This window comes from Scyliorhinus canicula, chromosome 7 (genome assembly GCF_902713615.1).
Source record: "Scyliorhinus canicula chromosome 7, sScyCan1.1, whole genome shotgun sequence".
NCBI classification, from domain to species: Eukaryota; Metazoa; Chordata; class Chondrichthyes; order Carcharhiniformes; family Scyliorhinidae; genus Scyliorhinus; species Scyliorhinus canicula.
The window spans coordinates 196,838,174-196,902,299 of record NC_052152.1 but is presented as its reverse complement, the minus strand read 5'-3'; the positions used below and the strand labels follow the sequence as shown (position 1 = coordinate 196,902,299).

General features: G+C 48.0%; 1 protein-coding gene and 1 non-coding gene across 4 annotated transcripts; one reads left to right on the top strand and one right to left on the bottom strand.

Annotated features, from left to right (window-relative positions):
• The first annotated feature begins 15,524 nt into the window (after nt 1-15,524).
• On the top strand, nt 15,525-60,256 carry edem2 (ER degradation enhancer, mannosidase alpha-like 2). 3 transcript variants are annotated; one of them, XM_038803628.1, is made up of 11 exons: nt 15,526-15,848; nt 23,289-23,399; nt 28,754-28,793; nt 32,135-32,240; nt 36,909-37,034; nt 42,916-43,127; nt 46,455-46,596; nt 50,185-50,309; nt 54,204-54,348; nt 57,707-57,828; nt 59,691-60,256. In XM_038803628.1, exons 1-11 carry the CDS (start codon nt 15,745-15,747, stop codon nt 60,177-60,179), a joined length of 1,722 nt encoding a protein of 573 aa, XP_038659556.1. In that variant the 5' UTR covers nt 15,526-15,744; the 3' UTR covers nt 60,180-60,256. The 3 variants fall into 3 exon arrangements, with proteins under 3 accessions (XP_038659557.1, XP_038659556.1, XP_038659558.1); XM_038803629.1 differs by lacking the exon at nt 36,909-37,034 and having other exon boundaries at nt 15,525-15,848; XM_038803630.1 differs by lacking the exon at nt 15,526-15,848 and having other exon boundaries at nt 23,286-23,396; nt 28,752-28,793.
• A 2,428-nt stretch (nt 60,257-62,684) lies between these two features.
• Nucleotides 62,685-62,757, bottom strand: trnam-cau. The gene has a single exon. It is a non-coding gene; the product is annotated as a tRNA-Met (tRNA).
• Between the last annotated feature and the right edge of the window lie 1,369 nt (nt 62,758-64,126).

Here is a 64,126-nt window from a genome sequence, read left to right as displayed (position 1 = left end):
AGAGCAAATGACTAGATGAGGTAAGGTTTGGAGAAGGGAGAACTGGAGAGGGGAAGAGTTTTAGGGAGAGAAATCTAGATAATCACAGATGGGAAAGGTCTGTGCCAATTTCAGTTAGGACAGCAATGGGTACATTATGATTTTCCTCCGTCGCCCTAAACACGGAGTGGAAAAATCATCAAAAGAAATGTTCTTAGTCCGGGTCATCACCCAGTAGATCAGGGTGGACTGCTTCTGTGTATTGGCAATGTATGATTGGGTGCACAGAGAAATATTACCCCCAGCTCTCAGATAGTGCAGCAAACACACACCTTAAAGATTCACCTTCAAAGGTTAGTCACTTTAGGATGAGGTATTGGAGAGCCACTGGCATCGAAGAAACTGTTCTCCAGAATAAGGCACTACCTTCACAAGAGCAGCAATGCAAGAATTTTGAAAAAATATATTTTGTTTTTATTCGTTCATGAGCAAGGCTTGCATTTATTGCCCATCCCTAAGTGCCTTTGAACAGGGCAGTTTGCTGGGCCATTTCAGAGGGCAGTTAAGAGTCAACCACATTGCCGTGGGTCTGGAGTCACATGTAGGCCAGACCGGGTAAGGACGGCAGATTTCCTTCCCTATGGTTGGTGAACCAAATGGGATTTTTCAACAATTGATGATAGTTTCATGTTACCGTTACTGGGACTAGTTTTTCAATTGCAGATTATTAATTGAATTAAAATTCCACTACCTTCCAGTATAGGATTTAAACCCTTGCTCCCAGAGTATTAACCTGGACCTATGGATAACTAGTCCAGCAACATTACTATTATCCCTTGGGCAGCACGGTGGCGCAGTGGGTTAGCACTGTTGCCTCACGGCGCCGAGGTCCCAGGTTCGGTCCCAGCTCTGGGTCACTGTCCGTGTGGAGTTTGCACATTACATAGAACAGAACAGCCCCTCGGGCCTCGATGTTGTGCCGAGCATTGTCCGAAACTAAGGTCAAGCTACAGAACATAGATTTCAAGAAGGCTTTTGGTAAAATCAAAGGTTGTTATGGAAAATAAAAGCTCATGCTGTAGGGAGTAACATATTACTGTAGTATGGCTAACTAACAGGAAACAGAATTGGCATGAATGGGACCTTTTCTGTTTGGCAGGATGTAATAGGTATCAATGCTGTGGCCTCAATTTTGATTTTATAAATTTAGAGTACCCAATTCATTTTTTTCCAATCAAGAGGCAATTCCGCGCGGCCAATCCACCTAGCCTGCACATCTCCGGGACGCGGGGGCGAAACCCACGCAGACACGGGGAGAATGTGCAAACTCCACACGGACAGTGACCCAGAGCCGGGATCGAACCTGAGACCTCGGTGCCATGAGGCAGCAGGGCTAACCCACTGAGCCACCGTGCTGCCCCCAATTTTGTCCAATTAAATGACCTGGATCTGTGTTTGCGTGGGTTTCGCCCCCCCCCCACAATCCAAAGATGTGCAAGGTAGGTGGATTGGCCACGTTAAATTGCCCCTTAATTGGAAAAAACGAATTGGGCACTCTAAATTTATTTTTAAAAACAACATTACTAGTATCCCACAGTCTGTCCGAATGCTATCACTACTTTTCTGTGATGATACTAATATCTTTAATGGCTAAAGGGATAGGTCATAAAATTTGCTCCTATGCGCAATCCTCATAGAACAGGGGTGGGCAAACTTTTCCGTGCAAGGGCCACATTCAGAAATTCACAATTTTAAAGGGCCACATAGTATATTAATTAATAGTCCCGGTTGTAACCAATTAGCGTGCGGCATATACCTCAGCGCTTCCCCCGGCGGCATCCTGCCTTTAGCCCTCTTTTTCTCTACTTTTCAAAAATGGCGCTTCACCCGGTTATGATTCTGGGCGCCTCATATAGAACATAGAACATAGAACAGTACAGCACAGAACAGGCCCTTCGGCCCTCGATGTTGTGCCGAGCAATGATCTCCCTACTCAAACCCACGTATCCACCCTATACCCGTAACCCAACAACCCCCCCCCTTAACCTGACTTTTAAGGACACTACGGGCAATTTAGCATGGCCAATCCACCTAACCAGCACATCTTTGGACTGTGGGAGGAAACCGGAGCACCCGGAGGAAACCCACACACACACGGGGAGGACGTGCAGACTCCACACAGACAGTGACCCAGCCGGGAATCAAACCTGGGACCCTGGAGCTATGAAGCATTTATGCTAACCACCAATTTGAGAGAAGGAGACAGGAATCCATTAAAAAAAACCTTGAATACTCGATCTGGACAGCTTGTCTTAATAACGAAAATGCCTAGTTGGATTTAATACAAGTAGTTCAATTGAGTTTCTCCATCCACGCCTGAGCCTGAGACTGAATCTTTGTTGGGAACAATGTTTTAACTACACTGGGAGTGGGATATTCGCCAGCTATTGCAGCCTGGTGCAGCATTTAATCACAGTATTTAAAACTAGATGATTATAATAGTGCTCTGCACTTTGTTTGAATGGAGAAAACAAGTCGGATGGAACACTCAGCAAAGCAATTCCCTGAGAAGCCATGACCCTTGTGAGAAAACAAGGAGCAATCGATGGGCAATTTGGGAAGAGAAACTCGGATGTAGGTAGGTTAATAAAGGGCGGATGAATTCTGTACATAAACACACAAGGGATTTAAAGACTGTGCCGTCTTCTTCAGTGAAGTGTTTAGAAGATTGGAGAAAAAGGGGCATTTATGTTACCGCACAAGACCTACGGAGAAGGACCAATTCGCCTCCTCCCCGTGAGCCTCATTGAATATGAGCTTCCCTGCGGAGCTTCATCAGCAGAGTAAATGAAATCAAAGCCGGCCCAGCTGAGAGCTGAGCATGTGTAGTCCCGGCTGGGTACTGTGTATCTAGTTTACTTTGTCACAATCCTGTTTTCTCTATGCCTCTCGTTTGGGCTCCTCTGTGGCCTCTAATGTTTCACAACTGCAGGGTGTCCCAAAAGGCTCTACAGCCAATGTCGTCACTGTTGTAATGTACAAAACGGAGAGGAGATTTTGTGGTGCAGCGGATGCGTCCCCACTACACTGGGCTAGAAGCTCTAAGTTCAAGTTCCACTTCAGAACTTGATGGCCCTAGTCTTACTCAATGTCTGACCCAAAATGTGACACCCCCACTAATGCTGCATTCCCTCAGTATTTGCACTGAATTGATTTCCCAGATTTTGTCCTCAGGTCCCTGGAATAAGATTTGAACCCACACCCTGTATCAGTGCTACAAACTCAGCACCTAAATTGAGGAAACAAGCCCTTCAATATATTTTCCTTTATTTGCATTGTGGGGTCCCGGGGTTCGATTCCCGGCTTGGGTCACTGTCTGTGCGGAGTCTGCACGTTCTCCCCGTGTCTGCGTGGGTTTCCTCCGGTTTCCTCCCACAAGTCCCGAAAGACGTGCTGTTAGGCGAATTGGACATTCTGAATTCTCCCTCTGTGTACCCGAACAGGCGCCGGAGTGTGGCGACTAGGGGATTTTCACAGTAACTTCATTGCAGTGCTAATGTAAGCCTACCTGTGACAATAAAGATTATTATTATATTATTATTATAATCATTCTAATTCCATTTTCCAACACTTGGCCCATTCGGACCATTCTGCAGTGTTGTGAGACAGCGGCTCAACTGGGCTAAGTTGAGATTTAAATTTTTCTGCAACAAAGCCTCCCACATCCTTACTCCTCGTTTGATCTCCTCTATTAGCAAGCACATATCTTGGTGAGCTAACTGTGCAGAAAAACTCTGAGGTTTAAAACTTTTGTTGGCAAACTGGACTACTGTCTGAAATGATTAGGTCTGGCTAAAATGTATTTTAGTAACATAGTGACAGCTTCCAGTGTTACCATGTAGGTGTTTAACCTCAACCCATCTGGAGTAATAGTCAACAGTTATGAGAAATTACTTCCCTTTGAGCTCACAAACCTCTGACTTCTCCCCTCCAATTAATTCCCAATGTCAACTCAAAAAATAGGGGGAAAACTGTATCTATATAGCGCTCTTCAAAAACCAGAGCATCCCGTAGAATCCCAACAGTGCAGAAGGAGGCCATTCGGCCCATCGAGTTTGCACTGACCCAAACACTTCACAGCCAATTAAATACTTTTGAAGTATTGTGCAGGAAAGTCAACCTGTCATGATATGCAAACATTCAACCAATGAACACTCAGAATAGGACACAACCAATGGGCAGTCAGGACATTCAGAGGTGGTATCACCACAAGGGGGCATGACACAGACAAAATTAAAGCCATCGAGGCAATGAAAGTCCCCGAGGACAAGAAGACAGTACTGTGCTCCCTGGGAATGGTCAGTTTCCTAGGCAAGTTCATCATGAATTTAGCCACACACACCACAGCCCTACGTAACCTGGTGAAAAAATTAACCTCCTTCGAGTGGAAGGCGGGGCACTGAACAGAGTGGCTGGAGCTGAAAGCCAAGCTCACCACTGTACCCGTCCTTGCATTCTTTGACCCAGACCGAGAGACCAAGGTATCCACAGATGTGAGTCAGGATGGCATTGGGGTGGTGTTGCTTCAAAGAGACGGCACACCATCCTGGGTACCAGTAGCATACGCGCCACGGGCAATGACACCCACTGAGACCAGATATGCGCAGATTGAGAAGGTGTGTTTAGGTCTTCTCAATGGCATCCTCAAATTTCATGATTATGTCTGTGGCTTGCCAACATTTACTGTTAAGACGGATCATAGGCCTCTGGTCCATATCATCCAAAAGGACCTGAACGGCATGGCGCCTCGTTTGCAGAGAATTCTGCTCAAACTCCGGAGGTATGATTTCAATTTGGTGTACAGACCTGGCAAGGAGCTCATCATTGCCGATGCATTGTCCCGCTCCGTCACCTCACCCTGTGAACCACTGGAGATCATCCAGCACATTGAATCACAGATACAACTGTGTGCAAGCACTCTCCCAGCAACAGATGAGAAGATCGTTCTCATCCAAGAAGAGATGGCCAAAGACCCCCTGTTGCAGCAAGTCATCCACAACCTCAGCAATGGCTGGCAGAAAGGGCAATGCCCTCAATTCTACAACGTCAAGGACGACCTGACGCTGATCGACGACATCCTGCTGATGCTGGACAGGATGGACATCCCGCTACGTCTCCAGAGCATGGTGCTGCGGCAGATTCATGAGGGACACCTGGGCGTAGAAAAGTGCAGACGCAGGGCCCGGCAAGCTGCCTACTGGCCCGGCATCAACCAGGACATCATGGACATGGTCCTGAACTGCGAAACCTGTCAGAGGTTCCAACCAGCACAGAGCAAGGAGACGCTCCAACCACAAGACCTAGAGGCCTCTCCGTGGTCCAAGGTTGGCATTGACCTATTTCCGCGAATGGTTGCGATTATATCTTAATCATTGATTACTTTTCAAACTATCTTGAGGTGCTGAAGCTGCCAGACCTCACCTCACGGACCATCATCAAAGCGTCTAAAGAGACATTCTCACGGCATGGCATCCCAAACACCGTCATGAGCGACAATGGCCCCGTGCTTCCACAGTCGGGAATGGTCCACGTTTGCCAAGAGCTATAATTTCAGGCATGTCACCTCCAGTCCGCACTATCCACAGTCCAATGGCAAAGTCGAAAAAGGGGTGCACATTGTTAAGCAGCTCATCCGCAAGGCCTCAAACTCCGCTTCCAACATATACCTTGCACTACTTGCATACCGGGCGACTCCCTTGTCCACTGACATGTTGCCAGCTCAACTCCTGATGAACAGGGACCTGCGGACGACTCTTCCAGCCATACATCTGCCCAACACTGATCACCTCCTTGTGCTACAGAAGATGCAGCAGTTTGGCGACAGCGAAACGCAGGGCTATGACGCACATGCCACCGACCTGGACGTGCTATCCCCAGCAGACATGGTCAGGATCAAGATACCAGATGTTGGGTGGTCTGCTCTGGCTGTCGTTGTTCGACAGGCCGCACCCAGATCCTATGTCAAAAGTATGGCTGATGGCTCCATTGTGCAAAGGAATCAAAGGGCACTGCGAAAAGTTGCTTGCCCACAACTACTTTCCCCTCCATTTCCACATGTCAAATTGCCACCTCCAGACATCTCGAACCACGAGGCCACCAGTCGTGCCTCCCACTCGCCTGTCAAGACACCTTCATCCCTTCCACCACCTATCCAGCGGTCGGCGAAGAGCAGACACAAGCCTGAGAGACTGGACTGATGAGCATTTGTTTTGTTTGTTCTGTTCTGTATTCCTCAGTCAGTCACATTAGACAGACACATTCAAATGTACATACATTTAAAAAAAAGGGGAGATGTCATGATATGCAAACATGCATCCAATGAACACTCAGAATAGGACACAACCAATGGGCAGTCAGGACACTCAGAGGTGGCATCACCACAAGGGGGCATGACATAAACACTATAAAAGGGATGAGGCACTCACACCCTGCCTCTTTCCACAGACAGATATCTAGAGAATTAGACAGGGTTGATCAGCAGCATTACACCCCAGCACGTGGCTTAGAGCAAGCTGGTACAGTTAGACTGAGTTCCTACAGTTAGATTAGCAGAGAGTCAAACTCGTTTGAGAACTGTGTTAATAGTTCAATAAACACGTTGAACTAATTTCAGAGTATGGAGCATCCTTTAGTTTAGACTGCATCAAGTAGCAGCCTGTGTTATCTGAAGCAGCAAATCACAACAGCTCCCACAACAACTTGTTCTTCACCAGGTAATCTGTACTAGTTACATTAAGGGATATTGGTTTGGAGACTAGATAAATTCCTCTTCGAGATAGTACCGGGGATCTTTCACATCCGCTTAAGAGGGACTTGGGTTCACTATCATATCGGAAAGACAGTCTAAACAGGCTCTCGGTATCAGTCTACATTTTCTGCTGAAATCTCTGAAGTCGGCTTTGAACCCATGATCTTCTGACTGGGAAGCAGAAGTGCTACCCATTGATCCACTGGTGTCACTACACGGCTACCCTCTGAGCTCCCCCAGCAGGAGAGCTCAGATCCCCCTGTTAAGGTTTGGCCAAGAGGGCAACAAATAATGCTTCAATATCTTTTGTAAACATTATCTCTCCTTGATAGAGTAATGTGGTCGTAAGAGAGTTTAAAAAAACGAGACATAGAGCTCTGTAATAAAAATGTAATTAATGTTTGTTACAAAACTAGCAATGATATTCTTTTGTGTGTTCTTTGGGAATTACTCATCCTTTAGAAGATGACGGTTGGGGGTTGTGGGATTATGGGATTATCGTTCCTTTATCCTTCGCACGAGTCTCTTAGTAGCTGTTGAGTGTAAACATGAACATAAGGTCAGTCCTCAATGACAACTCTGTCAGCTCAGGGTGATCAGAATCTAATGAAAGGCAGTGATTAGGAAGTACAGAGTTCTGCCAGCTCTCCCATCCCATAATAAACCAGGGGCTGGTTTAGCTCACTCAGCTAAATCGCTGGCTTTTAAAGCAGACCAAGCAGGTCAGCAGCACGGTTCGATTCCCGTACCAGCCTCCCCGGACAGGCGCCGGAATTTGGTGACTAGGGGCTTTTCACAGTACCTTCATTTTTTTTTTTTTTTTTTTAAATTTAGAGTACCCAATTATTTTTTCCAATTAAGGGGCAATTTTAGCGTGGCCAATTCACCTAACCTGCACATCTTTGGGTTGTGGGGACGAAACCCACGCAGACACGGGGAGGACGTGCAAACTCCACACGGACAGTGACCCAGGGCCAGGATTCGAACCCGGGTCCTCAGCGCCGTAGGCAGCAATGCTAACAGTACCTTCATTTGAAGCCTACTTGTGACAATAAGTGATTTTCATTTTTCATTTCATGTGGCGACTAGGGGCTTTTAACAGTAATTTCACACTTGTGACAATAAAAGGTTATTTTCTATTTTATTTTCTTTCTTTTTCTAGGTGAATTGGACATTCTGAATTCTCCCTCATTGTATCCGAACAGGCGCGGAGTGTAGCGACTAGGGAATTTTCACAGTAACTTCATTGCAACGTTAATGTAAGCCTACTTGTGACACTAATCAAGATTATTATTAAAGGGTTAATAACTTCAGTTTGAGGGCGGCCTGTGGCACAGTGGTTAGCACTGTGACTGCGGCGCTGAGGACCCGGGTTCGAATCCCGGCTCTGGGTCACTGTCTGTGTGAAGTTTGCACATTCTCCCCGTGCCTGCCTGGGTCTCCCCCCATAACCCAAAGATATGCAGGGTCGGTGGATTGGCCATGCTAAATTGCCCCTTAATTGGAAAAGAAAAATATTTGGCTACTCCAAATTTATATTAAAAAATAACTTCAGTTTGGTTCAGATGCCTGCATTGTATTGTTAAAAATAAATTTAGAATACCCAATTTTTTTTGAATTGGGTACTGTAAATTTATTTTTAAAAAATGAAAAAAAAAAAGAACTGGGAAGATAGGAAGCGAGACTCCAGAGGGCAGGTCCCAAGCTAACAAACAGAAAGTTCTTTAGAAACCGGGGAATGGGACAAAAGAAAATTCCACGGAGACTGTGAAGTCAATGGAACAAAACACAGGAATATGGGAAAAAGGTTATGCTCAGTGAAGTGAAAGCAAAGAGCAGGGAAAGGGCTCTGAGCTAAAGAGACAGCTGCAGAAATCAAGTTTAAGTCAGCTTGTGAGAAGCCATTTTCTCTTTAACCTCTTCCTTTCTTCAATGCATCCCTCCAGCGTCGCCTGCCTCTCGTCACATCTTCCCAGCTTGTGGTCCTGAGGAGGCAGCGGCGAACATCTTCAAATCTCAGCCTAACTCCTTGAATCTGAAAGTTCTCCTGACAGAAGATCCCCAAGGGTATCTTCATGATCACTGTGCTCCTTATTAAACATAGAACAGTACAGCACAGAACAGGCCCTTCGGCCCTCAATGTTGTGCCGAGCCATGATCACCCTACTCAAACCCACGTATCCACCCTATACCGGTAACCCAACACCCCCCCCCCCCCCCTTAACCTTACTTTTATTAGCACACAACGGGCAATTTAGCATGGCCAATCCACCTAACCCGCACATCTTTGGACTGTGGGAGGAAACCGGAGCACCCGGAGGAAACCCACGCACACAGGGGGAGGACGTGCAGACTCCACACAGACAGTGACCCAGCCGGGAATCGAACCTGGGACCCTGGAGCTGTGAAGCATTTATGCTAACCACCATGCTAACCTGCTGCCCAATTAAAGGCCAATCCAAACTCACCCAAAGCTAGCAGCAGGCTGGTGGAGCGTAGTTTGATCTCCCCTCCACTCTGTCAGATGAGCAGAGTAATTTCAATGAAAAAAGGTTCTCATTTCAATATGTTTGATGTTGCTGTCTTGCTCTTGGGCAATATTAAAGACTTTTCTAACTGATCTTTTATGGAATAACACACCCTCAGGTATAGATGCGAAAGCACAACAAAGAATTAAAATGCTACTTTACAGATCAGCACAATATCGCGAGAGTAATAATATGAAATCTGTCTGAGCAAAATATTCATAAACTCCTCTATTCAACCTCACCTAGATGTCCCAATTCCACTTTGTAAAAGCTTCTAAACCTGCTGGTAAAGTCCACATTGTGATAATGGCAATGCAGGACACAGTGAAATCGCACAGATATGTCTAACCTGATCCAGAAATCGGTTGTTGAGAAGTTAACGGCTATTCCGTGAACTCGGTGCTGCAGGAGGCTAAAGAGCTTATGAATCATTGAAATCTGCAAGAGTAGGATTATCTTTCCTCTGATGTAATCGTTTAATGATTGTGCTCTCCGATGATGGCTTAACTCATTTTTGGCTGTTGTTTTTTTTTCTTATCCCTCCCTCAGGTTTTATTGTGAATTCTCTTCATTTTAAGTAATGAGTTTTCATTTGAAATGTTGTCAGGGTATTGTTTGGAATCCTCAGTACATAAATCTCATTCCAGGGCTTTCCGTAACCTAGTTGGGGAGTCACATCTTCTGCAAAGAGCGGACAGGAGTTGCTGATGCTGTGTTTATCAGTGATTCTTCAGCTTACTCTGAAACAAAAATGCCATTATTTAATCCGACCACAGAATGGTGGAAGGATACTGTCATAATAACCTGTATCTGCACAGGATTTACTGGTGGGGAACAGTGTATTCTCAGAGGCCTTCCTCAATATGAGTTTCCCTGCTAAGGGAGCGCGGGGGCTGGGGGGGGAGGGGTGGAGTTTAATTACTATTGTATATAAAGCCCGCCGATCCAAGCGCTCATCCAGTTTGGTATCGCCTTCAACCTTGCAAATAAACCTTTGTTTCTTTTGTTGAACTCAGTGTGGGCTCCCCGTGTCTTCACAAAACTGGCGACAAGGAGTAAGCCTGGTCTACTGCCAATGCTGTAACCCTGCACCACCTCCCTGCATTGATGTTTCCTGGCAGGAGCTTTGTTTTTCCGCCATGCCTCTGGCAGCTGGACGCCGGTGATGCTAGAGTCAAGGACTGGGCCCAGTATGAGGAGCCGATGCGCTATTTATTTCGTGGCAATAATATCGCAGTAGATAAGCGCCAAATGGTGATCCTGCTAACCACTTGTGATGCCCATACATATGGGATAATTCGGAGCCCTATGTAACTGGCGGCGGCAGACACCCGCACATTCAACTAGCTCATAGAGTTCGACGGTTAGCACTTCAAACCAACGGCATCCATTATAGTCCAGCATTATCATTTCAATACGGCAGAAAGAGCCCCGAGTGAGTCAGTCAGTGGGTTTGCGTCCCGGCTTCGCAAAATCACCAGGTTCTGTGAATTTGGGGCCTCGCTGTCAGAGATGTTGTGCGATCGCCTGGTCTGCCGCATCAATAATGCAGAGGCGCAGAACAAGAACTTTTAAAAAAATCTTTATTATCACAAGTAGGTTTACATTAACACGGCAATGAAATTACTGTGAAAAGCCCCTAGTTGCCACACTCTGGCGTCTGTTCGGGTACATGGAGGGAGAATTCAGAATGTCCAATTCACCTAACAAGCACGTCTTTGGGGACTTGTGGGAGGAAACCGGAGCACCCGGAGAAAACCCACGCAGACACGGGGAGAATGTGCATGGAGCACAGGGTTCAGGAGATACAGGGCATGGAGGTCAATGCCTGGGATGCGGTCCGACAGATGGCGGGACTCCAGCCTTTGGTTTCAGGCCCGACCTCTGTGGTGGGTACCATCTCCGGAGTCTGCCGAGGATGGTTCCCCTCTGTGCTCGCCATGCAGGCGTCGGCCCAGGCACAACCGCAGGCAGAGGGGGCCCCAATGGTCCAGGCGCCCTGGCAGGTTTAGATGTCTGCCTCCGGACTTGAATTTACACTGGATGAGCAGGAGCAGGAGGCCGTGATGCAGTTGCTTTGTCTGGCGGTGCCCCATGTAACCCCCATTTGGACCTCAATGCTGATACCCTCAATTACGACACAGGAGAGAAGATTGGTAATTCAAAGGCTTTAATTACCAGAGAACCGGACAGCTGCCGAGAAGTGTGCTCACAGCCTGCTGCCCAGTAGGCATCACCTTATATACCGTTTCCTGGGGGCGGAGCCAGAGGCGGAGTCCTCAAAGGGTTCCAAGCCCGGTCTTAAAGGGCCAATGTATTAAAGGCAAGGTACAGTTACAGCAGTTACCGATACCATTCTGAGCATGGAGTTGGACACTGGGGCCGCAGTGTCCGCAGTGGCTCCGATTGACCGCTAACGACGGGGCATGCAAACCTTGACCCTGGCAGACATGGTGGCTTGTCTGGCCACATACACTGGGGAGCAACTGCGTATCGTGGGGACGACATTGACACCTATTGTTTATGGCCATCAGTCAGTTCACTTCCCCCTTATCGTTGTCATGGGGACGGCCTCAGCCTGCTGGGCTCGATTGGTTGCGCCAATTGGGCTTGGATTGGCAGTGTATTCTGCTGGTGGGGTCCGGTGGGCTGTGCGAGGGGCTTAGCAAGTTCCCGGAGGTTTTCCAGCCCGGCCCGGGGACCATAATAGGGGCCGTGGCCAAAATACAAGTTGACCCGGTGGCTCAACCGCGCTACTTCTGGCTGCGTCCATTTCCCTAGGCCATAGTGGAAAGGGTGGAAACCGAGCTCGAATGGTTGGGGAGTTTAAATGTTATTCGGCACGTGCGTTTGGCTGACTGCACGCATCAGAAGTCCCGGTCCTAAAGCCGCTGCGGGGATTACAAGTTTAAAAATAAATAAATTTAGAGTACCCAATTATTTTTTCCAATTAAGGGGCAATTTAGCGTGGCCAATTCACCTACCCTGGACATCTTTGGGTTGTGGGGGCGAAACCCACACAGACACGGGGAGAATGTGCAAACTCCACACGGACAGTGACCCAGGGCCGGGCTTCGAACCCGGGTCCTTAGCGCCGTAGGCAGCAATGCTAACCACTGTGCCACCGTGCTGCCCGCGGGGATTACAAGTTGATGGTCGCTACTGCTTCGCGACTTGACCGTTATTCCATGCCTCACATCGAGGACCCGAATCCTAAACTGGCTGGTGGGTGCTCGTTAACAAAACTGGGCATGAGTAACCCGTTTCTGCAGCTTGACCTTGACAGGTCCTCTTGTCAATATGTTACGATTAATACGCAGCGGGACCTCCACGAATACACCCAGCTGCCTTTTGGAGTATTGTTAGTGTGCGCAATGTTTCAGCGTATCGTGGAGAATATCCTCTGGGGGTTGCCATGCGTCACGGTATATTTGGACTATGTGCTGGTCATGGGGCGACCGACCCAGGCGCACTTGAAGAACCCGGAAGTGGTGCTGCAACGTTTCTCGAAATTTGGCGTTTGTCTACAGCGGGCGAGCTGCGTGTTTCATACAAGATAACTGGTCACCTTGGGTTATGAGGCGGTCTGCGATGGCTTGCACCCAGTGGCAGAGAAGGCACACGCCATCCAATTGGATCCCGCCCGACGGATGAGACAGAACGCCAATCGTTTCTGGGGTTGGTCAATTATTACAGGAAATGTGTCCAATTACCACGGCCATACTCTGCATCTGCTCCTGAAGAAGCACCAGGCTTGGCTTTGGGGTACAGCACAGGAAGCGGCTAATCGGAATATCACCCCCACAACCCAAAGATGTGCGGGTTAGGTGGATTTGCCACGCTAAATTGCCCCTTAATTGGGAGGAAAAAATAATTGGGTCCTCTAAATGATATAAAAAACGATGATCCTCTCTTTCACTTTTAAAGTTCCATCGAAAAATAAAGTTTCATCGAAGAATAGCTTCCTGCACCTTGTACACTTCTCATCAAGGGGACATGTATTTTTTGCTAAAGTTGGTGCCTCTGTTTCAACCGGGCTATAGTAATTTCTATAAATTTCCATGACAAAGCTTTTGACTGAGGCTAACAATTGTGCAGCGTTCAATAAAGTTGTATCAACATTTTGGAGCGACTTTCTGACGGCACCAATTCTTTGAAGTGAACGACTCCACAAAACAGCAAAAAACAGCAATATTGTACTTTTCAAACTTCTCTGCTGGGGATTTTGCTGCAGCTTTCACTTGTGGGTTTTCTGAATTTGATGAGGTTCTATCTGATAAGCATTCCTTTACATCAATAAAGTTCATTTTCAAAACCAAAACAGCATCTGCATGAACACAGCACGTGGTGTCGCAAATTATTTTGACCGTCAAATGTTTTCCATTCGCCTGCTCCAAGCGTGATTGAGACGTATTCTATGGCTGGAAATCGAGAAAAGGGATACACGCTTTGAACAAAGGCAAAACAATGTACAAGATTCAAGATTAAATTCAAGGATTGACAGGAAGATGGGATGAATAATGCACAGGAGCTTGCGTTGTTCAGTCTTGCTTGTAGACCTGGATATTTTCCTGCCATATTTGCAGCATTATCAAAGCTCTGCCCATGCCAGTTTTTGATGCCCAAACCTAAATTTGCAATGGTTTCCAAAACAGTTGTCTCCAGAAACTTAGAAGTGGGGATTGTAGCTGGACAAAACCAAGAAATCCCTCTGCAGCTTCATCGTCGCTGATCACATATCTTAAAATTAAGGTTAATCGGTCCGCATGACTCACATCTGGTATTGAATTAAATATTATGGAATTGCATTTGACATCTTTTACTTGATTAGTGAATTGGTTTCTGAGCCGTGCTGTCATTATAACGATGAAATCATCGTCGGCTTGATGTGTTAAATGCGGTCTTTCCTGCGCCACAGTAATGATAACTTTTCAAATGCTCTTTGAGAAGCTCATCAAATTCACTGAGATATGCAAGGCAGGCTAAAAGCTGTCCTCTTCAAGTTGAGAATGATGATTCTTCATGTCCTCTTCGGGTTAGTCCCAAGGAAGACAGCAGATTGACTGTGGCAACAACGTGTCTCAGCACTTTCCTCCAGTAGGAACCCAGCGACTGGAGAATCCTGCTCGAGGTCAATGGCTTTTTCCATTGTCGGCGTCTCACCCGTGGCTGAGACACGGCCTATTTCATTGTAAGTCTGCCTCTGGCGTGAGCAGATTTATTACTAACTTCCAAATAGGGAATTAGATCATTACTAGGAAAGGAAAAACTTGCACGGCAATGGGGAAAGAGAAGTGATATAGTGGGAGTAGTTGAAAATAGTTCCTTCACAAAAACCGATACAGGCATGATGGGCCGAATGGTCTCCTGCTGTGCTGTATCATTCTGTGAAACTGAGGTCCCTGTCTGTCCTCCCAGGTGGATGCAAAAGATCCCATGGGACTATTTTGAAGAAGTTCCCTGGTCTGGCTCACATGTGACTCCAGACCCACAGCACAGTGGCTGACTCTAAACTGCCCTAGCCAGCCCCTCAGTGCAAGGGCAATTAGAGATGAACAAATGCTGGTCTTGTCAGCCATGCACACATCCCTTCAAATAATAAATGGCAGCTCCAAGCTGCACCAGCATCATTTGAGGATACTGCAACATATGGACTGTTGCAACATGTGAAATGCACCATGCAATTTAAACAAGAGCACGGCCATTGAGGAAACTGCAGCATTTGAACTGTTGCAACATGTGAAATGCACCATGCAATTTAAACAAGTGCACATCCATTGAGGAAACTGCAGCATTTGGACTGTTGCAACATGTGAAATGCACCATGCAATTTAAACAAGAGCACGGCCATTGAGGAAACTGCAGCATTTGGACTGTTGCAACATGTGAAATGCACCATGCAATTTAAACAAGTGCACATCCATTGAGGAAACTGCAGCATTTGGACTGTTGCAACATGTGAAATGCACCATGCAATTTAAACAAGAGCACGGCCATTGAGGAAACTGCAGCATTTGGACTGTTGCAACATGTGAAATGCACCATGCAATTTAAACAAGTGCACATCCATTGAGGAAACTGCAGCATTTGGACTGTTGCAACATGTGAAATGCACCATGCAATTTAAACAAGAGCACGGCCATTGAGAAAACTGCAGCCTCGGGACTGAGTCAGCGCTTCAGATAGTGGAGCAGGCGCAGGCGCACAAAGGTGTTCACTTCCGGGTTTGCAGAGAGTGGGAACCGTGGCCCTGGAGCAGCCTGTCAATCAAACTGTCCCGGGGAACGGCCTGTCAATCAAACGGTCCTGGGGAGCGGCCAGTCAATCAAACGGTCCCGGGGAACGGCCTGTCAATCAAACTATCCCGGGGAGCGGCCTGTCAATCAAACTGTCCCGGGACGAGCCGTGCAGCGGAGGCAACCCAAATCCATGCTGGGCATCCTGTACACCGCCTGCTTCTCCATAGCCATCGGAGCTGGGGGCCACAATGCAAATGGCAAAGAAATCCAGGCGGAGGAGATGGCTCAGTACAGGTCAGTGCAGCTGGCTTGGCATTGCGTGCATGCAGCCGGAAAGGGAGGGGGGTTTGGTTTACACATGGAGCTCAGCTTCCAGTTGCTCTCCGCTAATAATCACACTCCTGATTGCTTCCTCCCTTTGCAAAATTTTGCTTAGATTTGGGGAAAAGAAACTGTCGCCAGAAATAAATGCATCTTCCCCAGGTTTCCTGCCGGGGGGGGGTAACACAAAGCCTTGTTGGTGTTGACAACAATGTCTGACCTTTGGCCTGTTAAAGCATTTGGTCTGCTTGGGCGAAGCTCCCCTGTAATGCAAAAAGTCGGTGAAGACTCGAAGGGCCGAATATCCTCCTTCTGCACTAGGGATTCGATGGATTGATCTTTCTGCTGGGGAATACAGAAAGGGGAAAGTGGAATTCGGTGCTGAAAAGCAGCCCCCCCAACTTGCAGGAAGAGGATGTAGCCAATGGTTTCCTGGTGTTGCTGCATTGTGGTCCCATCAGTAGCAACAATCCTTTGGCATCTTAGAAGCACAGCAAAGATTTGCAGAGAAAATATTTTACAGTAGAGAAGGATTTAGCCCCAGCTGACAAAAGAGCAAATCCCCACTTTCCAACCCTTGTTCTGGACCCTGTAGGTTAAGGGATCACACCAAAAGTGCAAATCAGTGTTTTTTTAAATGTGTGGAGGGTTTTTGCATCTATCATCTTAATTAATCATCCCTCATCATCCTCTGCTCCACCATAAACAATTCCAGCTTACCCAGTCTTTCCTCCTAACTACAGGTTCACCATTCCTGATAGTATCTCCTCCATATTCCTCTAGTGCTAGCACATCTTTCCTATAATGAGTTAACCAGGACCAATGAGAACATAATGCATGTCAATGCATTGGTGTATAAACACATACTTCCCTGTTGAGTTGTGTTGAACTTTGTGCCAGTCGTGAGGTGCTGCCACCAGTCATCTTATGACCATATCTGCCTTCAAACACAGATGAGTTAATCACCTTTAGGGGGGAAATAAACACGGTCTTTCTGCGGTCGAGGTGGGTCTAAGATGGCAGGCTTCATGGTGGAAGATTGGACCGAGTACATACTTAAGGTAGTTTCCCTATACTGGAGTTACACACATCCATGGTGTTCCACGTTGCTGTTTGCCATTGAGTAGCCAATGTGGCTCACCAAGGGAAGCTGGAGAGTGGACCTGCATATGGGAACCGGGATTCTCCCGCACTCAGCTCTTGATGGCTCTGCTCAACTGTATCCTTTTAATCAAGGTGATCAGTGAAAAGCTCGGTGTCGTTTCACCTGGGTAATCTAAACTCGGGCAGTACCATATCTGGGGTCATGACATCTTACAATTTGCTCCATTAGGGGTCGTTACATCTTAGAATTTGCCAAACTGCAGAAGTTCTCTCTGGATGTGGCTGAACAAAAGAACATCGAAACAGGAGCACTTCAGCCCCACACTGCTAATCTTCAGCCACCTGGTGGAAAGGAGGGGGAGGGGGAACAGGAGGGAGGAGGATTTATTTTACCATTAGGCATTTGACATTGAGTGTATTGCACGCAGCAGTCCCGGTCAATAGATGACGAAGATGATTCCTGGATCCCTAGGCCTCCTGAATTTCCTTGGTGCTCGCGTTCCACCTCTACAGAGACTGTGTGAATTGCAGCCTGGTTTGGGTTATTTGAATGGAATGAAAAAGTGGAAGGTCCCAGGAAGACTGAAATCAAAGGGATAAAGAACCAGAATGTGAACAAGGTACCGTTAATGGAAGTTACAGAAAAAGGGCAGAGAGAGGCTTCCAATTAAAGACTGAGCTGCAAGGTGCAGACCTGGACACGTTGGCCAGCGCAAAGCCAGGTATCTGAAATAATTCACAGCCTGTGAAGCAGTGGTGTTCTATTGGTGTGGCTGGGTACCTGTGGAAGCTTGAATGGACAGGGTGTTTCACTGCAGAGGAATACTGAAAGGAGAGGCTGAAATCTTGGATGTGGATCCTTGGTGAAGGCACCAGAGAAGTGAAGATTCCAAGGCATGTCCTTCGAGACTGGAGTTTGGAAACCCTCATGTGAAAGCCAGAGTTCCTTCAGTACGGGACGAGAGCAGAGGCCGGGGTGGAGGTTTGACTTGGGGTTGTTGGTGGATGGAGGTTTTTGTGATAAGGTACGGTTGGCGATAAGGGATTATGTGGAGTTCAATCAGAATGGGGAGGTGTCGGTGGGCATTTTTTGGGAAGCACTGAAGGCAGTGGCCCTGGGAGAAATTATCTCATTTACGGTTCGTGCGAATAAGGAAAGGAGGGCGGAACATGATCGTCTAGTGAGCGAGATAGTGCAGGTGGACAGGGAATATTCGAGGGTGCCCACCGTGGAGGGATTGGCGAGGAGGAAAACGTTGCAGGGGCAATTTGACAGGCTGACAACGGGGAGGGCGGTAGGGCAACTGCGTAGGGCAAGAGGGGTGCAATACGAGTATGTGGAGAAGGCGAGCCACGTGCTGGCGCACCAGCTGCGGAGGCAGGCTGCGTCCAGGGAAATATTGAAGATACGGGCTGGGGATGTGGTGTCAGAGCCAGGGAAGATAAATGATGCATTTAGAGAGTATTACCAGGGACTTTGAGGCAGACCCAGGAGGAGAGAAGGGGGGCATGGAGTGGTTTCTGGATGAGCTGGAATTTCCCCAGGTGGAGGAAGCAAAGAGGCAGGCGTTGGAGGAGCCCCTGGGGCTGAGGGAGGTGCTGGATAGTATCAGGGGTATGAAGTTGGGAAGGTTCCTGGGCTGGATGGGTACCTGGCAGAACTTTATAAGGAATGTGTGGCGGACCTGGCACCACATCTGTTGGGGGCGTTTAAAGAACCACTGGAGAAGGGGACTTGCCAGAGACGATGAAGCAGGCAGTAATCACACTAATCCCAAAAAAAGGGAAATATCCGGTGGAGTATGGGCCCATATCACTATTTCTTTTTTTAAACGCATTTTATTCAAACTTGTATCAAAGTAGGTTACAGCAAATAAACATCCCGGGAAACATTCTTCCCAACAATCAACTATACAGTTTGTACAGATTTTTCTCCTTTTTCACCCCCCCTCCCCATCACCCACCCCCCCTGCAACTAACAGCTTCTCAAACACGGACACAAGTGAAGATCAAGGAGAAATGGGAAGTGGAGTTGGGAATGGAGATCAATTGGGGAGTATGGAGTGAGGCACTGCGAAGGACCAGTTGGCCTTCGCCGCTCTGATTGCACGGCGACGAATTTTGTTGGAGTGGCAGTCGGCATCGCCACCGGGGGTAGCAGCACGGTTGGGTGACCTGTACGACTTCCTGCGGTTAGAGAAGATAAAGTATGAGTTAAGGGGCACAGCAGGGGAGTTTGAGAAAAAGTGGGGGATGTTTGTGTCCGTGTTTGAGGAGCTGTTTGTCACGGGGGGGGGGGGGGGGGGGGGGGGGGGGGGGGTGAAAAAGGAGAAAATCTGTACAAGCTGTACAGTTGATTGTTGGGAAGAATGTTTCCCGGGGTGTTTATTTGCTGTAACCTACTTTGATACAAGTTTGAATAAAATGCATTTAAAAAATGTGAAAGCCAGCGTTCCAGTGAGGCCAGTTGGCTCACAATGTGACAGGCATCTGGGGGGGGTTGATGAGAAACCCACCTACAAACTATCAAGTCAGGGTTCCGCTCTGGGACATGACTGCCCAGTAGTAAAATTAGCTGGGATCATTACGCAACATTTTAATTTAATTATAAGTCTCCTTTGAAGTTTTGTCTTTCGTCTCTGTGCCCCTTTTAAGGGGCTGTCAGTTAGTTGATTTGTTAATTTTTTTACTGATTCTCAAAAGAGTATAAAGAGAGACCGAGGTGGCAGGGCCCCTCCCCCAATGGAGTGCCCTCTCTGTGCAGGAGGCCTCCTCTCCTTTACCATCAGGCATTTGGGGTGGAGCGTGTTGCATTCAGCAGTCCTGGGCAGCTGGCGATTCAGGTGCGCGATTCTCCGACCCCCACGCCGGTTGGGAGAATTGCGGGAGTGCCGGGCGATTCCCGCCACGCCGCCCTGGCACCCGCACGCGATTCTCTCCCCCCCCCCCCCCCCCCCCCCCCCCCCCCCCCAAAATGTCGTGCCGAGTTTTACGACAGGCCGCTCGGAGAATCGCCGCTCGCCGTTTCTAACAGTCAAGCGGCGATTCTCCGGCCCGGATGGGCCGAGCGGCCTGCCCAATCCGACCGGTTCACGCCGGCGCCAACCACACCTGATCGCTGCCGGCGTGAACAGTGCGCGAACGCTGCGTGTGCGGCCTTTTGGGGGGGGGGGAGGGAGGATCGAACACCGGGGGGGCGCTCAGTAGATGTCTGGCCCGCGATCGCTGCGCGCCGATCGGCGGGCCGGCGTCTCTAAAAGACGCACTCTTTTTCCTCCGCCGCCCCGCAAGATCACTCCGACATGTCTTGGCCCGCGGGGAGGACGGCAACCGCGCATGCGCAGGTGACGTCATTTAAGCGCCGCCGGCTGCGTCATTTACACGCCTCCGCTTTGACGGGGCGCCAAGGCCCAGCGCGCGAAATTGACGCGGCGCCGCGTGGGGGTGGGAAAATAGGGGGCGAGGAGCGGCCTCCGACGCCAGAGTGAAACACTCCGGTTTTCACTCTGGCGTCGGCACTTTGTCTCCCGCTGGGAGGATTTCGCCCCAGGTGTTTCAGTGGCTCCCAAGTGGCCGCCTGTATTTCCTGCGGTCTCAAGGAGTCTCCGTGTGGACAGGTTGCCCAAGGTTGCAGCCCCTTTTTGATCAATTGACGGGGGCTGCAACTCGAATTTTGGTTGCATTTCAGCCCCGTGCTCCTGCTGTTTGGCCACTTGGTGCAGAGGTGGCAGGGAGATCGCAGGACCTCCTCGTGGGTTTGCCCTTCGGCCTCGGCCACAGTGACCTTGAGCACAGCCAGGCCGCCATCCTTGGGCGAGGGGGCGAATCGTTAGACACGACCATCTGCCCATGCTCCATGGCAACATTAGTGCCTGGGTGTTCCTGAAGAGGGAGTATGCGGTGTACGCCAGTACATTTGAGGTCGCCCATGCTCAGTGTACACTGTGGGAGCTGGAGTGCATTATCAGCCCCCAAAATAACAGTTTAATTTTAATAAGCTTCTTTTGCTAATTTGGGCTTTGTTTCACTGCCCCTTTGATAGCTGTCACTCCCGAATTTTGCTTTATTTGGTTCATTTTGTTTTAACTGGGGGAAGCACAGTGGCGCAGTGGTTAGCACTGCTGCCTCGCGGCGCCGAGGACCCGGGTTCGATCCCGGCTCTGGGTCATTCTCCGTGTGGAGTTTGCACATTCTCCCCGTGTCTGCATGGGTCTCACCCACAACCCAAAGATGTGCAGAGAAGGTGGATTGGCCACGCTAAATTACCGCTTAATTGGGAAAAAAAAAAGAATTGGGTACTCTAAAAAAATTTTAAATTTGTTTTAACTTTCGGTTTTTAAAAAATTGTATAAAGAGCTTCTACAGTGTCTGATGTGTTGGGTAAGCTGGGTCTGCGAGGACTGCGTTTACTGCAGAGATGAGAGAGACAGGCTTCCAACACTTGAAGAAATGCAACTCGATTTTATTGAACTCTTAACTATCATACATGCTTTAACTGTGGGTTGACACTGTGCTGACTTGACCGGAGACCTGAGGCTACCCTGACCAGACTAACTGACTACCACATGGTGTTTGTTCTAGTTGCTGCTCACGAGCTCTGGCTGTCTCAGAGGCTGGATCCCGAGAGAGCGGGAAAACTAGTGCCCTCTGGCTTTATAGTGGCCGTGTCCTGTCTGGTGATTGGCTGCTGTGTTCTGTGTGTTCACTGGTCATCCTGTGTGTCAATCACTGCCTGTCTGCACTATCATATACCTGGATGTATATTATGACAGTGTCCACTGGTACACATGAGGCCTTCCGTGTCTGATAGATACAATATAGGATGGAGTGCAGCATCAGTCCCCAGGAAGTTCAATTTGTTTTGATAAATTTCCTTTTAAAGTTTTGTTACAGTACTCCTTTAAGGGGTGGTTTGTTAGCTAACTAATTTATTTGTTACATTGATTTATTCAAAAGAGTATTAAGAGAGAAGGGGTTCAGGTCAGACATTAGCTTGCTAATAAAAATGTTCTATCTGTGAGCATTTGGTCAAGTTGCTTACGAGCAATGATTACTTGCTGTTTGGAATTTTTATTTGTTTAGAAGGGTTATTAAGGAAATGCATAATAGGACAAATAATAGGGTACGTAATATTTACTTACTTGATTATTTAATTGCCAAGGATATAAAACAAAACATCTGGAACACCGAATGTTGGTCAGGGAGGAGGTAGACATTTGTCATGTTGCATCCTGTAAACTAATCTAGTATTAAGTAAAAAGATCGATGTCTGGATTCCTCGTTCACCATGTGGCTCAGCATGAATTAATAAAGATTTTGCAGTAGCTTGGTTTGAAGCATATGACAAATTTCCATTCAGGTCAGACATTAGCTTGCTAATAAAAATGTTCTGTCCGTGAGCGTTTGGTCAAGTTGCTTACGAGCAATGATTACTTGCTGTTTGGAATTTTTATTTGTTTAGAAGGGTTATTCAGGGAATGTTAGCATCGTGATAATGTTTCTGAGCGAGCAAACCAGAGAACTGGACTAATGTCCCAGAGACACTGGGTTGTCCTCTGAGATTGAGTAGACTAGACCAATATTCTCCAGAGTTCAGAAGATGGGAGAGGTGATCTAACAATCTTTATTATTGTCACAAGTAGGCTAACATTAACACTGCAATGAAGTTACTGTGAAAAGCCCCTAGTCGCAACACTGAATACACTGAGGGAGAATTCAGAATATCCAAATGACCTAACAAGCACATCTTTCGGGACTTGTGGGAGGAAACCGGAGCCCCCGGAGGAAACCCGCACAGACGCGGAGAGAGCGTGCAGACTCCGCACAGACAGTGACCCAAGCCGAGAATCGAGCCTGGGACCCTGGCGCTGCGAAGCAACTGTTCTAACCACTGATCTCATTGACGCAGAGAAAATTTGACATGGGAGCCAGTGGAAGTTAAATTCCGTTAATTAACGCATTTGGAATAAAAGGCTAGTCTCATTAACAATGATCACAAAACTAGGGTGGGGGGGGGGGGGGGTGGGGGGGGGGGGGCGGCATTCAGGAATGGGCAATGACGGCTGACCTTGCCAGTAACGCTCACACCCCAAGAATGGATAAAATAAATTGAACAATTTCATTTGTCATATTTGATCAATGAAATGAGCAACTCTGACCTTGCTCATGTGACTTTCTCCAGCAATAAGAAGAGCTTCTGTATTTTTACGATCCTTTGAGTTCTGTGCTGTAAGGTTTGGCTGAAGAATTGGTACAAACTGGAATACGAGCCTCCTGTATGCAGTGATGTGTTTTTTTTCCCCCTTGCAGAGAGCGGATCAAAGACATGTTTTATCATGCCTACAACAACTACCTGGAGAACGCGTTCCCTTATGATGAACTGCGACCGTTGACTTGTGATGGCCAAGACACGTGGGGGAGGTAAGTTGTAGCTGACCGTCAGCTGTGTTCGTTTTCCGGCAAAAAAAAAATATTAATTTTTGAAGAAGAGTAGTTATAGCCCCACCCCAACCAATCATCGATCACTAAGCTCCGGATTGATTGGGTTCGGCCTTTGTGAAAATACACGATCGTGGGAGAATAACAATTAAATAATGGGAATTTTGGACAAGGCTCCCGGTTGCCGCTGTTTCAGAAACATGTAGCAATCGGATCAGAAAGTCCCAGATTGATTCTCTGTGGCGTTGGGCTGATTGTTGCTGAGCAAGGTGTCACGGTTAATCTTTGGGGCGGGAAGGGGGTTCCATTTCTGATTGCGGACTTGGTTTTATGGATGATTATATTGAAGGCAGTGTGACTTGCGAGGCAAGTTTTTTACACAGAGGGTAGTGGGTGCCTGGAACTCGCTGCCGGAGGAGGTGGTGGAAGCAGGGACGATAGTGACGTTTAAGAGGCATCTTGACAAATACATGAATAGGATGGGAATAGAGGGATACGGACCCAGGAAGTGTAGACGGTTTTAGTTTAGATGGGCAGCATGTTTGGCGCAGGTTTTGAGGGCCGATGGGCCTGTTCTTGTGCTGTACTTTTCTTTGTTCTTTGTCTACGATATAACACTTGTTGTGCCTTCACTTTGTCCAGATGTCAAAAACAGTCTCAGAATGCTGGCCACGCCAGAGCTGCCACCTGAAACTCGAGCACATTCCACTTTGCAGTGTCCAACAGCATCTAAACTCCTATGGTACCAGGCTGTGTTTACTCAGCAGCAGTTAGACTTTGTAACATTACAGGGTTAAGGCATTCAAAGCACACAATAGAAATAACGTGCATACATTTAAAAAAATTAATTTAGAGTACCCAATTAATTTTTTCCAATTAAGGGGCAATTTAGCATGGCCAATCCACCACATCGTTGGGTTGTGGGGGCGAAACCCACGCAGACACGGGGAGAATGTGCAAACTCCACACGGACAGTGACCCAGAGCGGGGATCGAACCTGGGACCTCAGCGCTGTGAGGCAGCAGTGCTAACCACTAGGCTACCGTGCTGCTCCTAACGTGAAGATATAAGAAGGTGAAAATACAATATAAAAGTAAGCTGGGGGGGGGGATCAAATAAAAAAACTGACTATAAAAGTTTCTATAGATATGTAAATGGAAAAAGATTGACAACAGTGAACGTGGGCCCCTTACAGTCAGAAACGGGAGAATTCATAACCGGGAACAAATAAAATGGCTGAAGAGCTAAATTCGTACTTTGCTTCCGTCTTCACAAAGGAAGACATGAAAAATGTACCGGAAGTTCTCATTAACACAAGTTTCAGTGAGGAACTGAACAAAAATAATAATAATAATCTTTTTATTGTCACAAGTAGGCTTACATTAACATTGCAATCAAGTTACTATTAGTAGAGAAATGATTTGGGGGAAATTTGGTTTGGATTGAAGGTGGATAAATCGCCAAGGCCGGATAATCTACATCTCAGAGTCTTTAAGGAAGTGGCCCTAGAAATAGTAGATCATTGGTGTTCATTTTCAAAATCTTCGGACTCTGGAATGGTTTCTACAGATTGGAGGGGAGCAAATATAACCCCGCTATTCAAAAAGGGAGGTAGAGAGAAAACTGGGAACCAAAGACTAGTGAGCCTAACGTCAATAGTAGGGGTGGTTGCTAGAGTCCATTATCAACGATTTCATAGCACAGTATTTGGAAAGCAGTGGCTTAATCAGACAAAGTCAGCATGGATTTACAAAAGGGAAATCATACTTTGGGCGGCACGGTAGCACAGTGGTTAGCACTGTTGCTTCACAGCGCCAGGGTCCCAGGTTCGATTCCCCACTGGGTCACTGTCTGTGCGGAGTCTGCACGTTCTCCCCTGGTCTGCATGGGTTTCCTCCGGGTGCTCCGGTTTCCTCCCACAGTCCAAAGACGTGCAGGTTAGGCGCATTGGCCACGCTAAATTGCCCTCGGTGTGCAAAATGTTAGGAGGGGTAGCAGGGGTTACTGGGTTACGGGGATAGGGTGGAAGTGAGAGCTTAAGTGGGCCGATGCAGACTCGATGGGCCGAATGGCCTCCTTCTGCACTGTATGTTCTTTACTTGACAAATCTACTAGAATTCTTTGATGGTGTAGCTAGCAGAGTTGATCAGGGAGACCCAGTGGATGTAGTTTATTTAGACTTTCAGAAGACTTTCGACAAGGTCTCACACAGCAGATTAATATGTAACTTTAAAGCACAAGGGATTGCGGGTAGTGTCTTGAGAAAGCTGGTTAGCAGAAGGAAGAAAAAAGTTGGAATAAATGGGTCTTTTTCCGATTGGCAGGCAGTTAGATAGAACAGTACAGCACAGAACAGGCCCTTCGGCCCTCGATGTTGTGCCGAGCAATGATCACCCTACTCAAACCCACATATCCACCCTATACCCGTAACCCAACAACCCCCCCTCCCCCTTAACCTTACTTTTTTAGGACACTACGGGCAATTTAGCATGGCCAATCCACCTAACCCGCGCATCTTTGGACTGTGGGAGGAAACCGGAGCACCCGGAGGAAACCCACGCACACACGGGGAGGACGTGCAGACTCCACACAGACAGTGACCCAGCCGGGAACTGAACCTGGGACCCTGGAGCTGTGAAGCATTTATGCTAACCACCGTGCTACCGTACTTCCCTAGTTACTAGTGGGGTACCGCAGGGATCTGTGCTAGGACCCCAACTGTTGACACTATATATTAATCATAGAATTTTGAAAGAGCACCCCACTTAAGCCCACGTCACTACCCCATTCCTGTAACCCCATAACCCAGTAACCCCAACCAACCTTTTTGGACACTAAGGACAATTTAGCAAGGCCAATCCACCTAATATGCACATCTTTCGACTGTGGGAGGAAACCGGAGCACCCAGAGGAAACCCGCGCAGACACGGGGAGCATGGGCAGTCTCCGCACAGACAGTGACCCAAGGGAGTCGAACCTGGGACCCTGGAGCTGTGAAGCCACAGTGCTAACCACGCTGCCCAATGATTTGGGTGAGGGCACTAAATGTAGTCCCATTTGAAGTTGATAATTCTACTGTGGTATAAATGATTAAGCATTTTCTGGAATTCATTATGAAATATTTGGCGTGTATTAAATGTATTTAAACTTACTCATGGGATCATGGTTAGTGGACAAGCCTGATTTCAATCCTGCGGCCCACTGAGATGAATGAGGGCCACTCATGAGGCCCAGTCACTAGCCTAGGTTGCCCATCGCTGTCATAACAGGATACTTAGAAAATCATAATGGATTGGATTGGAATGGATTTGTTTATTGTCACGTGTACCGAGGTACAGTGAAAAGTATTTTTCTGTGAGCAGCTCAAACAGATCATTTAGTAAGTGAAAATAAAATAAAAGGAAATGCATAATAGGGCATCACAAGCAACACAATGTAAATACATAGACACCGGCATCGGGTGAAGCATACAGGAGTGGAGTATTAATCAGTTCAGTCCATAAGAGGTTCGTTTAGGAGCCTAGTAACAGCGGGGAAGAAGCTATTTTTGAAAATGAAATGAAATGAAAATCGCTTATTGTCACGAGTAGGCTTCAATGAAGTTACTGTGAAAAGCCCCTAGTCGCCACATTCCGGCGCCTGTCCGGGGAGGCTGGTACGGGAATCGAACCGTGCTGCTGGCCTGCTTGGTCTGCTTTAAAAGCCAGCGATTTAGCCCAGTGAGCTAAACCAGCCCTGTTTTTTTTTGAACCTGTTTGTGCGTGTTCTCAGACTTTTGTATCTCCTGCCCGATGGAAGAGGTTGGAAGAGGTTCAGGCAGAGGCGACATGGTTTTGTGAAAGGGAAGTCATGTTTAACTAATTTATTAGTATTCTTTGAGGAAGTAGCAAGCAACATAGCTAAAAGGGAACCAGTAGAATGTGATGTACAGGCCGTGTACTTGAATTTCCCAAAGTCATTAAAAAAAAAATTGGCGTATCCAATTCTTTTTTCCACTTAAGGGGCAATTTAGCGTGGCCAATCTACTTACCCTGCGCATCTTTGGGTTGTGGGGGCGAGACCCATGCAGACACGTTTCCAAAAGTAATTTGATAAAGTGCCACATTAACGGCTGCGAAACAAAATAAGACCTCATGGTGTAGAGGGTAACATATTAACATTGATAGAGGATCGGTTAACTACCAGAACGCAGTGGGTAGAGATAAATAAGTAATTTTTGAATTGGCAAGCTCTAACTATTTGAGTGCCACAGGGTTGCGGTCTCAAATATTTACAATCTATATGAATGACTTGGGTGAAGCGACATATAGTGCAGTAGCTAAATTTGCCAATGACACCAAGATAGGTCAGAAATAAGTTGCCCGGGCGGCACAATGGTTAGCACTGCTGCCTCACAGCGCTGTGGCCCCAGGTTCGATCATGGCCCTGGGTCACTGTCTGTGTGGAGTTTGCACATTCTCCCCGTGTCTGTGTGGGTTTCGCCCCCACAACCCAAAGATGTGCACGGTAGGTGGATTGGCCACGCTAAATTGCCCCCTAAATTGGAAAAATGAATTGGGTACTCTAAATTTTTTTTAAAAGGAAGGGAAATCAAATGTTGGTGCTTATCGCGAGGGGAATGGGGGGGTGGGGTCGGGACGTCGGACTAATCCAGAATGGATACAGGCCAGAAAGAGTCCATTCAGCCCATCGTTTCCCTGCTGGACTTCTGTAAGAGCTACTCAACTAGTCCCGCTCCCCTGCTTTTCCACATTGCCCTCAAAATAAATTTGCTTTGGCCAATTGCAGCAACAACAGGTAGGAGAGCAATTTGGAGCAGTCTTCACCACAGGCACTGGGGTGGTTCCAGGACGTCGCCCACCCTCACCGCAGTCTCCCGGGGCAACGAGGGATGTGCAGTAAATGTTGGCTGTGCCATTGATGCCCACATCCTGAGAATGAATTTTAGAAAACCATGAGTGGGACCAGGTGGGAAGGGGCCTCATTTTAATTTGCAAACTGGAGCCAGGACCCCCAAATGCAAATGGTGCCTTGTGGCACTCGCCCGCCCAGCGTACAAAGCCTCTGGTTCGTTTATTTCCCACGTGCCGCGTTGGTTGACCTCAGCTGCAGGTTATCAGGTCAGAGGTGAAGAGTGACCAGTGAGCAAAGGGCTGATGGGAGCCCGAGCAACAGAATTCTGTCATGGTTGGGTGCTTTTGAGAGAGTAAGTGAGTGAAAATTCTCCGGAGATTAAGTGCAAATAAACTTTTATTGCGAGCGCTAATTGAATCACGGATACAGTCCAGTAGCATTCTTAATGTGCAAAAAGTTAATTTTATTTTCTGCATTCACAGCTTTTCCCTGACGCTGATCGATGCATTGGACACGCTGTTGGTAAGTGCGTACTCCTGCTCAGACTGTGGAGAGGGCCTGAGCCCCACGCACCCTGTCCCAGCTGTTTTTGTTCCTCCGCTCCCTTTGTCTTCAAACAATCTTTCTTTCTCACTCTCTCTCTCTCTCTCTCTCTCTCTCTCTCTCTCTCTCTCTCTCTCTCTCTCTCTCTCTCTCTCTCTCTCCCCCCCCCCCCCCCCCCCCCCTTGTTTTTTTCTGCCAGCTAAGAACATAAGAAATAGGGCCAGGGGTATTCGGCCTGTTGAGGCCACTCTGCCATTCAGCCTGATGGTGATTAACCTTCTGCCTCAACTCCACACTCTCGCACCCGCTCCCCACTGGCTTTGACCCCCCCAAGTAACCAAATTCTGCTTATCTCGACTTTTGAGTATATTCAGCGATGCAGCATCCACAGCTTTCCCGGCATAGAGAATTCCAAAGATTTTCAACCCTCTGAGCGAAGAAATTTGTTTCCAGATTGACCCACCAAGGGAAACCACCTTTACGGTGTCTTCCCTGTCAGTCCCCCAGTATGAGTCTTGAATGCCTCAATCTTCTCAGCTCGGGAGAATACATACTCCATTCACTCAGAGTCTTATCATCAGACGGCCCTGTCACCCCAGGGGCCGATCTAGTGAACCTCCGCTGTACCGTCTCCAATGCAGGTATATCCTTCCTTAAGCATGGTGACCAAAACTGCACACATTCCAGATGTGGTGTCGCCAAAGCCCTGTTTAATTGTAAAAAAGACTTATTTATTCTTGTACTTCTCTTTCCTTGCACTAAAGACCAACTTGCTATTTGCCTTCTTGATTGCCTGCTGTACCTGCAAGCTAGCTTTCTCTGTTCCTTACACGAGTAAGCTAACGTCCCTTTAAATATGCCTTTTAAAAAGTATTCTGCTTCTCGTCTTACGATCAAAGTGAATTTAACCTCGCACCTGCCCACATTATACTACACCTGCTACCTTGTGGTGCCCAATAACTGAACAATCTCTTACTTTTTGCAGTCTCTTTGTATCCTCCTCACAGCTTGCATTCCTCTTTCCAATAGCTGATGCTGACTAGCTCTTTAAAGTGCAGAATAAACGGCTGTCATCTTTTGTAGAACCCTTCAGTTAGAATGTGAATTTATAGTGTCATCAGCTGGACACGTGTTGAATTTCTTTTGAAAGAACACTTTTGCTCAGCAAAGGACACTGGGAACAGCAACTGCTTTGTTACATTTGTGAAGGACACACATATCTTTGTGGTGAAATAGAGTCTGCAGAACTCTCCAAGACAGTGGCTTAGATAAGCCCAGTTTATATCATAGAAACCCTACAGTGCTATTCGGCCCATCGAGTCTGCAGGAGCCCTTGGAAAGAGCACCCTGCCTAGGCCTACGCCCCCACCCTACCCCCGTAACGTTATCCTTCATCCAAGGTCCTCGGGTATTTTAAAATAACATCTAATTTCACTTGGTTGTGATTCCGGGTCAGATAGGGTTGGAATTGACTGTGTACTAGCCTAGGGTGTCGCGACAACTCATCCCACACCTTATCCAGTCACAGCCTCCATCATTGCCACACAGCGGCAGCAACATGTACCATTTCCAAAAATGCACTGTAGCAAAGGCTGCTTCGATAGCACCATCCAAATCCACCACCTCCGCCACCTAGAGGAACTTGGGCAGCAGATAAAAGGCAACGTTGGCGTCTGCCAGTTCCCCTTTTAGCCCCGCTGATCCTGACTTGGAATGATATTGCTGTTCCTTCACTGTCTTATCAAGATCCTGGAACGCCCTTCCTTCCTAATCGCGCTCTCGGTGTACCTCCATCAGAAGGACTGCAGTGGTTCAAGAAGGCAGCTCACCCGCATCTTCTGAAAGACAACTGGGTTGGGCTGGCCTAGCCAGTGACGTCCGCATCACTTGAAGGAATTTAAAAAAGGAAACAAATCTGTGGATTGGGATGGGACGTTGGATATAACCTGGACACTGATGTGATGCAGTTTGAGTCCGGGAAAGTCATTCCACTCCTGTTGTTTTTTCAAGTAATTGGGCTCCACTGTCTGATGGTTTGGAAAATGAGTGAGAGACTCATTGCTTTGGGTCTCTACAAGTCAAGACATGCTTTTGAAAGTGACTACATCCCCAAATGGACAAATAGTGCCACCGTTTAAGGGGCAATGGCGTTGCCAATCTTGTGGGGCTGAGACCCACGCAGACACGGGGAGAATGTGCAAACTGCACGTGGACAGTGACCTGGGATCGCACCCGGGTCCTCCTTGTCATGAGGCAACAGTGCTAACCGCTGTGCCACCGTGCTGTTGGTGCCACCTTCTTCAAGAGAGACATTGGAGAATATTTTCTGCAGAACATATTAAGTTTATCTTTTCCTTTATCGGATTAAATATCGATTTTAATTTTAAAAAATGACAGCAATGTAATAAAACTAACACAGTGGGTGGTACTGGGAATTGATTTCTTATCTCTTCACTTGAGCCAAATCCAGCCAAATTGTAACAGTTCCCGAGCTAAATTAACTCCGTTTGCAGGATGATCTGTTTATTAATATAAAGATTATCAGAGATAGGCAAAAGGTTGCAATCAGATCGGGCATTATCTTATTGAATGGGGGTGCAGACTTGAGGGGCCGAATGGTCTACTTCTCCTAAATCCCGTGATCATATGTTCAGATCTCAGAAAGCGAGTCCGGCCCATTGCAATGAGCTCGGGCCGGAGATCAGTGGTTGGATGAGGTCCGAATGCCTTAAAACCGGAAGGTTGTCCACGGACTGCTTCACACCAGCCGAAAGTCGATGGTGATGATCTCTTGATCTGGGAAGGGGTGGGAAAATAGATTTGTTCTTGTAAATCTGTGGATTGGGATGTGACTGAGGAGCAAAAAAGAAAACCGTCATCAGTGAGGAGCGAGGTGACATACCGCTCGCTCCTTTTACCGATGAGTTGCCAACTAGGCCAAAATGATGAGGCAAAGATTGTGCCTCTCTCTTCTGGCTGAAAGGAGCCAGCACAAAATGAGCCTTTGGGGCACCTTAATCCATTCCCAATGAGGTGTAGCGAATGAAAATGGTGAAGGGAGCAAATAGGTAATGTGAGCGAGAGCCAGTAATACTGGGGCCTCTGAAATAAACCCATGGGGTAGATTGAATCTGCAGCCCCCCCAACTCATGAATTGGTTAAGGTAGAGCTCCACTGTGCTACACCTTCTCCTGTACCCTGCTCGCGTGGCCATTGTTAGTGCACATGACTTTTCCACAGGGCCCCTGTGGTTGGAGGGATAGGATGTGGTTGGGAATGTGCAGGTTCTCATACGTTGTTCCAATCTCTTTTGCATTTAGGTGCTGGGTAACGTGACTGAGTTTCAGAGAGTCTATCACGTTCTTCAGGATGGAATGGACTTTGACATTGACGTCAATGCATCTGTGTTCGAGACCAATATTCGAGGTAAATCTGTTTAGGTCAATTGGCTGGGTGGCTGGTTCATGATGCAGAACGAGGCCAGCAGCACGGGTTCAATTCCCAGACCGGCTGAGGTAATTCATGAAGGCCCCGCCTTCTCAACCTTGCCCCTCGCCTGAGGTGTGGTGACCCTCCGGTTAAATCACCACCAGTCAGCTCTCCCCCTCAAAGGGGAAAACAGCCTATGGTCATCTGGGACTATGGCGACTTTGTTTACAACAGTATAGCACTCCAGCTGGATTTTGTGCGCAGCTCTCTGGTTAGGGGTTTGAACCCACAACGCCCTTGTCCGAGGTGAAAGGGCTCAAACCTGTAGTTTCTTCTCCTTTCCTTCCAACCACTTAACAATGAAGCCTGTATATTCCCGGTCCCACCTCTATTCTACCTTGATTTAAATGTTTCTGCTCACGATGAAACTTTGGCCCTTTCCTTTTTAATCTCGTCTATCCAGCCATTGCTTCATTGCAGCATCTAACCTTGCGTAAGGGAGTCCAGTACAAAATTGCCCTGGTTGACTTTCCAGCTGTTTATCAGCCTCTGCTTAAAGAAACGCGGGCAGACGTCTGACTTAAATTTGGCCTTCAACATCCTACACGTGTGGCTTCTTGCTTCCGTGCTCTGGTGTGTCTGAAAGTTAAGTTTTTGAGTTTGTTTTGTGCGTTGTCCTGTCGGGTTACTGCTCCATCTGTCATGATACCTGATGCTGGTGTCTATCCTGAACAAAAGCTGACACTGCCTGTGTTATTCGGTATAACAGCTGTCGCAAAGGAGTCGCCATATGGCAAGATTATTGGCTTATGTGAGCAGAAGCAACCACACCGTCTTTACAGCCATTGTCCTTTGTCCATTTATTTGATGCCTCTCCAGATTTTCTGGTTTCATTTTTACATGTGCCTCCCGCTCCCATCCCTGAACCCAGTGCTTCTCAAACCTTGTTGGTCGAGGGACTCCTTTTCAAATTGGTTGGTAACCATAGACACCCCAATGAATTATTGTATAATGTGAGAGGGCTGCATGTAAAGAGTGTTTTAGCAATGCTTTTGGATGTTGGCTACAGTATTTGTTGTGGGTTCACGTCCCAGTCCAGGTCTTGACACAAAAGGCCAGTCTGACGTGCCAATGCAGGACCGAGGGAATGTTGGACGTGCCGTCTTTTTGGTAAGACATTAAATTGAGGCCCTGTCCACTTTCTCAAGTGGATGTAAAATGTCCCATGGTTCTAGTTCAAAGAAGAGCAGAGGAGGTATTGTCAGAGTGTTAGTCAGCATCACAAACATAGATATAATCGGATCATTATCTCATAGCTGTTTGGGAGAGCTGACGCTATGCTAACTGACTGCCCCTGTCCTGCATTACAACAATGACTTCACTTTAAAGAAGCACGGCATTGGCTGTAAAGCTCTTTGGGATGTCCTGTAGCCGTAAATGACACTATGTAAATGCAAGTCTTTTTTTAAAGACAACAGGTTGCAGTCAGATTGGTGTGTCTGCTTCTGCGAGGTTCGTCTGTATTTGGTGTGATGTTTGCCCCGCTCTGCTCCTGTATCCCGGCTTGTCCCCGGGCCCACCTCATTATTACTGCCACACTGTTACCCCCACACACACATACACACCACACACACATACACACCACACACACACTACACACACACACCACACACACATACACACCACACACACATACACACCACACACACACTACACACACACACCACACACACATACACACCACACACACATACACACCACACACACATACACACCACACACACATACACACCACACACACACTACACACACACACACACCACACACATAGACACACACACCACATACTCACCACACACACATACACACACACCACACACATAGACACACACACCACATACACACCACACACACATACACACCACACACACCACACACACATACACACACCACACAAAACACACCACACACACACACCACACACACCCCACCCATACACACGCCCCACACACATACACATACACACCACGCACACACCACATACACACACACATACACACCCCCACACACCACACACACATACACACATGCCACATACACACCACATACACACACACCACATACACACACACCACACACACACACCACACACACCATACACACCACACACACACCACACACACAGACACCACACACATACACCACACCCACAACACACCACCACACCCACACCACCTACACCCCCCACACACACACCCCCCACACACCCACACATACACACACCCCCACACATACACACAACACACACAACCCACACACATACACACCACACACACACCGACACCCCCCCCCACACACACACCACACACACACACCCCACAAACACCCACACCACCTACACCCCACACACACCAGACACACGCACACCTCACACACACACCCTACAAACACCCACGTAACCTACACCCCACACACAACCCACGCACACACACTCACTCACACCACACCCCCCCCATACACACACAAACACGCACCACACACACGCACACCACAGACGTCACAAACACACACATCACACATTACACACACCCCACGCATACACATACCCATGCATACGCCTTTTTTTTATAAATTTAGATTACCCAATTATTTTTTCCAATTAAGGGGCAATTTAGCGTGGCCAATCAACCTACTCTGCACATTTTTGGGTTGTGGGGGCGAAACCCACGCAGACACAGGGAGAATGTGCAAACTCCACACGGACAGTGACCCAGAGCCGGGATCGAACCTGGGACCTCAGCGCCGCGAGGCGGTTGTGCTAACCACTAGGCCACCGTGCTGCCCTTGCATACGCCTTTTTAAAAAAAAATATATTTATTAGGGTATTTGCAAATTTTTATAATAACACCCACCCCCCGGAATTCTGCATCTGCTGACATTTTAATTTTCCCCACGAAAGTCGACGAACAGCTGCCACCTCCGGACGAACCATATCATTGACCCTCTTAAGGCGAACTTTATTTTCTCGAGACTGAGAAACCCAGCCATGGCACTAACCCAGGTCTCTACACTCCACATTAATAAGATCCATCTCTGGGCTACCAGGGAGATAAAGGCCAAGACGTCAGCCTCTTTTGCCCCCTGAACTCCCGGCTCTTCCCACACTCCAAAGATCACTACCTCTGGACTTGGCACCACCCGTGTTTTGAATACTGTGGATATTGCCTGAGCGAAACCCTGCCAAAACCCTCTAAGCTTCGGGCATGCCCAAAGATGTGGACATGATTTGCTGGGCTTCCCGCGCACCTCGCACACCTGTCCACTACCCCAAAAAACTTTCTCATCCGGGTCACCGTCATGTGTGCCCGGTGGACGACCTTAAATTGTATCAGGCTAAGCCTGGTGCATGATGAGAATGTATTAACCCTGCTTAGGGCATCCGCCCACAGAGCCGCCTCTATCTCTCCTCCTAGCTCATCTTCCCACTTGCCCGTGAGCTATTCCCCCGTGGCGGCAGCATCGGGAAGGCCGGAACCTGCCTTCTCAGGAAGTCTCGCACCTGCAGATACCTAAACCCATTCCCTGCTGGCAATACAAATTCATCCTCCAAGGCTTTCAAGATGAGAAGCTCCCGTCTATAAATAGATCCCCCATCCTTCTAATTCCTGCCCTTTGCCATCTCCGGAACCCACCATCCCAGCTTACCCGGTACAAACCGATGATTATTGTAAATCGGGGTCCAAATTCGCCTTCGTGTAATGTGTGACTAGCGGTCAGTGGATGCAAATGCGTTGGAGGATATCATCTAATTTGGTTCCTCTTTGGGACAACCTATGAGTTGTGCCCTTGTGTTTCACCAGACAGTGTATCACTATTGCACTGCGCAGTGTTAAAAAACTAGTCCTTCCTGAGAGTTCTCCCTGGCTGCAATAGCAATGGAGAACGCAGCAAATCTCCTCCAGTGGTTCAGAGGCTCAGTGTAGTGCCATATGGCCCTGAACCACGATAGATCAGGAGAATGCTGCTGTAATTTCTATCTAAAAGTGTTTGTTTCTTTTACACAGTTTGATAACATTTTCAGGCTTCCAATTATTATTGAGTGTTTTGCTCTCTATCGACATAGAAATATAAAGGATATGAAAAAAATAAATTGCTTATTGTCACAAGTACGCTTCAATGAAGTTACTGTGAAAAGCCCCTAGTCGCCACATTCCGGCGCCTGTTCGGGGAGGCTGGCACGGGAATTGAACCGTGCTGCTGGCCTGCCTTGGTCTGCTTTAAAAGCCAACGATTTAGCCCAGTGTGCTAAATTCAGCCCCTATGTGACAGAGAAATAGGTTACCCATCCCAACCAGTCCACTTGAGCCTCCTCTCATCATTCCTCATCTAAATCTGCCATTGTAATCCTCGATTCGTCTCTCCCTCATAAGCTTGTCCAGCTCCCCCTTAAATAATCTGTACTATTCACTTCAGTCACTCCCTGTGATGGCGCGTTCTACATTCTCGCCACTCTTTGGGTGAAGTTTCTTCGAAGTTTCCTGTTGGATTTCCCGCTGGCCTCTCGTTATTCCCTTCCCTAAAGAGGAGACATTCTCTCCGTATCTACTCTTTCCATCCGCGCGCACGTTTTTAACACTTTGTTTTTGCGTTTGCTCCTTTCCCCAGTGGTGGGAGGCTTACTGTCTGCTCACTTGCTCTCTAAAGAGGGCGGAATCAAAGTGGAGTCGGGATGGCCCTGCTCTGGGCCTTTGCTCAGGCTGGCTGAGGAAGCTGCTCGCAGGCTGCTACCAGGTAAGGGCCCTACCTGCCACACCTGCAGTGGCACATCGGGCATCCGTTGTTTTTCCGTTCTCCATTATTGTTGCCGTCATTCTAAAACATTATTACATTTGCAAACTATTGCTCGCTGTTCCAGACAGCGCTGCACTTTGTTTGGCTGCAGTAAGAGCAGGGAGGTTGTACCTCAACTAGAGTGCAGCCACAACACTGCCCCGCCACCATCAAGATCCCTGGCCAGCCCCTGAACAACGTGGATCATTTTCCATTCCTCGGGAGCCCCCTCTCGGCGCGAGCAGACATTGACGATGAAATCCAACATCGACTCCCAAGCACCAGCGCAGCCTTCGGACGCCTGAGGAACAGCGTTCCAAAACCGAGACCTCAAATCCTGCAGCAAGTTCACGGTCTACAGAGCAGCCGTGGTCCCCCGCCCTCCTGTATGCATCAGAAACATGGACAATGTACAGCAGACACCTTAAATCCCTGGAGAGATATCGCCAACACTGCCTCTGCAAAATCCTGCCAATCCTGGCAGGATGGGTGTGCCAACGTCCTCTCCCAGGCCAGTATCCCCAGTATCGTGGCACTGGTCATGCTCCACCAGCTGTGTTGGGCGGACCACATTGTCCGCATACCCTGTGAAGAGGAGATAAAGATTTTACAGATTGGATATAGATAGGCTGGGAGAGTGGGCTAAAATTTGGCTGATAGATTTAAAAAAAATTAAATTTAAAGTATCCAATTCATTTTCTTTTCCAATTAAGGGGCAATTTAGCGTGGCCAATCCTCCTACCCTGCACATCTTTGGGTTGTGGGGGTGAAACCCACGCAACGCGGAGGGAATGTGCAAACTCCACACGGACAGTGACCCAGGGCCGGGATCGAACCTGGGACCTCGGTGCCGTGAGGCAGCAGTGCTAACCACTGTGCCACCATGAAGCCCTAGGCAGATGGAATTTAATGTTACATAAGTGTGAAGTTATCCATTCTGGTCGAAAAAATAGAAAGGCAAATTATTATCTCGATGGAAAGCAGATTCAAAATGAGTCCGGGCAGAGGGATCTGGGTGTCATTGTTCATGAATCGCAGAAAGTCGGTATGCAAGTACAGCATGTAATTAAAAAGGTGAATGGAATGCTAGCGTTTATTGCAAAAGGACAGGAGTATAAAAGTAGAGAAGTGTTGTTGCAATTGCACAGGGTGTTGGTGAGACCACATCTGGAGCATTGAGTCCAGTTTTGGTCTCCTTATTTGAGGAAGGACATGGTGGCATTGGAGGCAGGTCAGAGGAGGTTCACCAGATTGATTCCGGGGAAGAGTCAGTGGATGAGGAGAGGTTAAACAGTTTGGGCTTATACTCACTGGAGTTTAGAAGGATGAGAGGGGATCTGATCGAGGTGTATAAAATACTAAAGGGGATTGATAAAGTAAACGTAGACCAAATGTTCCCCCTTGTGGGGCAATCTAAAACCAGTGGCCATGGATATAGGTTGAGAGGCGGTAGATTTAGAACTGAGATGAGGAGGAACTACCATGTGTTGGCAAGAATGGAGAATTTTGGCTGTGGAGAAAGATTGGAGAGGCTGGAGGTTGAGGGGAAGATTTGATTGAGGAATTATGGAGGGCCAGGAGAAATTGGAGAGGAAGGAGAAGCAGATGATCAATAATCAGGGGCATGGATTTGAAGTAATTGATAGCAGGATTAGAGGGGGAGTAGAGTAGGTCTATGCAGCAGAGGGATGTGGGGTTCTGAAACTCACTGCCTGCCAAGCAGATGGAAGCAGAGACCTGAACACACTGGGATATGTACTTGAAGTGCCGCAATCTACAAAGGTCCAGTCCAGGAGCTGGAGAATGGGATTAGGCTGGATAACTTTTTTTTTGCAGCTGGCACAGACACTGGACCAAGTGGCTGCCTCCTACACCACAAACCTTTCTCATGTTCGTACCTATTGAGCAGTGAGGGTCTTTCACCTTTTTTGTCAACTTCGAAACAAGAATGAATATCAAGGGAACCAGATCCACACCACAGCTCAGAATGAGACTGCAAGTAGAGACTTTTTGAGTTTTGAATATTATTTAATTTTGCAATGTGAGTCTAGCTGGTGAGTCAGTAGGAATCTCTCCATATGGAGGAGAGTTGGAGCCAAACGTGAACTCCACCTAGCCGGTGACCAGGTGCTTGCAAATTTAACTGAAGGATTGGGAATCTTAAATTGTATTTAGTTGCAATTTGGCAGCTCAAGTATCCATATTCATAGGCAAGTGGTGGTGTGGTTACAATTCACTCAGAGGGTCCGACTTGCTGTTACAACACGCAATTTGGCACGCAAATGGATGGCACCGTAGCACAGTGGTTAGCACTGTTACTTCACAGGTCCCAGGTTCAATTCCTGGCTTGGGCCACTATCCGTGCGGAGTCTGCACGCCCTCCCCGTGTCTGCGTGGGTTTCCTCCGTGTGTTCCGATTTCCTCCCACGAGTGCCGAAAGACGTGCCTGTTGGGTGAATTGGACATTCTGAATTCTCCCTCTGTGTACCCGAACAGGCGCTGGAATGTGGCGACTAGGGGATTTTCACAGTAACTTCACTGCAGTGTTAATGTAAGCCTAGTTGTGACGACAATAAAGATTATTATTATTATTGGTGTTTGTCGGAAGGACTTGTAGGTTAATGATTAATCCGTTTGGCCATGTTATGAATGTACCTTCCTTGGCCATCAGGTCCTGGGGACGAGAACCCGGAGCTTGTGGCTCCAAGGCAGGAGCGCCCTCCCCTGTGCCTTAAGACCCCCATCATTGGACAGTAATCCGGTGCAAATGTGCCAAATAAATACATGAAACATGTCAGCCGCTTGTGGATTAGCAAACGGATGTGCAACGGCTCTCGTAGCATCAACAGCCTCAGCAAAAATAAAGGTTAAATACAAGCTGGAGGGCTCTTTGAGCCATCTGGTGGATAGCTGGGTATTTCACTTTGAGCTGAGGTGTATGTTAAATATTCAAAACCTGAGTGCATCGTGTAACCTCCCACCCAATGGAAGCATTGAATGCTAAAGGATAATTGAGGGAAAACAAGATTCCCTGTTGGGATGCAAGCAACGCTTCCAATGTCCTACTTATTGCCCATCCTGCATTGATATAGCGCCTTTCACAACCTCGGGATGCCCCAACATACCTCCGAGCCATTGACATTCATTAGAAGTGATGAGGCAACAAAACCGTGAGGAGTCCAGACAGAATGAACGGTTGGAAGCTTTTCCCGGTGCCAGAACGGTTGAGATGCATAAGGCATTGATTATTCGGTGGATGGCAAAAGAATCAATGGCAATATGAGGAGAAAGTTTTTAATGCTGCGGGTGGTTTAGGATCTGGCCTTCGAATGTCGGAGACTGAACTCGAGCCGTGACTTTTCAAAAGGAGAATTGGGTGAGCCACTGAAAGGAAAATATCTGCAGGGCTTTGGGAAAAAAGGCAATGGATGGGATTATCTTGGAGAGGACGATGGGCTGAATGGCCTGCTCCTGCACCATAACCATTCTATGGTTCTGTGTCATCATCGTTGCGATGTGGGAAACGGTGACAGGCAGCCGGATTGAACATCGCAAACTCCCACAAACAGCAATGACCAGGCAAACTGCTCCTATTGAGATGTATTGAGGGGTAAATATTGGCCAGGACACCAGAGAGAACGTCTCTACCCTCAAGAGGTTGGTGATCGGCCTGCTTCGACTGTCTCCATCCTGGTGCTGACAGATTCCCGCCGCGTCGTTGGGTGGGGAATCTCAGAGTGTTGACCTGCAGTTTGGAAGGGACAACGTGTGACTTGGAGGGGAACTTGATGCTCTCATGACACTGCTGATCTTGTTTTTCTCAATTTTGGTGGTTGCGGGGGAGAGAGATGCTGTCAAAATAACCTTGGTGAGTCACTGCTGTGATTCTATATATAGTCCAGACTGCAGCCACAGTGATGGAGTGAGTGGATATAGAATGTATTGGGAGCAGCGCCAATCAAGCAAAGTAGTCCACACTGGAAGACCTGGAGCTTCTTGAACGTTGTTGCAGCTGCACCCAGGCAAGACATGCATATTCCGAGATGCCTTGACTCTTGTGGAAGATGAAGAGGCTTTGAGGGATCAGGAGATGAGTGACTAATTACAAAGTAGCATTGTTTCCAAGTTCCCCTTAAATTTAATCTGAAACGGGCCCCTTCGCGACCCCAGAACCAGCAGTTACGTTTTAAAAGGATCAAATTTAACCAGGCTTTCCTAAGTAAAGACAGTGAGTTTATTAATTTCTACAAAACACAAGAAAATGGTTAAACACATGCTTGTACATTCATACGGTTTAGAAGGGAGGATTGAGTTCAAAGTAAGTAAATATTTTGTTTAAAGGTATATGGAACAGTCCTCGACTGATAAGGAGTAGATGGTTAAGTGTTACAGCCACTCCAATTCGAGAATCCATTGAGTGGACTTCAGTGGTCGAATAGTCAGTTTTGAGGTTCGGTGTTCTGTAGACTGGTGGAGAAGCTTTCCAGTTCTCTTAGCTGTGTTCTTTTGTTGGCGGCTGACTTCCACAGTCAGAGAGAGAGAGAGAGATATACCTGCAAAAACGTTACTTGCAGGGATACTGTGAGAGTGCTTGCTGGCTTATACTTCTATGTCACAACTTCTAGCGATTGTTCTCACAGAGCACACACCGACACTGACTTTCAGCACATTCTTTGTACATTTCGAGTGAGAAGGAGAATCCACAAAAATCCGTCTGGACATTTAAAAAACAATTGTTTTTCTAATTTAAGAGTACCCAATTCATTTTTTTTCCAATTAAGCGGCAATTTTAGCGTGACCAATCCACCTACACTGCACATCTTTGGGTTCATAGAATCATAGAATTTATGGTGCAGAAGGAGGCCATTTGGCCCATCAAGTCTGCACCGGCCCTTGGAAAGAGCACCCCACTTAAGCCCATGCATCCCTATCCCCATAACCCAGTAACCCCTCCTAACCTTTTTGGACTCTTAAGGGCAATTTATGAATGAAATGAAATGAAAATCGCTTATTGTCACAAGTAGGCTTCAAATGAACTTACTGTGAAAAGCCCCTAGTCGCCACATTCCGGCACCTGTTCGGGGAGGCTGAAAGTTGTACACACCGGATTAATTATTTTATCTGTTCTCCTTCTTCAGCCGTAAGTGCCTCATCGCTTGATCAGTCTGGAGAATATTTGAGAAGCTATAGTGTAGGAAAAGAAACCCGAGGGAGAAACCATCCTGAAACATATATGGGCAAGACAGGCCATTTTAATTCTTGAATTCAGGACTACCCTACACTCCATTGCAGCATTTCACCTCTTCTATTCAATCGGGGCATCCATTTCATGTGTAAGTTGCTCCTTGTGAAGAGGAGCTTTCTGTGATCAGGCTTACAGAGCTTGTATCTCTTGGGAATTTAGTTTAAAACAATATTCTGGGTTTACCTTTTCCACTATGGGCCGATTACAGGCCTCCTGGCTGGGCTGAAAAGCCCATGTTTCTGCCGTTGTTTCAAGAACAGCAACTTGCATTTATAAAGCACCCTTTTCATGCAGTAAAACATCACGAGGCACTCCTCGGGAGCGTGATCAAACAAAATTTGACAGTGACTGACATTGACAAAGGGGATCCTGGGAGAAGAGAATTTGGTCCAAGGGATGAGGTTTTAAGGAGCGTGTTCAAGGATGAAAGAGAGAGGCCGCGGTAGCTGAAGGGAGGGTTTTGGAAGCAGGGCTCATGTTGCAGATGTCAATGGCTGTAGCGTGATAGTTTAAGGTTTAGTTTGGTTTTGTTGATGCTGCTTCACTGAGTGCCAATGCTCAGGATGTGGTGAAGAAATGAGCGTATTTTATCTTCAGCTTTCCAGACACCAACAGGAATGCCTTACGGAACAGTAAACCTCATGAACGGAGTTAATCCCAGTGAGACCCCAGTCACTTGCACTGCTGCCATCGGGACCTTCATTCTGGAGTTTGCTACCCTCAGCCGTCTGACCGGTGACCCTGTATTTGAGGACGTGGCGAGGAAAGCCCTGGACGCACTGTGGGACAGCCGATCGGATATTGGGCTTGTAAGTATTTCTTTATTATAAAGTTTCACTGCACCCCCCCTCATTAGGGCAAGTAATTTTTTTTTCTTGACATCCCTTTGGGCATCTGATGTCACGCACAGGTATCCAAACTCCAAAGCCAGCTCAAACAGCTATTTTTGCTACCGAAGCGGATAATCTCACCATTATCCACATTACACTGCATCTGCCGTGCATATGCCCACTCACTCAGCCTGTCCAAATCCCGCTGAAGCATCTCTGCATCCACCTCACAGCTCACCCTCCCATCCAACTTTGTATCGTCTCCAACTTTGGAGATAACACATTTAGTTCTCGAGTCCAAATCATTAATATATTATGTGGACAGTTGGGGTCCTAGCACAGATCCCTGCGGTACCTTGTTAGCCACTGCGTGCCAATTGGAAAAAGACCCATTTATTCCGTCTTTATGTATGTTTCCTGTCTGCTAACCAGCTTTCTATCCATCTCAAGACACCACTCGCAATCCCATGTGCTTTAACTTTGCATAGTAATCTGCAAAGTGAGATCTTGTGAAAAGCCTTCTGAAAGTCTAAATAAATCACATCCACCGGTTCTCCCTGGTCAATTCTACTAGTTACATCAATTCTTGAAGATTTGTCAAGTATGATTTCCCTTTCGTAAATCCATGCTGAATTTGTCTGATTACACCACTGCTTTCCAAATGCTGTGTTATGAAAGCCTTGGATAATACTCGAGCAACTTCCCTACTACCGACGTGAGGCTCACTCTCCCGAACCCCCTCTACCTCTTTTTTTTTCATCCTTAAAGATACTTGTTTAAAACCTACATCCTCTACCTTCGGCCCTGATATCTCCGAATGGAGCTCATGTGAAATGTTGTTTGACAACACTCTCCTTGGGACTTGATCAATGATCAATGCAAATTGCTGTTTTTCCTCTCGTTGTGTTGCCAAAGTTGATTCCCGAATACCATGTTTGGACAATACCAAGCTAAGAGATTGTTTTTTGAATGTAGCAGAAATGCGGTCACCGACAGCAATCATTCCGCCCCCTCTTTCAATACACATGCATTCCGGGCAGCACGATGGCGCAGTGGTTAGACTGCTGCCATGCGGCGCCGAAAACCAAGGTTCGATCCCGGCCCGGGTCACTGTCCGTCTGACACATTCTCCCCGTGTCTGCGTGGGTCTCACCCCCACAACCCAGAAAGATGTGCAGGGTAGGTGGATTTTTTTTACACAGAGGGTAGTGGGTGCCTGGAACTCGCTGCCGGAGGAGATGGTGGAAGCAGGGACGATAGTGACATTTAAGGGCATCGTGACAAATACAATAGGATGGGAATAGAGGGATGTGGAACCAGGAAGTGTAGAAGATTTTAGTTTAGATGGGCAGCATCGTCAGCGCAGGCTGTGAGGGCCGAAGGGCCTGTTCCTGTGCTGCACTTTTCTTTGTTCTTTGTTTTTGTTCTTTGGCCAAGCTAAATTGCCCTTAATTGGAAAAAAAAAAGAATTTGGTACTCTAAATTCATAAACAAAAATACACATGCATTCCCACAGAGCAGCATGCAACTTTTACACAGCCAGTTTGATCCACTGCGCACTGTTCATTTTAAATACCAGTTGGATATGAGTTGCATATTGTCCAGAAATTACTCCTTGTTGAACTTTGGTCGGTGGAAAACTCGGTTATCAACTGCAGATTTGGATTTGTCATTAATGAGGTTTTTTGCTGCTTGAGTTTGGCACTATCTTGGCAAGAGTTGATTTATTTTTTTACAAGTTAATTAGTGATCCATTACTGCTGTTTCCCCAGTTGTGCTTTTACTGTCGCTTTCCTCTTACAAAGACATTCACCCCTAAGCTGTGGAATTCGGCAATGGACATCGCCACCTCTCTGTCCTCCACAAAGATGCTCATTCAGGCCTTTATCTGACTGCTTGTCCAAACATCTCCTTCAGCCAAATTGAATTTGATGACAGTCGTTATTATATGGTATTTGGGCAGCGCTTTTAAGGCCTGCATTTATTCCCCATTTCTTTATTTTTTAATTTTTCCAACGAAGGGGCAATTTAGCATGGCCAGTCCACCTTTTGTTTCCTTTCTTCTGTTTTGTTGGTGGACCTCAAAAGAGTGGCCAATCCACCTACACTGCCACTCCCGCAACCCTCCATCCAGCCCCCCCCCCCCCTCCCACAGAGCGAACCGGTGGTTGCCACATATCAGTGCCCAAGCCAAAGCCCCCTCCAGCCCCAGGAGCTGCCGACACTGTCCCCACACCGTCAGGGTGGCCACTACTACCCGGCTTGTGGACTACCTGGCCGGCGAGGACGGCAGAGGCACCGTTAACAGTAGCCCCAAACCCGTGCCTTTACATGGGGGCGGCCTCCATCCGCTCCCACACCGACCCCTCTCCCACTGATCATTTCCTGACCATCGCAATATTCGCCGCCCAGTAATAATTCATAAAGTTCGGGAGAGCCAGTCACCCCCGCTCGAGCCCACCCCAGCAGCGCCTTCTTTACCTGCCCACACAAACCCTGAAATCACCGCTTTCACCAACCCAAAAAGCACCTTGGGAATAATAATCAGGAGGAAAGCTTGTGCAAACATAAACACTGTTTAATGCTAGGCTGTAACTATTTACATTTCCAAGTATGGTTTTGCATGGTGTTGCTCCCCAGCTTTTCTGACTCTACATTGGTCATGGTCAGGCATTATCTCTTTGTAGGTTCACGTCTCTCTATTTCTGCTTTACTGTTCCACACCTTGGGGCAATATTCTGCCTTCCTACGACTAGTTGGTGTCGGAGTTGATCACCACCGTCAATCACTATGGTACTGCCACCATATCCTGTTCCAACAAGTTGTCGTTGACCAGTTGCTTTCCTGTGGCTCTGAAGGAGCTAGACCTGGAGTTTTACATAATGGGGCTGTTTCTTATCTTTGATCGGCCATTGTGACAAGAATGTGGAGGTGACAGAAGAGTTGGCTCAGAAAACGGTATGACCCTGCAAGAAGGGATAGACACAGTAGCCTGGGTGCCCTGAGGTGCCCCAGTGCATTCCCCCCAGTACAGAAGCTCAAAAATACTGACACATCCCTTTTGAAACTGAATAAAAAGATTAATCTCTGGGAGGGTATGATGGATGGGTGGGAACACCGCCTCCTCCTCAAGGGAAGTTCGGGATGGATGATAAAGCCAGCAGCGCTCACATGCAACAAATGAATAAAAAGGTATCTCATTACTGAACTCAGATCCGCTTTATTTGTTTCACTGATTATAAAATCAGGATCTGTTTTGACTGAATCTTTTCCCTCTCTCGCCTCCCCCACCTCTCTTTTGCGAAGGTTGGAAACCATATCGATGTGCTAACTTCAAAGTGGGTGGCACAGGATGCTGGGATTGGCGCTGGGATCGACTCTTACTTCGAGTATCTGGTGAAAGGAGCTATCCTGTTGCAGGATGAGGGGCTGATGTCTTCCTTCCTTGGTGAGAATTATGCTCGGCGTCTGAGTCGCAATTTCCTCTGTAGTTTTTTTGCTGTATGGTACAAAACGATGTGGTGGTGTTAGGGGTGTAAAACACACGCCTCTTGAATGTTAACTGGATCCGTGCCAATTAGTGAAGTTAAAACTGAGGCACGGCAGCTTTCTTTGCTGGAGAGAGCTTATCGACTTGGTTTATTGACTTGGTGTGGGCCAATATAGGGTGCTCTTTCGGAAGGGCAGTGCAGACTCGATGGGCTGAATGGTCTCCACTTCCACTGTAGGGATTCTATGATCACAGTCAACACTGCTCGGTCTGCTCACTTATAGGTATACCAATACCTCTGACCTGTTTAACAACATAATCAACATTAAAGCTTAACAATGTAATTAACAAAACTTGACAGTGCCTTGTGTTAAGGCAGAATAAAAGGGAACGTTCCTCTATATCTAACCTAAACCGAGTACTTGTACCTGCCCTGATAATCCTTGATCAGGTGATCTTTACTTTTACTTTTTATTTTGTTTGTACTTAACTGACTTGGTCACTTGGATTATGGGTTGTGTCCTTCTGCAGAACAGGGGAGAGAGGGGGCCATGGATCATAGGGATTCTGAATTAGTTTGATTTATAAAGTATTAAACTCCATGGATTAAAACAATGGGACAGAATTTCCTGGATTGCACTTCTGCAGCAAATGTGTTGAAATTCACACTTCCGGAGCAGCACAGTGGTTAGCACATCTGCCTCCCGGTACCAAGGACCCGGGTTCGATCCCAGCCCTGGGTCACTGTCCGTGTGGAGTTTGCACATTCTCCCCGTGTCTGCGTGGGGTCTCACACACACAACCCAAAAAGATGTGCAGGGCAGATGGATTGGCCAGGCTAAAGTGGCCCGTAATTGGGAAAAACAAATTCTTAAAAGAAATTCACGCTGACGTCTGCATAAACCTGGCCAGTGAGAAACTTGGATCAAAATTTCCTGCTATTGCCACCAGCGTGAGCAAGTGTAGATGCGCTGCTGCCAATACAATTAATAATGGGGGTGACGCTGTTCCCTACCACCTTCTCAGCCTCTTATCTCTGCATCCATAGAATCCCTACAATGCAGGAAGAGGCCATTCGGCCCATTGAGTCACCACCGACCCTCCGAAAGAGGACCCTTTCTAGGCCCACGCCACCGCCCTACCCACTTAGACACAGGGAGAACGTATAAAGTCCACACAGACAGTCACCCAAGGCCGGAATCGAACCCGGATCCCTAGCACAGTGAGGCAACAGTGCTAAACACTGGGCCATCCTGTGCTGTTCCTCTTCCATTTGCTAAATATGGCAGAAGTGTTTCCATTGTGAAGGCCATTTCAGCATAGCCCTGAGAGGGGGCAGGGCATGAAAAATCTCAGCTACACTGAGACAGCCCTACGGTTAAGAATTGGGCTGAAGGGCAGCACGGTGGCGCAGTGGTTGGCACTGCTGCCTCACGGCGCCGAGGTCCCAGGTTCGATCCCGGCTCTGGGTCACTGTCCGTGTGGAGCTTGCATATTCTCCCTGTGTTTGCGTGAGTTTCGCCCCCACAACACAAAGATGCGCAGGGTAGATGGATTGGCCATGGTAAATTGCTCCCTAATTGGAAAAAATGAATTAGTACTCTAAATTTTAAAAAACGAATTGTGCTGGCAGTTTAAGAATTTTTAAAAAATGTATGAAGAAAAATATCTAAGACCAAATCAGATTAAATAGTAAAGCCCATCGTCTGATCAAACATTACCAGGTCAGGTACAAGTACTCTGTATAGATTAGATATAGAGGAAAGTTCCCTCTTATTCTGCTTCACTACAAGACAGGTATATATCTCATTTACACCGATGTTGATTGTCTTTGAGTGACATTGTGCCTATATCTGTAGGCGTGGATGTACGCTAGCTGTTGCGGGAATTCCAGGAAACATCCATGAGTTAGTCAACTCAATCATAGAACATACAGTGCAGAAGGAGGCCATTCAGCCCATCGAGTCTGCACCGACCAACTTAAGCCCTCACTTCCACCCTATCCCCGTAACCCAATAACCCCTCCTAACCTTTTTGGACACGAAGGGCAATTTAGCATGGCCAATCCACCTAACCTACACATCTTTGGACTGTGGGAGGAAACCGGAGCACCCGGAGGAAACCCACGCAGACACGGGGAGAATGTGCAGACTCCGCACAGACAGTGACCCAGCCGGAAGTGACCCCCGACCCGCTTTCAAAGCTTTATTCCAACATAGGGAGCAATAATCCTGGGCAGACCAAGACTGACTAAAGATCCACAACAGAATCACCTTTTAAAACGTAACTAGTTACATACACACACCATTAATCTTGTCACTTAGTCAGGTGTGAAACATATGTCTCAAACTTGAGTTACCTGTTTCCTGTGAGGATACACATTCTGCATTGTTCTCGCCCAAATACCAGGCCCTATATCTTTTTTCTTAAATTTAGAGTACCCAATTCATTTTTTTTTTCCAATTACGGGGCAATTTAGCGTGGCCAATCCACCTAGCCTGCACATCTTTGTGTTGTGGGCGCGAAACCCACGCAAACACGGGGAGAATGTGCAAACTGCACACAGACAGTGACCCAGAGCCGGGATCGAACCTAGGACCTCGGCACTGTGAGGCAGCAGAGCTGACCCACTGCGCCACCATGCTGCCCTCAGGCCCGATATCTTGACCTGACCTTGCCCTTCTGTCCCAGTAACTGTTGTCCCATTCCTTATCTAGCCTAGAGCATTCATAGGTCCTGCCTTCTCCCTGCCTGGAAGTTTATCTTGCTAAAGAGCATTTTTCAGCTAAACCTGTTTTAATCCTTTCAGTGCCCCTGGACTATTCTGTGCCTAAATCTGTAGGCGTGGATCTCCGCAAACTCATTCTTTGCAGGTTTTCCAGGAAATTTGCATTAGCTAGCCGTGGGGCAGAGCTGCCTAAATGAGCAGCAGAGGGTTTCGGCGCAACTATCTCGAAAACGGCGCAAATGATTGTGGAAATTCACGCCTGTTTATGTTTCGATTTCAATCGATTAAATGTGCGTTTCCATTGCGGGGGTGGGGGCGTATGACCCAATGCGGCTCCTGCATTGTGGCGACGGTGCATCTTTTCAGGAAATTCCGATCGCAGTGTTCTGCTGAATGCGTGCGTGATTTTCCTGCGGGTAACACACCTGCACGTTTAATGCCCTTTGATATCATCTGGTTAAGTTGTGAAATTAAACAGGTTGCGAACCTGATTTAAAATAGTCGATGTTCTGTATAAACCAGTGTGCCAACAAGAGAAGTTTGTGAAGTGAGCAATCGTACAACGTGTACTTTGGAAATATTCCGTGTAATAATAATTGGAACAGTGATTACTGTCACATTGGTGAGACACAGGACATTCTGGGCCAGACTCTGATTGACCAACGCAAACACTAACCGAGAGTGACTCTTATTCATTGTATCGAACACCAGCTGTCAGAGGAACTGAATAATTCTGTTTTTTTAAAACTATATTCACTCCTGTTGAAAAATTAATCCCAGTTTTGTTCCTTCCTCTAATTTCTTTCTTTTTCTCGTAGAATATGATAAAGTAATTAAGAATTACACAAAGTTTGAAGACTGGTATGTGTGGGTTCAGATGTACAAGGGCACCATCTCCATGCCTGTCTTCCAGTCTCTAGAAGCTTTCTGGCCAGGACTCCAGGTCAGAATTGCTGGGCTGTTGGGCTGAGCTCGATCCTCGTGTTTTTATTCTTTTTTGTTTTCTCCTTTGTGATGGTTCCTTTTTGCATACTTTTAACGTTGGCTAAAGTTTCACTCCAAAAATGCATGACCACCAGTTAAGGGTTGGGTGGCAGTTGCTTGACAACGTGGTTCTAGTTGGACCTGTTATCATTGCAAAGCACCTTCTTGAAACTCAATGATCGGTTGTCCCTACACTCCCAGTCCAATCCAAAGCCCAGAGAGGCAAGGCTCTAGTTGAGAGATTAAAGAGGTTTAGCATTGTTCTCCTTCCAGCAGAATAGGGGCAACCTGACAGGATGCTCAAAATTAGGAGGGATGTTGATAAAGCACTCCTAATGGAAAGATATGTGCCGGGGATTGGGATCAGCTCTAATAAAAGAAAGATTTGCATTTATATAGTGCCTTTCATGATCTCAGAATGAAATGAAAATGAAATTTGCTTATTGTCACGAGTAGGCTTCAATGAAGTTACTGTGAAAAGCCCCTAGTCACCACCACATTCCGGCGCCTGTTAGGGGAGGCTGGTACGGGAATTGAACCCGTGCTGCTGGCCTGCCTGGGTCTGCTTTCAAAGCCAGCGATCTAGCCCAGTGTGCTAAACCAGCCCCCAATGTACAGCAAATTAAGTACTTTCGGGTATTGAAGTGGCAGCGCCAGCACCTGCAGGTACCCCTCCAAGTCACTCGCCATCCTGACTCTAAATTTAAAAGAAAGCAATAGTTAGAATCCCTACAAAGCAGAAGGAAGCCATTCAGTCCACCCAGTCTGCCCCAACCCTAACTAGACCTATTCCCCAGCCCTACCCCTGTAGCTCCAGAAGCCCACCTAAGCACATGTTTGGACTGTGGGAGAAAACCGGAGCATCCGTAGGAAATCCACGCAGACACAGGGAGAAAGTGCAATCTCCAGACAGACACAGACAATCACCTCAGCTGGGAATTGAACCGGCCCCCTCTTAGGTGGGGGAGGAACGTTGAACCCACAATCATCTTGATTCAGGTGTCAGAGTGCTCCCTTTATTGTTGATAATATGGTTAATGTTTGTTTATGAATTTCAGTAAATTATGGGCGGCATGGTGGCACAGTGGTTAGCACTGCTGCCTCAGCATCGGGTGTTGCCCTATGCCGATGACCTCTTGCTGTATGTTTTGGATCCGTTGGAGAGTATGGGAAGGATTATGGTCCTGTTGGGGAGGTTTGGAGGGTTCTCTGGATACAAACTGAATGTAGGGAAAAACGAGGTATTCCCGGTGAATGAGCTGGCACAGCGGGCTAATTTAGGGGGGATGTCATTTACGGTAGCGAGGGATGGGTTTAGGTACTTGGGGATTTAGGTAGCGAGGGAATGGACGGAGCTCCATAAGTGGAACTTAACAAAGCTGGTGGAGGAGGCCAGGGAGGATCTTAAGAGGTGGGATACACTGCACTTAACGTTGGCGGGGAGGGTCCAAGTGGTGAAAATGAATATTCTGCCGAGGTTCTTGTTTATCTTTCAGGCTCTCCCGATCTTTATACCAAAGGCCTTTTTTTGGAAAGTGGCACAATCATCTCTAACTTTGTATGGGCGGGGAAGGTGCTGAGGGTGGGGAGGACCCTGCTACAGAGGCAGAGGCAGCAGGGGGGGGTTGGCGTTGCCAAATCTGCTTCATTATTATTGGGCGGCGAATGTGGACAAGGTGCGGCGGTGGTGGGAAGGAGAAGGGGCAGAGTGGGTTAGGATGGAGGAGGAATCTTGTAAGGGGTCTAGTTTGAGGGCTATGGTGCTGGCAGCATTGCCAATGGCTCCGAGTAGGTATTCAGGGAGCCCAGTGGTGCAGTCCACGGTGAAGATATGGAATCAGCTGAGGAGGCATTTTAGGGTGGAAGGGATGTCGGTGCTAACGCCGCTGTGCGAGAATCATGGGTTTGAGCCGGGGGGGATGGATAGTGTATACAGGAGGTGGAGGGAAGTGGGGCTGGTCAAGGTGAGGGATTTGTATTTGGAGGAAGGGTTCGCCAGTCTGGAGGAGCTAAGGGAGAGGGTCGAGCTGCCGAGGGGTAGTGAGTTCAGGGATCTACAGGTTAGGGACTTTGCACAAGAGTGGAAGGGGTCCCCTAGATTGCCAGGATACACCCTGCAGGAGAGACTGCTGCTTCCGGATGTGGAAGGGGAGGGAAGAATTGGGGATATATATATAAGTGGCTGGGGGAGCAGGGAGGCGTGCGGGTGGTGAAGATCAAGGAGAAAAGGGAAGTGGAGTTGGGAATGGAGATCAATTGGGGGGTATGGAGTGAGGCACTGCGAAGGACCCGTTGGTGGTGATATTTGGGGTTTCAGAGAAGCCGGAGCTCATAGAGAGGAGGAAGGCCGATGTCTTGGCCTTCGCCTCTCTGATTGCACAGCGATGAACTTTGCTGGGGTGGCGGTCGGCATCGCCACCGGGGGTAGCAGCATGGTTGGGTGACATGTATGACTTCCTGCGGTTAGAGAAGATAAAGTATGAGTTAAGGGGCTCAGCAGGGGAGTTTGAGAAAAGGTGGGGGGTGTTTGTGACCGTGTTTGAGGAGCTGTTCGTCGCGGGGGGGGGGGGGGGGGGGGGGGTGAAAAAGGAGAAAAATCTGTACAAATTGTATAGTTTTTTCTTTTTTTAAAATTTAGAGTACCCAATTAATTTTTTTCCAATTAAGGGGCAATTTAGCGTGGCCAATCCACCTACCCTGCACATCTTTGGGTTGTGGGGGCGAAACCCACGCAGACACGGGGAGAATGTGCAAACTCCACACGGATAGTGACCGAGAGCCGGGATCGAACCTGGGACCTCAGCGCTGTGAGACAGCAAGGCTAACCCACTGCGCCACCGTGCTGCCCTCAAACTGTATAGTTGATTGTTGGGAAGAATGTTTCCCGGGGCGTTTATTTGCTGTAACCTACATTGATACAAGTTTGAATAAAATGCGTTTATTTTAAAAAAGCACTGCTGTCTCACGGCGCCGAGGTCCCAGGTTCGATCCCGGCTCCGGGTCACTGTCCGTGTAGAGTTTGCACATTCTCCCAGTGTTTGCGTGGGTTTCACCCCCACAACCCAAAGATGTGCAGGGTAGGTGAATACGCCACGCTAAATTGCCCCTTAATTAGAAAAAAAAGAAGTGGCTGCTTTAAATTTAAAACAAAAAAATGAAATCTAGTAAGTTATATTTTTTAAGCGTTACAATTTTCTAATGCACAGAAGGAGGCTGTTCAGCCCATCGTTCTGTGCTGACTCATTCACCGAGTACCTCTCCTTCCCCTTTACCCCAGTGGCCCATCCATCTGTTTCTCTTTTGAAAGCTGCGATGGAATCTACCTCCACCTCATTCTCAGGCAGTGAACTCCAGATCCTAAACACTTGCCGCGTGAGAAAGGTTTCCCGCATGTCGCCATTACTTTGTTCGCTGATCACCAAAGAAGGCTTTGTCTCCTGGTTCTGGAACCTTCCACCAATGGGAGCAGTTTCTCCTTATCTTCTCTGTCCAGACCCCTCATGATTTTAACTTTCTCACGTTGCTCGCTTTCGGCATCTCCCTGGCAGTCGCCCCGTGGATTGATTTATTGCGTTGACGGCACTATATAAATGCAAGTTGCTGTCGGGAACAATTCCAGGTGTGTTTTTCTGCAGCGGGAAATAACTGGTTGGAGGCAAGGCACGCAGGATTGATCCATCAATGGGAACCAGCTTGTAAGACCCAATTGCAGCTACCTGTTTTGAAAACTCTTTCTCTGCCCTTCATGACGGCAAAGAAATTAAGACTATTTTTAAAGGCTCCTCTATCTAAAACCGGAACGTGTTGCCCTTTAAGCTAGGGCTGATGCTTTCTTTTGTTCCTTCCGCCGCAGAGCCTGATTGGTGACATTAATAGCGCCATGAAGACGTTTCACAACTACTACCAGGTTTGGAAGCAGTATGGCGGTCTCCCCGAATTCTACAGCATCCCTCAGGGTTCAGCGGTGGACAAGCGGGAAGGCTATCCGCTACGACCAGGTGAAGAAAGAAATAACTTTGCATTTTAGTAGCACCTGTCACCTCCTCACGACGTCTGAAAGCACTTCACAGCCAAGTGTAATCATTGCATTTGGTGCAGGCAGGTGCAGCAGATATTGTGCCCCCACCAGCAGTAAATGAGATGGATGACTAGTTAACCTGTTAAATACCAGGTGCATATAATCCGGGGGGAAGCCCTTGCCGACGTTCCCTTTCCTAATTTTGTTGCGGATGTATGTATATTAGATTTTCCTGTCAGTTTATTTTATCGATCATTTCTTTTATTCTATTTATTTTATTTTTATAAAAGAAGAAGAAAGAAGAAATCTTTATTGTCACAAGTAGGCTAACATTAACACTGCAAATAAGTTGCTGTGAAAAGCCCCTAGTCGCCACATTCCAGCGCCTGTTCGGGTACACCGAGGGAGAATTCAGAATGTCTAATTCACCTAACAGCACGTCTTTTGGGAAAGAGAAGACGATAGATTTTCTTGCCAGTATTCCACCACCTCCCCCTTCACTGCTCTGAGAGCACTCATTCCTCGGGTACAGGGCATTCCTGACTGCTTGACCAAGTTGCAGTCATTTGTGTGTGAACCTTGACAGTTGAGCTATTTAACTGCAAGGGGCAGTGCAGCTTAACCCTATCCTGTGCATTTCTACCACGTGTCTGTAGATAGCAACCAAGAACCCTGGTTGACTTCACCTCTGACAGTAAGGCGGACTGAAGCCACTTATCCGAGCTAATGGCTGTCCCCGCTTACTCAGCATAGAGAGATCTTTTTGGCCTGTATGATGCTGTTATTCACTGACTAAAGTTACTGGACCATGAAAGGAATTTGCTTTCAAGAGTCTTTCACAGTCTGAATGAATACCACTTTGTTACAGACAATGCACAACTAATATAATCTATTGTGGCTTCATTTTTTTTGCTGGACACCAAGTGACTTTGGGGTATTTTACTGTGAGGAGCCACCCCAGCCAAGCCTGATTGCAGCCAAACCTTAACTCCACCACCGCGCCCTCCCCCCTCCCTCTCCCCCCTTCCCCCTCCCCCTCCTCCCCCCTTCCTCGTCCCGTCCCCTCCCTCTCCTCCTCCCTCCTCCTCCCCCCCCCCCCCCCCCCCCCCCCCCCAACCCCATTGGGAACGGAAACCTTGTCGAGCGTCTTGTAACGTTCTGTTTCTCCGAGTCCCTTCTCTCCCACGCTTGCTTCTGTCTGACCGGGAGGGACATGTTTATCTGTTCCGGGTCTCTTATCAGTCTAGCTTTCCAGCCCACTAATGGGGCAATCAGACTACAGTCGTGGCAACTCTCTCCTTGCTCCCCTTCCCTTTGAGTCCACCATGAACCGCACATCCAAAATCAGGATTGGTGTGTGAGAATAGCACGGTAGCATGGTGGTTAGCATAAATGCTTCACAGCTCCAGGGTCCCAGGTTCGATTCCCGGCTGGGTCACTGTCTGTGCGGAGTCTGCACGCCCTCCCCGTGTGTGCGTGGGTTTCCTCCGGGTGCTCCGGTTTCCTCCCACAGTCCAAAGACGTGCGGGTTAGGTGGATTGGCCATGCTAAATTGCCCGTAGTGTCCTAATAGTAAGGTTAAGGGGGAGTTGTTGGGTTGCGGGTATAGGGTGGATCCGTGGGTTTGAGTAGGGTGACCATTGCTCGGCACAACATCGAGGGCCGAAGGGCCTGTTCTGTGCTGTACTGTTCTATGTTCTAATATTTCCCCAGCTGCTCTCTGAGTGCAATATATACTGATAACAGGTATTGCTGAGTGGTTGATTGAAGATTCTAGAACGTCAGTGAGAATATGGTGTGCCAATTATCTACCACCTCCATTCTTGAAAATAGTTGCGGTGGGCGTTTTGCCTTTCTGAAAGTACTTGCCGTGCTCAGTTAAAAAGGAAACAACAGTATTTATTCATTTTGTTAAAAATATTTATTCAAGGGATGCAGGCTTTGCTGGTTAGGCCAGCATTTATTGCCCATCCCTAAATGCCCTTGCATAGAACGGCCCTGATGCTTAACAAGGCAGGGGAAAGGGCGGCACAGTGGTTAGCACTGCTGCCTCACAGCGCTGAGGACCCGGTTCGATCCCGGCCCCGGGTCACTGTCCGTGTGGAGTTTGCACATTCTCCCCGTGTCTGCGTGGGTTTCACCCCCACAACCCAAAGATGTGCAGGGTGGCCGCACTAATTTGCCCCTTAATTGGAAAAGAAAATTGGGTGGTGCTCTGAATTTATTTTTTAAAAACAAGGCAGAGACAGACAGGCCCTAATAAATTACGAGCATTCTCGTTGGCTTTACTCTGTACACCGTGGGGGTCATAACCAGTCTTTGGCTGGAGTGTAGAAGTGGACTAATCGGCAGCCTGATTCTCAACCCCTGCCCCCGGTTCCACAAAACACACCTGGGACGATGCAAAGCTTAGACAGTGTGTTCTGGACTCACCAGAATCTGATGCAGCCATATCGAACGCCGCAGCCTGGATTTTCCCACCAGGAGTGGCAACAGAATTTGAGACTGTTTCCAGGTCCAAAACACTCCCAGAGGGAAATAGTCACTCATTTTGATTTTCAAAGGGGTGTTAATGGGATCCAAGTTGGTTAGAGAGAGTTCATTGACATGTTCAATGTCACGGCTCTCCTTCCACTCATTCCAGTGTCCCAGCTATCCCCTATTCATACATGTTTTAAACAGAATAAATAAAAGTCCCTTAATCGGGTATCCCCTATTTATATGTGCTTAACGTCAATTTATATCCATCACCTCTTTTGCTTCACTGTAAAAATGTAATTAACATGAACAAACCTTGTGAATGTAATTGAGGAGATTGACAGGGTTGCCCCGTTAGTTGGCCTGGAGACGGGTTCTCCCTCCAGTTCAGGTTCCTGGTGGGATCTCTAAGCTGGAGGGGCAATCAAGAGGCCTTGCAGCTCGAGAAGAACAACAGGGTGTAATGGAAGGTCAATAAGAGGGAAGGCATTTCACCATGGAGGCCCCTCTCCAAAATTGTGAAATTTAAAACAAATAGATACAGCAACCAGGCCCATCACTGTGGGTGCAGGAGAAGGTGTCCTGCCGGGGGGGGGGGGGGGGGGGGGGGGGGGGCGCTGGCTGGCTGCTGCTACACCCAGGATGGCAGTGAGGGACTCTACGTTTAAATCAGCCGTCTTTTCGATTTGGTTGCCATGTTAAAAAATATAGCTGTGCGAACATACAGCCGACTCCTGGCTTTTGGAACCTTCCCACTTCCCACTGCTGTCCTTGTTCAGTGCAATGGATGCGCTGCCCAAAGGTAATAGACTTTTGCCAGCCTGAGTCAGACTGTTAAAGTGGATGGTTTGTTGTTACAGAGCTTGTGGAGAGCGCTATGTATCTGTATCGAGCAACTGGAGATCCAACTCTCCTGGAACTGGGCAGGGACGTCATTGAGGCCATTGAAAAGATCAGCCGTGTGGATTGTGGCTTTGCTACAGTAAGTACCAAACCTGTTCAGGTTTGGCAGCAATTCCTGTACGCCGTGGTTCCTACTCACTGGGTTGTACTCCAACCAATTCTGGATCAATAGAGTTGGGGTGGTTGGGGGAGCAGGGGATTAAAAAAGTTACCAGTTCATTATGGGGTGGAGTTCAGCATCTATATGGTGCCTTGCAAAACCTCAGAACATTCCAAAGTGCTGTACAGTGAAGTATCATTGGCGTGTAGTCACCATTGTCATGTAGGAAACTTTTCACATCAGATCTCGATTTCTAGCTCGTTGCTCCTGCCAGCAAATGCACGTAAGGGACCCAGGTTCAGTTCCCGGCTTGGGTCATTGTCTGTGCGGAGTCAGCACGTTCTCCCCATGTCTGCGTGGGTTTCCTCCGGGTGCTCCAGTTTCCTCCCACAAGTCCGAAAGACGTGCTTGTTAGGTAAATTGGACATTCTGAATTCTCCTTCCGTGTACCCGAACAGGCACCGGAGTGTGGCGACTAAGGGATTTTCATAGTAATTTCATTGTAGTGTGGGGTGGCACGGTGGGGCAGTGGTTAGCACTGCTGCCTAAGGTGCTGAGGACCCAGGTTCAATCCCGGCTCTGGGTCACTGTCCGTGTGGAGTTTGCACATTCTCCCTTTGTTTGTGTGGGTTTCGCCTCCACAACCCAAAGATGTGCAGTTAGGTGGATTGGCCACGCTAAATTGCCCCTTAATTGAAAAACAAATTCTAGGGTACTCTTTTTAAAAAAAGATAACTTCATTACAGTGTTAATGTAAGCCTACTTGTGACATTATTTAAGATGCATCTAGACAGATATAGGAACGGGTGGGGAACAGAGGGAAGTAGATCCTTGGAAAATAGGAGACAGGTTTAGATAAAGGATCTGGATCGGCGCAGGCTGGGAGGGCCGAAGGGCCTGTTCCTGTGCTGTAATTTTCTTTGTTCTTTGTATTAAGAAAGATTATTGTATGCCTTAATATTGGGTGAGCACAAGGACTGGCTACAACATGCTCATATTCCACAGTGCGTGCTTACATATGTACATGGCTATTTCTGCAATACATAGAATCATAGAACAATTACAGCAGAGAAGGAGGCCATTCAGCCCGTTGTTTCTGTGCCGGCCATGTGCAAGAGCACACGATCCCACTCCCTCACCTTTTTCCCAGTTGCCCTGCAAATTTGTTTTATTATGTCCAGATCTATTATGTCCAGACCCCTCAAGCCTGCTATCGATCTTCTCTCGGGCAACAGTCCCAGCTTCTCCAATCTATCTGCATGAGATAGCTCAGAGTCCGACCGCATGCTGGTAATGTACTTGCTGATCATTGTGGTGGGGCCAGAAGGCGACAGTGTGACAGAATTCTTTTAATCCAGCTTGAAAACACCTGCTGTGTCCTTTATAGTAAGAAGTCTTACAACACCAGGTTAAAGTCCAACAGGTTTGTTTCAAACACTAGCTTTCGGAGCACAGCTCCTTCATCAGGTGAGTGAAGAGGTGGGTTCCACAAACACATAGACAATCCTACCAACTGTCCTGGCTTGAGACAATTCACACCTCTTCAACCTGTGATTATCACTCTCTCCAGTTGCACCGTCGGGACCTGTAAAGACTTAATTACCTGCAAAGTATCATCTTGCATCATTGACTTTGTCTATATATGTGTTTTTGGAACCCACCTCTTCACTCACCCAATGAAGGAGCTGCACTCCTAAAGCTAGTGATTCCAAACAAAGCTGTTGGACTTTAACATGGTGTTGTAAGACTTCATACTGTGCCCACCCCAGTTCCAACGCCTGCATCTCCACACCGTGTCTTTCACAGATTTGATGATCAGCTCTTGTTTTCTTGCATTTAAGGTGCGGGACCTACGGGACCACAAACTGGACAATCGCATGGAGTCTTTCTTCCTGGCAGAGACGGTGAAGTATCTCTACCTGCTCTTTGACCCCGACAACTTCCTCCATAACGACGGCACCACCTTCCACACCGTCACCACACCTTACGGGGAATGTGTACTGGGTGCCGGTGGCTACCTGTTCAACACCGAGGCACACCCCATCGATCCCGCCGCCTTACACTGCTGCAGCCAACACAAGGAGGACCGGTGGGAAGTCGAGGGACTGATGCAAGGCTTCCGTGCCTCACAGTACATGAGGATGGGACTATCAGCAGCTCGTGCTTCAGAGCAATATCATCAATACAGCAAGAAAATGCGGACAGCCCAAGATGGGAAAACGATAAATAAGCGGACAAATAAAAGAAGAGTTCCGATACTAAGCTGCCCTAGTCAGCATTTCAGCTCAAAGCTTGCGGTTTTGGGCCAAGTGTTTACAGATCATTCCTAGTGCGCACAATGATCTTATGATCTAAAGGGACTCTATTTATGAAATTCAGTGGAATAAAGTTGACTATTGTTTTTAATGGACTTTCAAAGGGTCTTCATTTTCTGGAGGACGGGACGGAAGGAGGCTGTTAGACACAGGGGCACAGAGCAAAATGATTTAGCCCCCCCCCCCAACTCCGACCCAAGTCATTTACTGAAAAGAAGGGACAGCGTGGTGGCGCAGTGGTTAGCACTGCTGCCTCGTGGTGCCGAGGACCCGGATCACCATCCATGTGGAATTTGTACATTCTCCCCGTGCTTGCACAACCCAAAGGATGTGCAGGCTAGAAATTTGCCCCTTAATTGAAAAAAATAATTGGGTACTCGAAATTTAGAATTTAAAAATATTTACTAAAAAGAATGCCAACGAGAGTCATTCAAGCTCTGAATGCACCAAAGTGTTTTACAGCCAAATACTTTTCCAAATGTAATGATTACTGTCTGTGCGTGATAAGGCTATCACCCTGGCCCTCTTGAGGACCAGCTCTGGTTCAGCTAGTAGCTTACGCAGGGTCAATTCATTTTGGATCCCGCAGACTAGTCTATCACGCTGCATCTCAGCCATCAAAGCTCCGGATTCGCAATAACCTGCAAGGTTCCAGAGGCAGGCTGTAAACTCCGTCACGGATTCTCCCGAAGTTCATTCAGCTGTATTAAAGCGATAGCATTATACCATTACAGGTGGCTGAGGATTGCAATGTTCCCCGACCAGGGTGCCCAATTCCACGAACGAGCCACAGCATCGGGGTATGGCAAGCTCTTGATTACGCCATAGGTGGGCATCCAGCTAGCTGTGAGGAGGATAACGGTTCGGCGCTCGTCCCCGATGATGCCGTTTGCCTGGAAACAATACTGCACCCGTTCAACATACTGCGACCAATTGTCGTTTCCCGCGTTGAACACTTCAAGCTTCCTGATGTCTGCGGCTGGTGAGGAGACCTCTTGGGGCTTCAAAAAGGGGACCGAGCTTAGAGGAAATGGCGCCGTTTGCAGCTACCCGCACCCTCGTCGCCAGTGTTAGGTTTTAAGGAAGCGACCACACAAGAAACACAAGCAGGTTTAATGAACACAAGCAAACTCTGTACATACCACTCCCTGGAATATGAACTTCCCCTTTAAGGCAGGCAGGCCTTCCCCTTTAAGGGGGTGGGATTTGCCCTTTACAAGGAGAGCCCCAGCTGGATAAAAACCTCGGCCTAGCTGCAGGTTGGGGAAGGAGACCCTTAGGGGAGTGGAGGAGTATTGTAACTATAAAAATAAACCTTGTTCTGTATTTGCTACTTTCGTTCAACAATATCCAAGTCAGATGGCGTGTGACCTGCAGGGAAATTTGCAGGTAGCGGAGTTCCCATGCATCTGCTGCCCTTGCCCTCCGAGACGGTAGAGGTTGCGGGGTTTGAAGGTGCTGTTGAAGGAAACTAAGTTAGGTCTAAAACGCTTAATTCAAACACCCTATGGGTTGTGAACGGCACTAGATAAATGCAAATCTTTCAACACTTTAGACTCACAGATGGGAATTGTTGCCAAGTAGGTAACATCAGTTTAAATAAAAGCAAAATACTGCAGATGGTGGAAATCTGATGAAAACAGCAAGTGCTGGAAAATATTCAGGTGTGGCAGCATTTGTGGAGAGAAATAGGAGCCCAATATGACTTATGCAGAACTCAAGAAGTGGAGTCATGGTGGCCTCAAAACCGCTGTCTCACGGCGCCGAGGTCCTAGGTTCAATCCTGGCTCTGGATCACTGTGTGTGGAGTTTGCACATTCTCCTGGTGTTTGGGCAGCACGGTAGCATTGTGGTTAGCACAATTGCTTCACAGCTCCAGGATCGATTCCTGGCTTGGGACACTGTCTGTGCGGAGTCTGCACGTTCTCCCCGTGTGTGCGTGGGTTTCCTCCGGGTGCTCCGGTTTCCTCCCACATAGAACATAGTCCAAAGATGTGCAGGTTAGGTGGATTGGCCATGACAAATTGCCCTTGGTGTCCAAAATTGCCCTTAGTGTTGGGTGGGGTTACTGCGTTATGGGGATAGGGTGGAGGTGTGGGCTTGGGTAGGGTGCTCTTTCCAAGAGCCGGTGCAGACTCGATGGGCCGAATGGCCTCCTTCAGCACTGTTCTATGATTTGCGTGGGTTTCACCCCTACATCCCAAAGATGTGCAGGGTAGATGGATTGGCCACGCTAAATTGCCCCTTAATTGGAAAAAATGAATTGGGCACTCTAAATTTATTTTTTAAAATGTTGGCCTCAAAACGTTCAAATGTGGCCAGACCTGCTGAATATTTCCAGCACTTTCTGTTTTCGATTCAGGTGATGTTGGCTCTTGAAAGGATTCAGCTCATGATTCAGTGTTTGTTTAAACATTAGCAATGCAGGGCTTACTCCTTGCATCTGGTCTGCTTCCCACGTTTTAGGTAACAAACAGCCAGGCAAAATAATTAAGGCTGATCTTTAGAAACAAAAGCATGTGCCCCGTGTGAGGCTCGAACTCACGACCTTCAGATTATGAGACTGACGCGCTGCCTACTGCGCTAACGAGGCTCTGAGCAGAACGACAGCAAAGCGGCTTCAGGCTCTGCGATAGTCAATGTAAAAGACTAACTGGAGCCAGATTTCAGCACAGACTCAGTGCAGCTTCGCGGGGCTCTCTGTAACCTGGGAGCGGTGCACTGGGTACCCAGCAGCCGGGGAGAGGGACGATTCTGGGCAGGGAAGGGAAGGGGGGGGGGGGGGGGGGGGGACACCCCGGGGAGCCTGCCTGCAGGAGGCAGATGTTGGAACGCGGTGAAGACCTTTGAAGGGGGGCAATTGAAAGAGAGGTGGTGGCTGGCGACAATGCAGGGCAGTGAGAGGGGCAATGGAGATGGTCCAGGGAAAGGGGTTATTAGGTGATTGGGGGGGCTTCAGGGAGGGAGCAAAAAGCGGAGGGAATGGGCAATGGAGAAGCGGGTCAATGGAGAGTGGTCATTGAGGAGGGCGTCAGGAGGGGGTACAGGGGATTGGGAGTCAGCGAGTGGGGAAATGGGGGCCTGGGGGGGGGGGGGCATTGAGGAGGGGGTCAGGAGGGGGTACAGGGGATTGGGAGTCAGCGAGTGGGGAAATGGGGGTCTGGGTGAAGAATGGTTATTGAGGAGGGGGTCAGGATGGGGGTATCGGAGATGGGGTCGGGATGGGGGCTAATGAAGATGGTCAGTCAGGGAGTGGGGAAAATGGGGAGGGGGCTGGAAGGGGGAGAATGGTCATTGAGGAGGGGGTACCGGAGAGGGGGTCCGGAGGTATTGGAGAGGGGGTCAGGAGGGGGGTATTGGAGAGGGGGGCCAGGGGGTATTGGGAAGGGGGCCAGGAGGGGGTATTGGAGAGGCGGTCAGGGGGGTATTGGAGGGGGTCGGGGGGTATTGGAGAGGGGGGGTTTGGGGGGGGTATTGGAGAGGGGGCCAGGGGGGTATTGGAGAGGGGTCGGAGGGTATGGAGAGGGGGGGTTTGGGGGGGTATTGGAGAGGGGGCCAGGGGTATATTGGAGGGGGTCGGGGGGGATTGGAGAGGGGGCCAGGAGGGGGGTATGGAGAGGGGGGGTTTGGGGGGTATTGGAGAGGGGTCGGGGGGTATTGGAGAGAGGGTCAGGGGGGTATTGGAGAGGGGGGTCGAGGGGGTATTGGAGAGGGTGTCGAGGGGGTATTGGAGAGGGGGCCAGGGGGGTATTGGAGGGGGTCGGGGGGATTGGAGAGGGGGTCGAGGGGATATTGGAGAGGGGGCCAGGGGGGTATTGGAGGGGGTCGGGGGGATTGGAGAGGGGGCCAGGAAGGGGGTATTGGAGAGGGGTCGGGGGGGTATGGAGAGGGGGGTTTGGGAGGTATGGAGAGGGGGGGTTTGGGGGGTATTGGAGAGGGGGTGGGGGGGTATTGGAGAGAGG

Coding starts and splice junctions, on each gene's coding strand:
- edem2 (XM_038803628.1), top strand. CDS start 15,745: ATGCTGGGCATCCTGTACACCGCCTGCTTCTCCATAGCCATCGGAGCT. Junction 15,849..23,288: donor GAGGAGATGGCTCAGTACAG/GTCAGTGCAGCT, acceptor TCCCCCTTGCAG/AGAGCGGATCAAAGACATGT. Junction 32,241..36,908: donor GTTCGAGACCAATATTCGAG/GTAAATCTGTTT, acceptor TCCTTTCCCCAG/TGGTGGGAGGCTTACTGTCT.